The sequence below is a fragment of the Strigops habroptila genome, chromosome Z, assembly GCF_004027225.2.
Source record: "Strigops habroptila isolate Jane chromosome Z, bStrHab1.2.pri, whole genome shotgun sequence".
In the NCBI taxonomy this organism is placed as follows: Eukaryota; Metazoa; Chordata; class Aves; order Psittaciformes; family Psittacidae; genus Strigops; species Strigops habroptila.
The window spans coordinates 46318405-46381772 of record NC_044302.2 but is presented as its reverse complement, the minus strand read 5'-3'; the positions used below and the strand labels follow the sequence as shown (position 1 = coordinate 46381772).

General features: G+C 43.9%; 2 protein-coding genes and 2 long non-coding RNA genes across 7 annotated transcripts; 2 read left to right on the top strand and 2 right to left on the bottom strand.

Moving 5' to 3' along the window:
- Nucleotides 1-10051: 10051 nt before the first annotated feature.
- Nucleotides 10052-10855, bottom strand: TMEM215 (transmembrane protein 215). Its single transcript, XM_030471186.1, has one exon. The coding sequence runs from the start codon at nucleotides 10853-10855 to the stop codon at nucleotides 10136-10138; it is 720 nt and encodes a 239-aa protein (XP_030327046.1). The 3' UTR covers nucleotides 10052-10135.
- Nucleotides 10856-11404: 549 nt separating this feature from the next.
- Nucleotides 11405-47593, top strand: LOC115601325. 3 transcript variants are annotated; one of them, XR_003989307.1, is made up of 6 exons: nucleotides 11408-11497; nucleotides 11833-12021; nucleotides 40735-40882; nucleotides 42101-42251; nucleotides 43560-43671; nucleotides 47299-47593. It is a non-coding gene; the product is annotated as an uncharacterized LOC115601325 (long non-coding RNA). The 3 variants fall into 3 exon arrangements; XR_003989306.1 differs by lacking the exon at nucleotides 47299-47593 and having other exon boundaries at nucleotides 11405-11493; nucleotides 43560-44764; XR_003989305.1 differs by lacking the exon at nucleotides 47299-47593 and having other exon boundaries at nucleotides 43560-44764.
- Nucleotides 47594-48204: 611 nt separating this feature from the next.
- Nucleotides 48205-49108, bottom strand: LOC115601324. The gene is made up of 2 exons (XR_003989304.1): nucleotides 48656-49108; nucleotides 48205-48474 (listed from the first exon to the last, which is right to left on the bottom strand). It is a non-coding gene; the product is annotated as an uncharacterized LOC115601324 (long non-coding RNA).
- Nucleotides 48798-53279, top strand: TOPORS (TOP1 binding arginine/serine rich protein, E3 ubiquitin ligase). 2 transcript variants are annotated; one of them, XM_030471173.2, is made up of 3 exons: nucleotides 48798-49078; nucleotides 49256-49290; nucleotides 50117-53279. In XM_030471173.2, the coding sequence occupies exons 1-3, from the start codon at nucleotides 48814-48816 to the stop codon at nucleotides 53105-53107; spliced, it is 3291 nt and encodes a 1096-aa protein (XP_030327033.1). In that variant the 5' UTR covers nucleotides 48798-48813; the 3' UTR covers nucleotides 53108-53279. The 2 variants fall into 2 exon arrangements, with proteins under 2 accessions (XP_030327033.1, XP_030327034.1); XM_030471174.2 differs by lacking the exon at nucleotides 49256-49290.
- The last annotated feature ends 10089 nt before the right edge of the window (nucleotides 53280-63368 follow it).

Sequence of the window (63368 nt, the reverse complement as noted above, 5' to 3'; positions counted from 1 at the left end):
AGCTCCCAGTGTTACTTGTTGGTTTGGTTTTGCTGGGTAATCCTCTGACAGCAGCCTCCATAACTTCAAAACTAGCTGGCTGGACATTCCAGCCTGTAAACGGCTCCCACAGGGGAGAAGGAGACAGTGTATTGCTATTTAGTGGTATGAGAAACTTCGTGGGTGTGATTGATTTTGTGCTGTGAATGGGAAAAATGAGATGTGTATTGTGTTAGAAAGCAAGGCCCATTGGAAGAGGAGGATGAAGCAGTGCAGTCATAGTGGATACAAATCGGAATGGGAATTTGTGCTCCTACTTCTGTTTCATGTCCATTGCCCGGAGCATAGAAAGAACAATTAAGAAGAAAGTCTGGGGTATTTCCATAGAGTTAAGACTTACTAATACCTACCATCTTGGTACAGAGATCTGAAAATTTTGGGAGAGAAATGAAAGACATTGCATACTTAAACATACTTAAACAGCAGAGAGTACTTTACAGCTGCTCGTCTTTGGCTGCTCTGGGATTTCTCAGAAAAACTGTCTTAATGTTTACTTATATTAAGAAGTTGTTTTGACTAAAGCAGTGGTGAACCTGCTGTTGCTGGCTATCTGTCTGACTGACTGACTGTGAAATCAGGCAGCCCTCTGAGTCACTGTGTAATTTAGGGGACAGTTTAGGAAAGGTCATTCCTGAGCAAGCATTTCCTGTAAAGAGAGATCTCTCACTATAAGTTGAGTAATCTGTTGATGAGCATGGTTCTGTAAGCACTGCTGGTGTTGACTTTCTTTAAAGACCAAGTATATGTACAACGGACCCCATTTATACTTTTTAGGGTTTTATTTATCACAATAGATTACCTTTCAAGGCTAATGTATTTTGAGGAGTTTAGCCAGTTTCAGTTAAACTAATTAACAAACAGTCCAACAGAATTGAATATGTGAAATAGAGGAAGAAATGATACCAAGAGTCATAGCAGTTCCACTATATTGTGAGCTGAACTGGTCAAGCTAACTGGGAGGAGGTATAAAGGAAGGACTAAGAGTGACAAAGCAGCATTTACTCCTCCTTATTCTGCTCCTTTACCCTTCAGCGTGTCCTCGATCCTAAGTACAAGTACAAAACCACAGACGTAGATGCAAATTATGTAGCTTAAACCAGCAGCTGACTAGTTCTCCATGTTCACATGTAGCTAGCATACTTTTAATACTGAATATGTGCTGTGTGATAGTAATAGCAGAGTCAAACTACAGTCCTTCTTCAGCTTGTGCTGTGGTAGTATTAGGTTTTTCAGAGATAATTAATAGATGTAGAAAGCTAAATCCTTCTGAATTATGGAAAGCTTATTTTAAATCCGCAGAAAAATATTGAACGTTCTCAGTGAAATTCTGCTTAAGAAGTCTGTGGGAATACTGCTACTTGAATGGGACCAGAATCTCAGCGAGGGATTTACACATAGCTGTACCTTCTAACATCAGATCCCAACATAAAGTCCATTCAAATTTTTTTAAATTAAAATTTGTAAATGGTTTCACTTTTTTTTAAAACTTAAGAAATACTTTTCTCTATTTTTGAATTTCATATTAGTACGTGGTACAGTAGAGCTACAGTAATGTTATTTGTAATCTTAGCAAAATAAACCTTTGAGTTGTCCAGAGCCCAGAGATGTCCTTCAATACAACCATTTCCTTTATCCAAGTGCTACCTAGATACCATGAAACTCTCTGCTCTGTTATAGTGCTGCATGATGTATAATATGGTTTACATTATTCTTTTAATTAATTCATATTTTTTACATTTCTATTAGAAAGGTGTGTATCATAGGGTCTTTTATGAAATGTGAATGTAAAAGCGAGTGCTTTGTTATATGTTCGTCTGTAGCAGTACTTCAATTTTAACTCTTTTGCTTTATTTTAGTGTTGGTTTTAGAATTAAATGCTTTAAAACAGATGTCTTCTGAGTTTAAAGTCATCTGAATAGATATGAGTGATGAGTGACCATTAGCAAGCTTATTGGATTGACAGCCTTCACCACTGACATGTCCTTGGGTAGTATTCAAATTCTGCTAAAGACAGTAGAGAGACTTGCTGACTTCAAGAGGCTTAGAGTCTAGTGGTTATCTACAAAAAGGTATATCCTGAAGAACACCAGTGTCAGCTTGCCTCTGCTTTCTTGTTATATCTACATCGTCTCCTCAAACAGAGCATCTCCAAAATGAGAACTAGGTTCTTTTCTAAGGACTGTTGAATCTGTGCTATCTTTCCGGAGATTTCAAGCAGAAGTCCTTATTAATGTCAGTTTATCTGATGACTGTGATGATATGACTGTTCTTCCTCCAGAAGATAGAAGTACAGGTTAATGATGTTACAGATGCAAACAGAAGTGTCCTCAGTCAACTGGCAAGTATTTCAGATTTAACATCTCAGGCATTTTGAGATGATAAATATGTCAGCAGCTACAGACATATTTCATTGTCAGCTACTGAAGCAATAGGCAAGTTTCAGGAACATGATCTCTATTTGGTTACACAGATTTTTACTAGAAGTTAGAAACAATGGAGCAATCATTAGAGATTGTATGACACAGCAAATTCAGTAAAGCTGGTTGCAGCATGAAACTTGTGAGATGTGCTTTGCTTTTACCTCCTGGGGGTAGCATAGCTGCAGAGATAATTTTTTCCTGTACTGGCGCGGCCACACAGGCATACTTTTGTATAATCATGTATCTATATAAGGTATGATAACCAGCACAGTGTTCATCTGTGGGATGCTGTAAATCCAGAGGTTCACATCCCAGATGTACAGCTGGTCAGCTAATCTAGCAAGTACTCTTTTCTAAAATGGCACTCTATACAGATAAATATTTGATGTGTTCCTCCTTTCCTTCAAAATTATATCCCTACTAGAAAATAGGGAAGCAATTGTAATAACAGAGCTGAAGAACTGAAGGTGGTATGTACTTTATAGATCACTTCAGTTCTTCCGTCAGTGACCATTCATTGTTTGCGGTCATGCAAAGTAATGCAGAAGATACTAATACTGTATTAATGATGAGTGATTTTATGAAAAGATTGTGTATTTTGATTATTGTTTATTGCAGATCCATCTACATAAATGTAAAGATGCAGACAGGCACATTAAATAAATCACACAACGCAAAAATTGACTCATGAAAGTCTTTAATTAGATCAATAAACTTTCATTATATTGTTTCAGTTTGAATGTTGAGCAATAGATTGAACAATCACAATATTTAAAAAAAATCCCAACAAGTAAAAAAAATGGTTAATGTATTTCCAGGTGTAAAACTTCCTAGATTTTATTCATACCATTGGCACTTTAAAATGACTGTGTTTTGCCACCAAAAAGTTAATCTTTATCCCCTAGATAGGTAGCAAACATCTTTTATTTACCTCAATATGGGCAGAGGATCTCCAGTTCCATGGTTCTTTTTGTGTAAACAGAAAAGTTATCTGTTTCTTTCTGCAGCTAATCAGTCAAATCAGAAAAATTAATTTATTTAATTTATTAAAAAAAAGGAAAAATACAGGTGTTCTTTGCAAACAGCTCCAGGGCATATTATGAGTGTTGAGCCTGACTGTGCAGTCAGAGGATGCAGGGTCTCTTGAAGATCTGTATGTGAAGAAGAGGTTGGTATGAGGTTCCCTAGCATGTAGAACATCTCTCTCTCACACACCACTCAGACCCCTAAAAGTTATTAATAGACCTTCCATCTGAATTGACCTCAATAGTAAGAGCCTTTGGTTTCTTAAAAGTGTACTGCTGGTGCTGTGCCATGGCAGGCTGTCCTACTGGACCAGTAAAAAGACAAGGCTATGCAAGATTATTCTGATTATTTTCCATCCGACTACCATCTGCTTTTTGGCTAATGAGTAATCTGTCCTCCTAATTCCTGTCTGAATTTTACCCTACTTCACACCAGTCAGTGTAAAACATTGGATTGTACATTATTACTTTCTAAATTGGAAGTCAAATATAAAATCATATGCAATCCAATGTTCTTGCCAAAGAAATTAGGGGAAAATTCCCTCTCCTCCTAATTTAAAACTTGCTAAAATGCACTTTCTGATGTTGAGATATAAACCAGCAGTTTGAAATGTGAGGGAGTGGCTTTTGTAGAATTTGTTGAGAACCCTAGTGACTGAAACCTTCCAATGAGCATGCATGAGTCTAAATGATGTTATTTAGTTTCCCGTAGTGTACTAACCATGCTACTCTGGTTCAGAGAGGGAACCAAACTACCTTGTGTTCTGTGCTTGTACTTTACCTTTTCATTGCACTAGGTCTTAAGTGCATATGCATGCTTTTTGGTACAGACCACTAGTGCTGGATTTAACAGTTTTCATACAGCACTAAGTTTGACCTTGAAACTCCACATGAAAATTTTACTGTTACACCTTTGTGAAATTTGCCTTGGATTTCAGTAGTAACAGAATAGGTACTTCCTAGCCAGTGAATGCCAAATACAGAGCTACCTTAGTAGCATCTTTATGTTAATAAGTGTGCATAATTGCTCATTATCACTGCGTTTCATAGTAAAATACAGTGGTGTGCAAACAATTGAGATCTGGAAATGAATCAGTATTCCTGGCATCAGATCCCTACTACCTACCAATTTTTTTTCTTTAGCTCTAGCATCCGCCTCCAAGCAGAAAAACACTCTGTCCCTACCTGAGGAACCTGTTCAGGGTAAGCTACTGAAGAGAAGCTACACATATAGAAGAATGCAGTAAACATATTACCTATCTGACAAGAATAAAACACAGTTAATGTAACAAAGTAACAAAATACTTTCTGCGAGAACACTGGGGGTTTTTTGGTTTTGTTTTTGGGGTTTTTTTTTTAGTAATACCTCTTTTTCTATTCTTGCCTCACTAGAACAAAGTACAGAGTCAGATTTTCAAATTATTTAACCCTTTTTCATTCCCTAAGAAATGAAACCATAGGTTTAAAAAATACAAGTACTGAATCTGTCGGAATGGACCACAGGTTCAAGGCTTTTACCAGTGGTTTGAGGAAATGCTGAATGCAAAGCACTGAAAAATTGTGATTGGTAAGGGAGCCAGGATTTCACAAGGATTATAATGAAACACAGTCCTGGGACATTTAAACTCTGTGTATCCTCTTGGAAGAATTCTCTCTCCTTAAAGAGCCACTATGGAGTTCTTGTTAGAGAAATTCTCCTAAAGGGTGGAAGAATTTTAAATTGCAGCAATAGGCTTGAGGCAGAAAATTGAGTGAGGTGTTGGAAAGACAGAGGGGCCATCTGAACATATCTCGAATATATTCCTATGCTTGTGCATTCTGTGACCTGGTTTTGCAAACAAATGTGTAATGTATATACACCTATGCATGGTGCAGTGTTTGTAAGTAAAAACATTAAGCATGAACACTTCTGTGTGCATTTGACAATAGGCTAGGCAGCACTAATCCATGCAACTGTTCTAAACAGAAGATGAACCATAATTTAAAAATCAATGATACCTGGATCTCCTTGCCTGGTAAAGACACACAGGGTCTGGAATTCCTTCACTGAGAGGACTGATAAATTAAAGGTAATGCTTACTGATGAAAGTTTGCCAGAGAGCATTAAAAGTGAATTCTAGGTTCCCTCTCTGTGTTGTTTCTAAAGACCAGACATAAAAGGGCCCATAGTACCAGAGGAGTAACAAACCTGCTGACAGTCATCCCAGTAGGGACTGCATGTTCAGTCTGGCTCCAAAGTAGAAATGAGCTCAGCATGAGCTGCTTTGCAGCTGATGCCCCACGCTGTGTCTTAAGAAAGTGTCAAGAAAACTTTTCCAGTCTACATATTAGGAAACTGATCTACAAGTTTTAATATGATGGATATTAGCAATTTTCACAGAAACCTTTCAAGACTCAGAAAATCCCCCATGTCAGAAGCATTCTCTAACAATATGGTTTTACTGGCAATGTGTTAAGATTAAAGTTTCTGACTGCAGACTGTGCTCTGCATATAAATAGATCAGTCCATAAATGCTCATGAAAATCAGGCTGGAAGTGCCTTTGAGGCCTGACAGTCAGCCATCCCTAACCCACCTCTGTAGCACCTTTAGCGTGAAAGGTATTACATAGAGATGCAAAATCCCATTCCTGTGCCTCAAGAACTGGCAATTTAGTTGGATGTCTCAACGTAACAGCTTACATGGGATGGATGATGTATGTAGCTTCATATCCTACCACCCTGGTCAAAAGCAGGAGCTCACTCTGCAAACAGTCTGGTATGTACCAGGAGAAATGCTGAGAGGGTGTCATTGTGCCTGTTACTCTGCTAATTACAACATAATAAATAGTAACTGGGGCCAGGGCTGTGGAGAGGTTGGATTGGATGGGGACCATCTGCCTGTGAAAAAGCTCCAATTTCTGCTGAACACAGATCAAGAATACAATATTGTTCTTGAGGGGCACACACCCAGAGCACACTCACCTCCTGCTCCTTTGGATCCAGGCAGAAAGGACCAGCTATTATTTAGTGCTCCAGGAGAAAAAAACTGAACACTGATCAAAACTCCCAATGTTCTGTTTAAAGCTGTGCAATGATCAGTGTGTATGACTATAAAAATGGTATTTATAACAATAGAAATTTAAAGAAAGCAACGCAAAGTTGCCCGATGTACAGCTGATCTCTGTATCACATTTTTTCTTAAAAGGTAAACTCCACTGTAACACTATGACACATGCTACTCTAAAAATGAATTTTATGTATCTTAGGAACCTTCTCTGAATGTCCAAATAACTGTTTTTCTTCAAACGCTAATATGTGCCCTGCCACCCACACTGTAGGACCAAGCAATATGTGGCAATTGACTTCAATGAGACCACAAACGGCTCCACTACAACTGCATGAATTGTTTGAGGATATCACTGAGAAGTGGGATTTTGCCCCAGAGGTGTTTTAAAGGTACCAAGGACAGAAAGAAGCTCTCACCTCCAGGTCATGGCTTGGAATCATACCCCAGGCTGTGGTATCCTGAAACCAAATTCAAGCTGCTCAAAGCTGCCTCTGAAAAGCAATGTGATTATGTCTACATGTGTCAAGATCAGCACTGATCCTACAGGTTCTAGTGGCCATCAGGAGAAACCACATGAGCTGAATGAAAATAAAGCCCCAAAATAAATGAAAATAAAGCTGAATGAAAATAAAGCCCCAAAATGAAAATAAAGCCTGGGCATGATATCTGCATAAAAAGGTTGAAGATGCTGATACTCACTTTATTCCCAAAATAAACCACACACAAAAAAATGTTTATTTTCAAATGGCCAAATCCTTTTTTTTTTTTTTTTTTTAAATGGTCAATTTCATTTATGCTTAACTAGGGAAAAAAAAGAAAAAATAGAGAAAGAGATTTCAGAGGCAGTACAAATATATTCAACTTCACAGATGTTCAGTGAAAAACTTCAGTGGATTATGGTGGATTAGCCTAGAAATATCACTTAAACTTATATTTTGTTACGTAATCTTACCCAGCTAACTGAATGGAGGAAGGACATTACCAGTAAATATCATGTTTTAAACACACATTTTTTATATCTCTTTCTATATTGTGGGAAATTTTCACTCTTATTAAACTTTGGTTTAACACAAACATTCTCTTATTTTTATACTAAGAATGGAATGAAGCACATGACTCAGATCATGGAGTGGCTATATCTCAAGTTATATATTTACCATTCCATTTGTCACTAGAGTTTGCTGTCTTGCCTTGTAAAACCCCACGTAACTCTTGACAGAGAACATCTAATCCCAGACAAAATGGAAAAACTTGACCTCTTCCTATATATATTTGCAGAACTGTACAAATCTAGGTTCCCAGCGGGCTGACGCGTTGCTTTCTTATGCAAGGAGAGCGATTGCTCACAACCGCAGCAAAGGCAGTGATGCAGCTGCCTGGTAGCCTGTTTTCTCATGAAGGATCTGATCTTCAGAGATGCTGAGCACCCCTTCGCACATGCGGAGACCTTCACCTGCTTCTCTTGGGAAGAAAGTGATGAAAGACCCTATTCCCCACCATGTTCATCAGCAGTATTTTAGCTATTGACTTCAGAGGTCATGAAGTAAGACTTCCCAGTGCCATCAAAAAGCTGCTCTGTACATCGCAGAATAGGGTCCTGCAGTGACTAAGCCTGCAGAAGACAACCTGCCGGACAACAATAGAGTGCTTTTATGTGGAAGCGGGAAGTGCAAAGTGGAGTGAACATGCCAGGGAGAGGGTCTGTTTTTGTGTAACTAACTCCTTTGCTCAGTGGATAAAACTTGGGCTGTACAGAGTGTAGTGTTTATTTATTCCCAAAGTACTGTAGCCACTTACTGAGAGGCTTTACCTGACTCAGACTAGTGAGTATTTTTTTAATTTTTCCTACCAGCACCCTGATGGCCCACCAAAGCTTGGCCAAAGTGTTAACATCTTGTTTGGTCTGAAAGAAACCAAATTATCTTATGTAAAAAGTTGTCTTTCTGGAAACCTCTTCGGAAAGTGGTTCTCTGTGATTATTTGAGATAAGTTTCCAAATAAACAAACACACTAGTGAATGCATAAAGTTTGCATTCATTTTCCAAATGATTCCATGGGCAGCTTAGAATAGTTCATTTCAGTGGAAAAATCCTTGCCACTTTCTACAGAACATCTCAGGTTCCTACAAAAGAGGCCATTTTTCTTCTTTCCTGCCCTGGTAATTCAATACACCTGTCTGGTGCAAATTATGGTTGACAAAAAACCAGCTAAGTAAGAACAGTTATTATGACTCCCACCACAGAGGAACATTCTGGAGTTCTGAGGGTTTAGGTATAAGAACTGGGACTTTGTGACATGCTAGCAAGTTACTCCATGCTTTAGTAACCATTACCCTAAGAGTTTAATAACCCTTAGAGTAGCTGCTTAACATTTACATTGTACTCTACCACATCTCTGTTACCTACATAGTAGACACCAGGTAAGATTTTTATAAACGCTGTGTATAAGAACATGTAATTTACTGTTGGACAGAATATCCAGGATTTATTTCTTTCTGTATGTAAGCTACAGGTTCAGGTTTTAAATGGTTAACCCTCACTACTCACTTCATACTTCTCTTCCATGTATCCATAAGCTGTGAACAAAAACATCTGTCACTCAGGTCCTCTCTTGCCTCCCACCAGCAAAAGCATGGCTTTGAGACCCCTGAGTGGACTGTAACCATTCATCACCCATAGAGAAACATCTGGCATCTTTAAAAAGGCACATGAAAGTGACATTTTTTTAAGAGTCAGATCCAGCTCTGAACACAACCCACTGAAGTCTATCCTCTAAGTGACTTTAGAAGTACTGAGATATATTTTTAAGACCTGCATCCACTGGCACCTGCTCCTAGTCTCTGCAAGAACTGTGTCTTGATCATGTTGTAATATCCTTGTCAAGTACGCCTATGAAATCCAGAAGTGTTAGAAACATTTCAAAGAACTCAATACCAGTGGGGAATGAAGCTAAAACCTGTACCTTGCATGCTATTTATGATGGATTAGCCTTTGAAAACCCTGGAGCCTATCTGGCTGCTAGGAGACTCTCAGAAGAGCCCACACAGGGTCAGCACATCAATTTGTTGAAGCAGAAGAAAATAAAATCTTGTCAGGAAGAAGGGAGACAAATCCTTTCTGCACTCCCTAACATCAGTCAGCTGTTGGAGTGCGTGCTGACATCTCTCAATCCCTCACAAAGTGAAGTGACACTATTTCTGAGACCCATTCAGCCATAAAGAACCACATTCTTCCCTACAGACAGCTCCAGACTTTAGATTCAGCTCTTGATCTCAGCTGATGGCCACTGCTGCCCTCATGCCAGTGTGTGTATGGGCTTGGGTACAACAGGCAGAAGCAAAACAAAAGGGAGGGGGAGAAAATAAAATTAAAATGTCATTTGCTTTTTCCAAAATGAAGAATTGTATTCTTTAACCTTTAAACATGCTTGTTTACTTACAGAAAGAGCATTTCAGGCACAAAAGGTTTGAGTATCCGTCACATATCACGTTAAATTGTAATAGTATCAGGATTGTCCCATGCAGTGCTGTAAGCTATATTATCCCCTATCACGAATTTGAAGTTGTTGGTTTTGTATACATACATATATATAAAGTATGCATCTTTCACACTATGGTCTCTTGGTCTGAGTTGACTTCAGTAGGGTTTATGTAACAACAGTATCTGTCATAAGGGCTGTTTTCCTTGTAAGAGCAGACTATGATACTGTCTTTAGGAGCAACAAAAATGTTGTCTTCAATGTCAGGGCCAGCAGCGCTGCCTCTGGTAGGAGAAGAGCTCTCCTTTTCCAAGGCACTGTACACAGCACCATCTCTCACTAACACATTCCCCGGCACCTCTGGGTAACAGGTCTCCAGGTAGCTCAGCATCTCCTCCTGCTCCACCTTTCTGTTGAAGTTCCTGCACTCTCCCATGGCGGCAGTGGTGGTGGTGCAGACGGACACAGAGTCCTTGCCCCGCAGCACTCTCCTGTTCTTCTGATATGCCTTCTTGGCCAGCCTGTTGCATCTCATCCTGCCAGACTCCAGGTCTGAGGGGGTTCTCAGCAGCCTCAAGACATCCCGGTCCCTGACTTGCTTGTAGCACGAACATTTGTTTTTCTTGGGCCATTTGGTGCAGCCGTCGGTCTTTCTGGTGAGGGCAATAGCAGCGATGCCTGGCAGGCAGATGGCTGGCCCAATGGCCAGCAGCGGGATGTCCCCCAGGGTCTCCCCCTTCATGCCGGACACGGTGAACATGAAACCGAACACCAGGAAGACGCTGACCAGAGCCACCACCAGCCCTGTCCGCGGGTTGATGTTGTCGGGTCTCATGGTCCTCGCCATCCTGATGGCTTGCAAAGGACCACTTCCTTTCACCGAGGCGGCAGCTCAGGGCAGGGGATGTGTGCTCCCCAGCAAGTGGCTGAAGTTTCTCGGGCACTGAAGTGCGGAGAGCCCCGACAGTTGGCACCGCCCCAGCCAGCGGGCGAGCCGGGTATGGGAAGAGCAGGAGCAGGGTCCGGCTCCGGTCGGTCGCTCGCTCGCTCGCTCGTCGTGCTCCTGCCGTCCACTGCGCACCGCTTTGCTCTGAGCCCCGCTTTGCTCTGAGCCCCTCTTTGCTCTGATCCCCGCTTTGCTCTGAGCCCCGCTCTCCTCTAAGCTCCACTCTGCTCTGAGCCCCACTCTGCTCTGAGCCCCGCGCTCTGCCGGCCGCTCTGCGCCCCCCTCTGCTCTGCTCTGCCGGCCGCTCCGGTGAGGCGGGAGCGCCCCCCCGCCGGCAGCCCCGCCGCGCCCTCCCACGCGGGAACGCGGGAACGCGCAAGCACAGGAGTGGGGGCTCGAACCCCAAAAAGCCGCGGGGGAAGGGGCGGGGGGGGGGGGGGAGGGTGAAGGGACGGACCCGGCGAGCGGAGAGCGAGCGGCCGCAAGAAACACTTGCCCTTCTTCCTCCTCGGCCAGCCCCGCCGGACCCCGCAGCAGCCGTGAGTACGTGCACGCCAACTTGTGCCGCGGCGCGGGGCTGCGGTGTCGGGGGGGGATAGCGCTTTTGGGAGCGGGGGACTCGGGTCTTCCCCTCACCTGGCGGTGATGGCCACCACTGCTTCGCTGCCACCACCCGCGCACATTCTTCCCCTCCTAGGCGGAGGGGATCGGCTCTGGGAAGTCCCCGCGGACCCCCAGGCAGGCGCCTTTCCCCCGCGGGCACCGGACCCCACTTCAGAAAGGCGGGACTGCACTCTCTCTGCACGGCCCCCCGCGCCCAAAGCCCCCTTCTCCGGACAGAGAGCCGTCCTGCCCTAAACTCTCCTCTTCTGACTTAGGTGCAAGCTGAGAACAAGATTTTAGGAGATGCCGTGGTGGAGCTGAATTTCATCCCGGAGAACCTCAGAGATAAAGCCTCTCCCAGTGTTATCCCCTCCCCAAAGCCCCCAGAATGAATCCAGCTGTTGGGATGCACCTCTCTGGGTTTCCCTTGGTGTTCTAAGGACTACCATAAATCAGCTGTGATGGTAATGTTCAGTCTCTATGTTTTGATACACATTGAGATGTTAATTCTGAGTAAGCCCCACCATCTGAATTAGTATAGGAAAGGACCTGATATGTGTGGGAATGTGGAAAGATAGGAGGAGCCTTATAAGCAGCAGCATTTTCAGGCAGCTTGCTTCGACATTTAATGTGCCAGTGCAAAGGAGCAAATGTTTTCACCTCAGGCAAAGATACTGGGAGATAGAAAGAAGTGGTAGCAGAAAGCATACAAGAGCATTAAGAGGATAAAAAAGGACCTTCTGAACTAAATCATGAAACCATGGTTTCTGTAAGTTCTCCCATTAACATGATTCCTTTTCCTTATACTAGAAATTTGGAAAGCTTAGTAAAGCCATTTTAGAAATCATCCAAATACCCCTCATCTTTCAGCCATGAAAAGGCTTGGGTTTTATTCATCTTCCCTAAAGTACAACGTGAACAAATCACCTCTGTGTTGTAGATTTCCAAGTTGCCTTGCAGTGAGCAAGCCCCAGAATATCCTGTCAATAATGGGCACACCTCCTGGCTTGCGGGGCAATTTCTTCATAAATGGTGTGTCAAGCGGTAGCCTCTGCTGTCTTAATTTGAAGCACAAGTAAGGAGGAGAGCAGAAGTACACATACTGGGGAGAAGTGTTTAAGTGTAAAGGCCCCTGATCATTGTTTAAACTTGTCCTTCAGAAGCTTGTCCAGTAAAATCCACACTGAGCCTCTCACCTGTTGCTGAGTGGGCTGAAACAGGAACAATTTGGACTCTGTTAGGAATACCCTCTTTCTTGACTGAAAGACTTAAAAACCAAAGCCTTCCGATTAGATTTTCAGCACAAGTTAACTTCTACTTTTGTCACTGTGACAGGGTGAGAAACGACTGTAGCATCTCAACTTGTATTTTCTGGAGTGAAAATTCACTGCTTGTTTCCATCTGCTGTTATTCAGATATACAGCTTTTGTGTCCTCACATTAGAATGAAAAATTACTTTTTCACCCATTTGCTAAATTCTGGGTGAAGGGAACTGATTAACCTTCAGCCAGTCTGTCCCATGTAGCTAAAATGTTGTAAAGGTTATGTTATGAGCAGGGTTATGTTGGTAACTAATGCCATGAAACTCACCGTTCCTGCTCCGTGACCTTCCTTCGCCTCCTCTTCTATGTGAATAATCTTTATGATTTCTAGTTGGGTTTGAAATTGGTCTGGAAAACAAGCTATGTTGCTTGGGAATAGCAATTAGTTGTAGCTGTATTCATCAACAGTGAAAGGAAAAACTACATCAATAAATGACACAGAAATGTAAATATCATTAGTGGCAGCAATGAAGGGAAAAATATTGTAAGAACTGCAGTAAATGTCAGAATATCTAACAGTAATAAAAATGACCCTTCAAATTTAAGCAACAGGGTCACTGAGATGGAAGAGAGAACATCTACATTGGAATAGAAAGCTGTTAGGCAGAAAAATACTTACAGAAAATGTCAGGACGAAGGTGGAACTAACTGCCTCCAATTTGTCCCTTTGTGAGTGGTTTTCAAGACTAACAGTATGAAGATTGTATGCTTCCTGAGGGGATAGAAAAGGCGAACCAGCCATCCCGTTCCCGGAAAACATGCTGCAATTATTAAAATTGTCTTTCCAAGCTAGAAGTCAAGAGGTCAGCAAGTATTCACTAACAATTGAGCAACAATGCAAATGGTTCAATTTTCCATCCTGTTTATAACTAGAGAAAAGAATTACTCTTTTGAGGTGAAGCATGTTTCTGTTGTTCTGCCTTACACAAGAGGTTTAGATTAGCTAGCATAATGACTGAAAAATCAAAATATTAGTCGAACAGATGATGATGGTGACTAACGGTCTTTTATTGCAATTACCCATAACTTTGAGTGTTCACTTAAAGCAAAACTGGAGCTGAATTTAGGGGGGGAAAAACCCGTGCTCTTATTCTCCACTGTGGTTTTGTCAGCTCTTTTAGGACTGGTCTAATTGGATTAATCTCTGGAAGAGACCTTTGGGAAGAACTAGGATTCAGTAAGAAGAGGCTGTGAGTGGACATCCCTTACCTTGGCAGGCACAATGCTGATGCTGGACATGGGTTCTATGTCATGCATAAATAAGGATATTAAATAGTAAGCCATTCTGTTCTGTACTGGGATATTAATTTGAGGTAGCTCACCATGCATTTCCCCTATACACTCAGATACAAAACCCTTTTCTTGTCCCACATAACAGTTTAGTGTAACTGATAATCAGGCAGTGCATCATCTCATTGTTTGAAATCCATAACTGAAATTAATGGCCACTGTTGGTAAGATATATAAGCATTAGTCAGGTTGAAAGCTGCTACAGAGGTGTCACCTGCTGCAGCTCCTTATGACCATGGTGTGGAAGCTGGAAAACTGCAAATTGGCTTAAAATTGAAAACAAAGATTTAAAATAAAGAGCTAATTGAAAGTGCAGTGACTACTATAGCTTTAGTCACATTAAATATCCTGATGCCCTAAAATGCTCAACCCCCTTTTTTGTCATCTTGATCTATCGAATGTGAAATATATAAATTCGAGTGGCCCCAAATGAGTAAAACATTGTTGACCATTAGCTAGGAAGGTGGGAACTTCAACACCTTCACTGTTGAAGATCTGAGGGTCTTCTGTGAGGGTGCTGAGGCACTGGAACAGGTTGCCCAAAGAAGTGATAAATGCTCCATCTCTGGCAGTGTTCAAGGCCAGGTTGGATAGAGCCTTGGGTGACATGGTCTAGTGTGAGGTGTCCTTGCCCCTGGCACTAGATGATCTTAAGGTCCTTTCCAACCCAAACCATTCTATGATTCTATGAGTCTAAGAAATCTTGAGAGAGACATTTTACATGGCCCTACAGGGATAGAGCAAGGGGGAATGACTTTAAGCTAAAAGAAGGCAGATTTATATCAGATATTAAGAAGAAATTCTTCACTGTGAGGGTGGTGAGACACTGGAACAGGTTACCCAGAGAAGCTGTGGCTGCCCACAGCGTTCAAGGTAGTGTACTGGCAGTGTTCAAGGCCAGGTTGGATGGGGCTTTGAGCAACCTGGTCTAGTGGAAGGTGTTCCTGCCCACAGCATCCCATCCCTCAGCCATGTCAGCTTGATGTTGTCTGCAAACCTGCTGAGGATGCACTTGATCCCACTGTGTCATTGTTTAAGATATTAACCAGTACTGGTCCCAGTACAGACACCTGAGGGGCACCACTCATCACTGATCTCCATGCGGACACTGAGCTGTTGACCACTACTTTCTGGATGAAACCATCCAACCGATTCCTTATCCACTGAACAGTCCATTCCTCAAATCCCTATCTCCCCAGTTTAGAGAGAGATGTTGTGGAGGACCATGTCAAAGGCCTTACAGAAGGCCAGATAGGTAACATCTGTAGTTCTTCCCTTCTCCAGCGAGGTAGTCACTTCATTATTGAAGGCCAACTAGGTTGGTCAGGCAGGACTTGCCTTTGGTGAAGCCATGCTGGTTGTCTCAAATCACCTCCATGTGTCTTAGCATAGCTTCTTGGAGGATCTGTTCCATTGTCTTCACCAGTACAGAAGTGAAGCCAACAAGCTGGTAGTTCCCAGGGTCCTCCTTTCTATCCTTTTTAAAAATGGATGCAGTGTTTTTCTTTTTCCAGTCACCAAGGACTTCACCTGACTGCCATGACTTTTCAAATATCATGGAGAGTGGCTCGACAACTACATCAACCAATTCTTTCAGGACTGCAGGATGCATCTCGTCAGGTCCCATAGACTTGTGTATGTTCTCAGGTGGTCACAAACCTGATCTTCTCTTACAGTGGGAGGGACTTTGCTTCCTGTCCTCTGTCTTGTGGTCTATCCACTTAAGAATTGTGGGAAGAGGGGTTGCCAGTGAAGACTGAGGTGAAAAAATTGAGTTCCTCAGCCTTCTCTTTGTCCGTTGTTACCACATTGCCAGTCCTGTTCATAAAGGGGGAAGCTTTCTTTGACCTTTCTTAATTACCATGGAGCAAACAAAGCAGCTATCTAGATAAACAGATTTAGACAAGCTACATCATTGTGGTTTTTATCTAGGTTTGATGGTACAGATCAGAAAAGAATGGACTAAGATTGATGTGGTGAAAAGGGTACTAGCTGAGTGACACTTAGATAAATTTTCCTGGCACTTAAACATTTCTCTGAACCCTTTGTTTTACAGATCTGATTGTCCACTTCAGTCAGTGGCTTTTTGTAAAAGCAAAGCCTTTCTCTGACCAGGCAGTACCGCAAAACCCATGGAAAACTCTGTGTGGCATATTTTTTAGCATCCTAAAGGGAGGTAGATGGGAGATGGAGTTCTAAATTTATACATTACAACTGAGAGCTGGCCTGTGTGTAACATCTCAACCATACCAGATGAAGACTCCGCAAATCCTTAGTAATATTACAGGCAAAATTAGACTCTCCTTTCCACTTTCCAATCTCTTTGGCAATGCTAAAACTTGACACAACTTGATACTGCTTCTGAGTGTGTGATTATGTAAGTCCTACCCATAATTTGGATATGAAACGCTGGTCTTGTTTTGCCGACAAGTTCTGTGTGGATTGAAGTGCTTCAACCTTTTACAGCAATGCTCTTGTGCACACATTTGAAACACACCATTAGCTTGAGTAGACTCTGTCATTCTGCTAAGGTCACTTGGACTTCAGACCTGCTCAAGAGCTGCTTCATAAAGTCCTTCCAGTTTTCTATCTATAGCAAATACACGTTGGTGAAGGTGGTGTGAATGCCACATTCATCCCCAAGCTTTCTTTAACATTGTGTTTTCTTGGCCGCATCCACAGAAGGGGTAATTTCTTTGTGCCATGAACATGTATGCTGCGGTCTTCATATGCATCAATTTACACACTGGGTTTTTTTAATTTGAAGAAGTTTGTCATTCACCCAGCTCCACATACCAAAATACTTTATTTCTATTTCTTAAGGGGTCTGTCTAGCCAGACTCTGTGGCTCTCCCAATCCTCCTAATGACTTTCAAGGGCCCAAGCAGTTCTCTGTCTCTTCATGTCCTCAAGCCCAAGAAGTTCACCTGAGGGAGGATTTTTGAACTCTGGCTGTTTGGTAATGCTCTTGGGTCTCGACCTTTGCAGGTGATCGTTTGTGCTTGACTGCAGCTTGCTGGCCGATTTCTCATAGGTCAAATGTGGGAGGACTCCACTGATGAGCGAGTCCAACCAAGAAATAAGTGGCGAAAGGGAAACAGCAGATGCCTGAAGGGCTTTAGCTTTGCCACCGAGCCATCACACCACGAGCAGGATTCAGAAATCTTGGTAATGAGTCATGCACCAGTCTTGAGGTGATCTAGGGGACTTCAGCAGGGCTACTGTGGAAGAGGTACAGGCTGCTGTATGAGTCACAGCATCAGCCAGTAAATTTTCACCATAGGAGCAAAACCCTGCCCATATAATCCAATGGGAACATTGTCTATGTGCATCATTCTGCTTGATGTGCTCTTCCCCTGTAGGATACTTCTGATTAAACATAGTTCATGTCTTCTATCTAAAAGTACTCATACACAGAAGATGCAATAACCTCAGGGGAGTATTGTGTGTTATGCATAATGACGCCTTGCTTTGTCCCAAAGAACACAGCCCATACTTCTTAAAAGGGGTCTCTAATAGGAGTCTCTCATCTGTGGAGCGAGAGAGGGATGGAAAATAATTCATGTCAAGTTATCTTGACCTTACTCAATAGAAGGTAATTATTTTAGATATGCTGAAATACCTTTTACACAGTGCTAAGCATAATCATGTAAAAATGTCCACATATATTTCAAGAGCACTTGAAATGACTAATTCTTTCTGAGAAGCTTGCTTACAGCCTCCCCACCTGTTTAGAAAAATTTAGTAAAAAAACTAAGAAGAGAGCTGATCAAACTGAATATCAGCAATTCATGTTATTTGCAGGCTCTGGAACTTCCCAAGCCAACTAAACTTGAAGCAAATTAAATTGAGGATGGATATCATCAAATCCCTAATCTATAGCTCATTTAAACAATGCAAAAACCTCTTTTTAAAAAATCATCCCATGCTGTGAAACAGTGAAATCTTTGTCATAACAGTCCTGATTGCCTGCCTTCTGATTCCTTTGTGCCATGTCTGTATCTTTGCCAAGATGTAGGAGCTAATCCTGGAAGCTATTTCCAGCATATGAATGACAAAAAAAATAATAATCAGGAGCAGTCAGCATGGATTCGTGAAGGGGAAGTCATGGTTGACCAACCTGATAACTTTCTACAATGAAATGACTGGCCTGGTAGATGAGGGGAGAGCAGTAGATATTGTCTACCTGGATTTCAGTAAGGCCTTTGACACTGTCTCCCATAAGATCCTCCCAGATAAGCTGTTGAGGTAGGGGCTGGATGAGTAGACAGGGAGGTGGATTGAAAGCTGGCTGAATGGGCAGACCCAAAGTGGCACAACACCTAGTTGGACACCAGAGACTATCAGTGTGCCCCAAGGGTCAATATTGGGTCCTTCAACATCCTCATTAATGATCTGGATGATGAGGCAGAGCACACCCACAGGAACTTTGCAGATGACACAAAAGTGGGAGGAGTAGCCAATAACAAAGGGTCATGCTGCCATCCAGAAGGACCTTGATAGGCTGGAGAAATGGGCTAATAGCAACCTGATGAAATTCAACAAGGGGAAGTGCAAAGTCCTGCACCTGGAGAGGAACAACCACAGACACCAATATATATGCTGGCTGCCCTGCTAGAAAGTAGTTTGGCAGAGTAGGACCTGAGGATCCTGGTGGACACCAGGTTGAACATGAGCCAGCAGTGTGCCCTTGTGGCAAAGAAGGCAAATGGTATCTTGGGCTGCATTAGGAGGAGTGTTGCCAGCTAGTTGAGGGAGATAGTCCTTCCTCTCCACTCAATGCTGCTGAAGGCACACCTGGAGTATTGTGTCCAGTTCTGGGCTCCTTAGTACAGTAGACACGCTGGAAAGAGTCCGTTGAAGGGTCATTAAGATGGTTCAGGGACTGGAGCACTTCTGCAAGGAAAAGCTGAGAGAGCTGGGACTATTTAGCCTAGAGAAGAGAAGGCTTAGGGAGATCTGATCAATGTGTATGAATACCTGCAGGGAGAGTGCAAAGAGGACAGAGCAAAACTTTTTCCTGTGGTTCCCAGTGACAGGACCAGAGGCAGTGGGCACAAACTGGAACACAGGAGGCTCCATCTGAACTTCAGGAAATATTTTTTCTCTGTAGGGGTGACAAAGCACTGGCACAGGTTTTCCAGAGAGGTGGTGGAGTTGCCATCCTTGCAGATTTTCAAAAGCTGTCTGGACATGGTCCTTGGAACCCAGCTGCAGGTGATCCTACTTGAGCAGGGAGGTTGGACCAGGTGACCTCCAGAAGTCCCTTCCAAAATACACACTCTGTGATTCTGGAATAGCAGAGATGAGTGTGAGTGTGTGTGCGTGCATGTGCTAACCAGCCCCTCATCACTGTATGCAGGGGCACTGTATGGAGGAGAGGGCAAGGCATGTTTTACTGGAGAAGAGGATACAAGCAGCTGTCTTTGAAGGGGGTGAACTTTCTTGGTGCACCAGAAGTTCTCTGGGCGGAGGAGTGCAATGTGACATGAGGCACGGGGCAGCTGTGTCCCTGAATAATGTGAAATATGTTTTTTTCAGGAGGCAGCCTGTCTGATCCCCATTAAATGCTGACAGCTTCAATCCATTGTCTGCTTCACTCGGACCGCCTGTCATCACAAGGCTGGTGGCACTGGAGCTGCTTGCTGCAGTCCTATGGTGACTCCCCAGCTCTTGGGCACTTCCCTGGCAGCTCCCCTTCCCACTGCGTTTGGAGAATATCTGCCACATCGTCTGCTGCAGCCCTGCCAGCTAGGTATCTCAGGGGGTTTCCTCTGGCAATGCCCTCCAGCAGCTGCAGGGCCACTGATGCTCTTGCCTTAGTCCAACTAGCTGCTGCTGGTGTCCACTGTGAAGAGCTTTCAGGCCTTCTCTGAAGTCCCCAGGGGAGAGTGATGTGCTATGAGACTGGCACCCATCAGCTTCACTGTCCCAGTAAGTGATACCCAGAGTCAGGGCAGCCAGGGTTCTAACCAGTAGCGTGTGAGTGCTGTGCAATTCCCCTGTTTGGTCTTCAGGTACAGCGGACACTGAGATCAGGGATGACAGAAGTCTGTCCAGGCTTCCCCCCGACCCTGTGAGATGCTGGAGGCTGACTGCAGAGGAAATGATGTTCAAGTTTGTACAGGCACCAGCTGTGGGGAGTTTTGGGGGAAATAGTTTTTAGGATGAAGTTGCTGCTTTCCTCCATGGATAATGCATCAAAGGAGTAGGAAGGGTAGTAGCCGTGAGGTCTCTGTGACGGAGTGGAAAAAGATCAGAAGATATTTTTGTTGTCCAAAGGAAAATGCCTGTGCATCACTCTGGCCCTTGCATGCTACCAACTGTCTAAAAGTCAAAAGCTGACCTGAGCACAACTCATAAGAACCCTCATTGCCTCAATAGTGGCTAAATGTGTACCCGATTGACCTCAGTGCTCTACCAAATAATCGGGCAGTTATGGGGACAGCTTCACAAATTTTAGTATTTTCTTTCTATGGACTGACTGTATCCATTAACTAACTTAGCCATCGCAAATAGTGAGACAATGATGACTGTGAACCCATCACAGTACCACCCTGTGTCAAGGAACAGTATTTAAAGGCTGGGTTATGTGTTCATTGCACTGGGAGAGCACCTGCATGAATGCTTGAGGTATAAAATACGTTATAGTGTTTACTAGATGAGATGTGTAATCACAAATGGTAAAGGATGGTGATGGGGGAGGACTTTGTCAGTGTAATACACCTTTCTGTGTAATAGGCTGTTCTTGTATTTCAGAGGCATTCAGTGCATGGGGAGGGCGCTAAAGTTTTTATTGCTGTACACTTGGACTTACTGCAGCACTTAGAGCTGGTAAAAACCTTGGATGCTAATATCAAAGGATACCAAAAGTCTCCTGACTGCAAGCATGTGTGTAAATACACTGCTAATTCACTCCCTTTCTGTAGAACAGACCTGTGTCTCTGAAGAAACAGGGAAGGATGCTGTAAAAACAGCTACATATGTTGCAGAGGAGGAGCAGAGCACAGGAAGGTCCCCAGCCGGGCTCCAGGAGTGAGGAGCTGGTGCAAACCAAGCCTCTGAGCACAAGTTCAGAATGGCCAAACCTGCTCCCCTGCCCACCCTCACCTCCCCTGCACTCTGCTTGATGTGAGGCAGCCCAGACCACCCAGGGCAGCTCCCTTCAGACAAGGGTGTTGCTTACGATCCCCCACAGATGGGTTTAACCTTGGTGCTGGGTTTAGAGAGCAACAGTGAGTATTTATGCACTGTGTTTACTACCACTGGCCCTTCCCATCCCATCACAGAGCCACCGCTGGTGAGGCCCCATCTCTATATCCAGCATCAGGAGCAAGGTGTTCTATGTTCTCTGTTGAGGGACCTCTACCCTACACAGAGCTGCTTGGGCCATGTGGCAGTCTCATTTCTTGCTCTGCAGGCTACTGAGTTATTGTGCAATGCATGTGTGCAAATTTTTTTAATCCTCTTCCACCAAAGAATATATCTCTCACTGGCATGGTAATAGGAAAGGCATGGTAACAGATGTTTTATAACAGGCTTTTTTTCTCCTCCCTGTAGAGTCGTTTTTGGCAGGCCTTTTTCACAGACTCTGGTGACATTTTGGGTCCCCAGTGTACCGCATGTGTCGTCACTGTCTCTCTGAGTGGGCTTTCTCGTCCACGCTCCCAGAAGCCTTTACAGAAGGACAGCAATCAGAGGTCCGGCCCCAACTCTTGCAAGTGAGGATGCTGCTAAAGGAGGACCTGACCTGCTTCCCCCTTCTCTTACTGCCACACCACAAGCAGATAGGCACAGCTCATACACTGTCACTGACCCAGGTTAAGGACCCTTAATTAAGAATGTCTTTGGGCTTCCAGGTGATCCTAAATGCCCACTTCCCAAGACTTGTTTTTGTTTTCCATTTAGGAAACAATCTACAGTTGAAGCCAGAGGATGTGGGCAGCAAAGACTCCTTGTCTAGACAGATGGCTTATCCCAAGCACAGATGGTTGGCTTGGACACCCCCTCAATCCACCTCCCTATGGTGAGTGAGTGCAGGTCAGGCCAGGACCCTTGTCTACTGCTCTCATGATCTCTGAAAAGGAGCAACCAGCCATTGGTGTATGCTGAGAAGTACCTTGTGCTTTGACAGGAAGCTGCAGTGTGGCAAGATGACTAATTAGTTAGCCTTGTGCTGCCACAAGCATTTCCAGTCCCAGCTGACAACAGACTAATTAAGAACCTCCCTGTGGTGTCTATTTTAAATAACCATTTACTTTGGTACAAATTAACAAAGGCTTTTCTAAAGGTTTATTTCACAGGCGACTCATTAGATTAATTAATGGGGCAAATAGCAGGAACTTGAATAGACATTTTGAGTTCTCAGCTACCAAAATCCCAGACAATTTTGCTGGAAAGTGTTCTAATTTTATCAAGGCAAAACACTTGCTTCCTTCTAACTTTTTGTGTAATGTCATTTGTTCTCTCACATTACCTTAGTCCAAGTCCAGAGGCTTTGAAAATTGAAGGTGACCTTGTAAATGCCGGTTCTTAGAACTGATTAATGTGCTGGCACCATCATATGTGAGTTGTCCAACAGAGTCATTTGAGGTGCTTGCACACCAAGCACCGTGAGTGCTCAGAGCACACTGTTACCAGTGTCGTCTGTTTCAGCACCTCAGCGGAGATTGAGGAACCAAACCTCATGCTAGCCCTCTCATCCCTGCCTCTGTGACCCTGGGAAAACTGAGGCATGTGCAACTCCAGGGGTTTTGCAGAATCCCCCATGAATCATAAAAGAATCAGAAAAGGGCCCTACATCCCTCAAATGGCCTGAAGTAGTGTCCTTCCTTTCCACATTAGGTTTCAAATGTTAAGTTTGACCCTGCCTAACAACTGCACAAACAGTTTGTCTTTAGGATGCTGCAGGAGTCTCAGATGCAGTCTGGACCACAGTAGAGACATGGGTTAACAGTGAACTGAGGAAACAATATGGTTATCTCCACTCTAGGATCTGTCCTAACTGGAAAACGTGCAGGAGGATTTTACCTTCCCTTACTACTTCTGCACTGCCTCATGCTTACAAAGTATAGCTGTGAAGGTGAAATATTTAAGTTTGACCCCAAATCAAGGGTGAGTGGATGACTGCAAAGATGTCAGATTGGACCTTATGTAGCAAGGGATCATGCAGCTTGGGAATTGGGGCTTCAGACAGGAGAGGAGAGAGAAGAACATGAGCTGGAAGGTCTTCCTGAATGAAGGGGGGGGGAGGGGGGCACCCTGGCAGCCACAAAATTCTCTGTGTAGTTTTCAGCAGGGTACAATTCTCCAGGCAACTGAGGTCGAGTATTTCCATCAGCACTGGAATTAATTGGGAAGGTTTCTTTGAAATGAATGTTTGAGCATCTAATATATTTTCTTTTTCCTCTGTGGGAATACTAGCCAGTTCCCTGTTTTCAGATGCTGGTAGAAACTTAGGTTAAAGTCTCAGAAATAATTTTTTCTTCCACATTTGGTTGAAATTGGGTTGTAGTTTGCATACAGAACAATTTTGTTGGAGAAACTGCTAAAGCTATGGATGCTTCCTTACAAGTTCTCTGCTCAGAGCTACATGCTCAGAGGTGTACAGATCATCTTTGTTGATAAAAAGGAGCATTTTTATGCTTTTCATCCTAAAACACTGTCCCAGACTAGTATCTCTAGATTCTTATCTAGGTTAACTCATAGGAAGTGAAAACTCAAAACATTAGTGGGACGATCAATTTGCATTTCTCAGCACCTAATTGTATGTAATTTTTGCCATACTTTCCCCCACTCCCAGCAATTCTATGTGAGCAGAAATGGGAAGATTTCCCCTGTTTCATGGCAACAGAGCTACGCTGTGGAGGCTCCACAAAGCCACATGCATTACAATTTTTATCCCCTATTGCAGACTGGCTGTGTTTAAGCTTTTCATTCCCAGTCCTCTCTGAGGAGGGGTCTGGTAAGGAAACAGGGATCAAACATGACTTCATTTGCCAAAACTATCTGCCTTCCCCCTCCTAAATCCTTAAGGCTGTTGACGATTTTCTCCATGGCTAGACGCTGAGATGCTGGTGACCCACTTCCCAAGTCTGAAGGCACTGCGAAGCACAGGGTAGCTGCAGTGCCCAGCAGCTCTGTTGAAGCTGGGTGCTGACAGCTGGGAGGCAGCAAGGGCTGAACACGATTGCTTCTGAAATGCGCACTGTGCACTTCTCCCCAGCAGATGCTTCTGCCATAGCTGAGTGACAAAATGTGCTCTCGACTCATGAGGCCAGGGTCCTCGCAGGTGTAACCTGGCTCAGCGCTGCCAGCTTCCAGTTCTTCCCACCGAGGAGCTATCTCTGTGCTCTCTGCTGTCCAAGGATCCTATTAAGTGAGGGGCTTCTAGATCTTTTTTCTGAGGAGTTGGTTTATATAAGTGGCCTGTGCCACACTGATGCAGTTTGCACTGTTATCCTTTTCTGTCCAATCCTATGAGCATTTCACCATGGCCTCCTGAGGCCACTGGCTGCTGTGCTAACTCCTACCTGCTGCATTTCTTCCTCAGCTAAGCTGGGCCTGCCAGAACAGTAAATCTGGCTACCAGGGGCCCTCATGTCAACAGCTGGCGAAACTGCAATTATCACTACTTTCAAAACCATCAGGTGGTTGGTTTTCTTCTTTCAACTTCAAATAGCTGTTTCCAAGAATATTGGTGGTTTCTAAGGACGGTGTGCGTGTAAGACGCCACACCCCTACTCCAAGTTGTAAACTCACATGTCCTTTGTTCTTTGGTGTGTTAATGGATGGGGTTCTTAGGCATGTGGCAGTGCCTGAGAGTCTGTATGGCCTCTGAAGCAAACCCGATGCCTGCTGTTGATTTTCCAGAGCAGAAAATCTTCATGGGACCATGAGTCTAGGCTGGGTAAGCTAGGTCTAGATTCCAGCTGACCATAACACATCGTGCTACATATTTCTCTACATAGGCTTACTCAGCCCTGTGAGAAACTCTGAACATCACATTGAACCTAATTGTGCTACCTTGCCTCCAGGCCACAAACAGTTACATTCAGTTTTTTCCATACTGCTGAATTCCTTCAGGGGCAAAGCTGTCTCAGGGAGAGTGTGGTCTATTGCCGAACATGCTGGAAGGAGGCTGTAAGGCATGTAGCCCTTGGGCTTGAATTGAAGAGTATGGTCCTATGTTACTAGCAAGGGTAATGGTTCCTACTGTAAATCCCTATCCTAAACCCCACCTTATTCTGCCCAAGGGAGGCCCCCAGATGCTGCAGTGTTATCCCATGGCTTGCTGCAGGGTTGCTGTGTTCAGCAAAGGAAGTTTCTAAGAGTATTTTAGCATTCATTTAGGCACTGTGTCTCTGACAGGATCTTTTCAACAGTTCCCACCTAGGTGCTAGCTGCAGCACATGTAATGAGGCAGCGGAACAAAGATTGGGTAAAAAAATTCTCAATAACTGTTATTTGGGAGATTCATCCACTGTGATCAAAGGTCCTGTCCTGATCCTGTTGAATTTAAGGAACGTTTTGCTAATAACTTCAAGAGAACAGAGTCTGACTCTCCCTGATTTGTGGACAAGACCATTATAGCTTTGGGAGAAATTAAATCCCTTCCCCTACTTTTTGGGTGGGGAGAAAAAGCATGTATCATGCTTCCTTTTTGGGCGATGCCTGTTCCCACAACTGGCAATTATGTGAGACAGGAGCTGGTGTAGCATGTGTCAGAGGAGTGCGCTGTGGCAATTTCTGTCATCATCATATTTAGCCCTGAATCTGGAAAATGGCTTGTACTAGACAGAGCTAAGCTAAGGTTACCTTCATAACTGTAGCCATGCATTTCTAGTCTGTGGTACCTAGTGCTGCAGAACCCAGTTTTGGACTTCCACTTCTTTTTATTCTTTCCTAGAAGACCTCAAGAGGAAGGGGTGTTTAGGTGATTTTTCTGTCTTCCCCAGGGATTTATATTTCTAGAATACATCTCAAGTGCACTTAGGAGAAGGAGTGAAATTCAGCAGTATAACTGCGCTAGCAGAGCAAAGGTTTTGTTGGTAGTAGCTCTCTCCCCCTTAATGTTAGTACTGAATTTGTTCTGGTATTCCTGAAATGCCTTTAAACACTTCATTTCTTCTTTAGAATGAGCCAAGATGGTCCCTTGTGTGAAAGCTTTTTTGGGGGAAGAAAGCACTAAGCCTCTTATGAGAGCAAAGCTGTGCCTGTGTTTAGACTCTTTCCATCACCCTCTATGGCATTTGAGCTGACTCCTCTTTTTATGCCTATCACCTTCTCGTTTCCTTTGGCTGGGATCCCTCTTTCTTTCTGCAGAAATGTTTGGAGGGCAGGCAATTCCCTGGCTGCCTGCAGAGGAAACGAGATCAGCTTTCAGCATTGAGTTGTGTAACAGCTGCCCACTGTCACTACAGAGCCAATTTTGGGACAGTGTCATCAGCTTTGTCAATCCATATGTCCCAGAGAGACTTTTACTGCATCAAAGCTTAAGCACACATTAACTGGACCAAATACTTAAATGTATGTCCAAGAGCTGGAGTGACAAATGGGACACCCAACTGTCATTAACCAAACAAAACTGTACTTCATTGATGTAAGCTAAAAATCTCCATGAATTCCTTAGGTACCTGATCCCTGAAGGATTGCCCTGTGCTCAACCCAGTCTGTATATGAGTGTGTGGGAATAAGCAAGAAAAATTTTAGTATTCTGTTTGCGAATTTTGCTTTGTCCTTTAATAAAGATTGTAATTGTCAGGTTTGTACTTGTGAAAAGCATAACACAAAAAGACCAGTACAAATAATATCAGGGTTTCAGTTCAACAAAGCAAGTGTAAAAAGGGCTGGTGGAAGCTTGAACAGATATATCGTAGCTTTCTAATAATATAAATGTCTCACTCATCTTAGATGTGGGACGCTGTGTCCTGGAAGATGGCCTCTTGTTACCTAACAGCAGAGCCTCCTCCAGTGAGGACATGCCCTAAATTGCTCTTAGCAATTGAATTCATTTCCCAACAAGGCGACAAGGCCCCAGGGCTGGCAGGTCAGCACCACAAAAGCTGCATCAGATGCCAGGTGGCTTCTGCCGGGAGGATCAGCAGCATCAGCTTGTCTTGTTTGCACTTGCCAGGTGGCTGATGGGCTGTCGAACAGTGGAGCTCAGACAGCTGGTGATTTACATAGGTTTGCATAGACAGCTAGATAACTGAGACACCATGCTTCACATGAGTCATCTGCAGAAAACCTGCTACTGAAAAGAAAGTCTCGAGGTGGAGTTTGGGCATATTTCTCTTTGTCTAAACACAAAATCATGATCCATTCAGCTTGCTTCACTTACCTGGCCTGTACTAGTTAAATTAACCACTAGCCTAACAGTGGCTTAACTTCATCCATTGCCTTAATATTTCATTAACTGACTCATTTAATTTAAATAAGAAACCAATTTAATTTAAATAAGAAACCAATTTAAATAAGAAACCAATCAGACCTGGTGCAAAATGTGCTAAGTGATTGAGATACAGGTCTGCTCAGTAGCTCATGGTCTGACATTAGCTCTATGTCAGTTCTTGATAGGCTTCTGAGAATCCACAACATGACAGCTGCCATTAGGGTAGCCAAAGGAATAAAAGAAAATGCTTATTTATTTTATTTTAAATAACCATCATGTTGTAAACAAACTCATAAACATACCTTAGCCAGATGTGCAGCATATATAAGTCAGTATAAGCAGCTCTCTTCCTCTGATAAAGTAAATCAGTGTATGTTGATTTGCATCTTCCACTGACCAGACTTGCCTGCATGAGATTAACCCCTTGAAATTATCTTGTCTTCAAAAAGTGAATGTGGCGTATCTACTTGCAGCACTGGGTAGCTTTTAATGGGAAACGTCAACCCAGCATTCTGGGTGCTTTTGGACAATAGGTTTTGTTATGGAAGTTCCCATTATAATTTTTTTCCAGAAGTAAGCTGTTTTTTTCAGGCTGGACTAATTTCAGCTCATACACTCTGCCTTCCTCAATTCTCCCATAGGTCCAATTAATTCAGGCATTGTTAACATGAAATTGTTAACGTGCTGCTACTATACATGGCTAAACAGCTGTTGTACTTCCCCCCAACGATAAATACATCTCAGTGGCGCATGAACTAATTCCCTTACATCACTCTACTGTGGTGTACCCGAATGATTTCAATGCTTGCAGTCCTCCAAGGAAAAGCACATTAGTTACGCATGTTTTTATCATCGTCTTCCTTGTCCTGCTACTCTTGCTCATACTTTGGTGGTTTCTCATTCAGAAGAAAAGATGGGAAGAGGCAAAGAGAGCTTCTGCTTAAATGTACTTCTGGATCTTGAACCACCATAGGTGGGAAAGGTCTCAGGGCAAAGGGTGGTATGTTGCCAGAACTACTGGGTGCACCAGGAGGCTTTACTCACATGGCACATGTTGTTCTGAATACCTGAGAGGGCTGATGTAATTAGTTATGTCTGGGTTGCTTAACAGACCTGTGACACCAGTGTGTTAGCTGTTGTCCATCTATAGTGAAAGAAGGGTTTAAAAATGGAGAGTTAGTGGAGAAGAGAAGCCTGTAACTGCTGTAGTGCCTGTTCTGTATTTTTAAAATGTTTTTACCTCTGCTTTTGAGGCCAGATCTTGTGTGATCATTGCAGCAGGAATGTGCTGCTTTGACGCCCACTGGTCCCACATTCATGGTCTGGTGTGATTCTCATAGTTTGTAAAATCAGCTCCAGTGCTCATGCCTGGCCCTTGTTGGCAGACCGGAGCCAGATGTCCCATCAAGAGCTCACATCTTGTGAGTGGAGGGCTTTCCTGGTCTTAACTAGCTTTGGAAAGCTTGCCTCCGTCATAACCACACAAGGCTGATTCAGCATTAGAGCTGAAAGGCACAAGTTCTTGCTTTTGTAGTTTGAACAACTGAAAAGCAATGTGCTGCCCAATGTAATGCACCAGCTGCCTCGTGGGACCTGAGCATTGCTGGGGCAGCAGCTCACAGCACAAGGGCTGCAACAAGACAGGGTCTCAAGAAAATATAGCTGAGTATGTGAAGGCTCAGAGGGGTATGTTTCTCTACCATATGCTTTGCTGTCGGACCTTCAGGAATCCTTTTGGACATGCTGTTGGGATTTCCAGTTGGTTTGTGGAGCTGCAGTAGGCCAGGATAATCCACACTTCTGTCTCTTCTGTATCTGTGGATGCACTTATCTTTCAGCCCATGAGGGGCTTGGTTCACCTTCCTGCAGGATTTCCATTGTGAGCTTCTGGGTCAGGCTGGCTTCAGCAGGTGGTGCAGCTCTGTGAAGAGATGGTTCAGAGCAGGGTGTATCGCATTGATCTGTCTCTGATGTCCATCAGGATCTCACTCAGTGCCGGGGTGCAGCTTCCTTCCTGCGTGGCTGGCAGGGATAGCTGTCTCGACGATGACACCGGCATCCTCTGGCCACGGTGTGAAGCACTGAGCACGGTCTGCAGCCACGGAGTGGTGTGTACCCAGCCGCTAGAGAGCTGCATGTGCTGCCAGCATCAGCCAGCTCATGTTTCGTCTAAGCTCCCACACATTCAGCACATGCCCTTCCTGGGGAAAGGCTGTCAGCCCTGAAACATTGCTTTCTCCAAGCCTATTGGCTTCCAAGGTGTGACGTGGAACAACTGACTCAAGGCTAGAGAGCTAGTTAAAGCCATTAGGAAAGCAGGTTTCATTTCACAGGTGTAACTGGGCAGACTGATTCCCTCCAGAATTCCTCATGAATAAAAGTGGAATCAAACTCTGTTTTGCTTCATCTGCCTGTCTTCATAAACACATCTGCATGGTGCTTGGGTACCAGGATGTTGGAAAGTCAAAATGTTTCTGATTTCTTGGCACTAGGGATGTGGTCTGTTTGCTTTTGCAGAGCTTTGCCTCAGCATCCCAAGAGGTGCACTTCTCAGGGCTAGGAGCACATTTCCCTGCCAGAAAGCCAGTTGGCCAAGCTGAAGTTTGGCTGGCTGCACACATGGTCAGGTCCTTTGCTGATAGCAGTGATTGTGAAGGAAGCTCGAAGCAAAGACCTGCCTCTTCTTTGCTTGGGGAGATGCTTTGAAGCAGAACTCTACTTTTAGCCTGCCATTGCACTGCCTTGCAGCTGCACAGAGAGACATCTCTGTCTAGTCTTGTACCTCCTTGATCCTGATTCTGACTGCGACCCCTGCCTCTGACCCCAATCCTGACCCACACATGACACTTGTCATCCTGGGGCCTGCTAGTGGGGTCCCTGCTCTGCTATTTCCTGCCCTGCTATTGCACCCTGCTCCGTGCTCACCCTGCTTTGTTGGACTTTGCTGCTCCCTGACTCCTCTTTCTTCCTCACCTGATCCATAATAGCTTTGATATGTCCATGCACACCCCAAGAACCTCGTGGAAGTCTCTCACTGTGGAGGCAACCCAGTGTCTCCTCAGCATCCTGGGTCTCTATGATCTGGTGGTGTGGTTTAACCCCAGCTGACAACTAAGCTCCATAAAGCTGCTCACTCACTCCTGACTTGCAGGATGCAGAAGAGAATTAGAAGGGTAAAGGTGAGAAAACTCATGGGTTGAGATACAGACAGTTTAATAGGTAAAGCAACAGCCACACACATCAGCAAAGCAGAACAAGGAATTCATTCACCATGGCCCATGGTCAGGCAGGTGTTCAGCCATCTCCAGGAAAGCAGGGATCCATCATGTGCAGCAGTTATTTTGGAAGACAAACTCCATCACTCCAAATGTCCACCCCTTACCTCTTCTTCCACCAGCTCTATGTGCTGAGCATGACACCATATGGCGTGGGATATGCCTTGGGTCAGTTGGGGTCAGCTGTCCCAGCTGTGTCCCCTCCCAACTCCTTATGCACCCCCAGCCTGCTCGCTGGCGGGGTGAGTGAGGAGCAGAAAAGGCCTTGGCTCTGTGTAAGCACTGCTCAGCAGCAACTAAAACATCCCTGTGTTATCAGCAGTTTCCAGCACAAATCCAAATCATAGCCCCATACTAGATGTTATGGAGAAAATTAACTGTATCCCAGCCAAAACCATCACACAGTCTGTCCTCTTCACCTTGCTGTTAGATGCCTGCATAAATGATGACAAAGTTTTGCACATAACCTCATACCTTTTTAGAGGGTCACCTGGGCTGAGGTCTTATTTAGTGCCTCTGTACAGGTGTGCACTTTGTTAACAGTGGGCAATGAGGCTGTTCCTGCTGGCTTCCTCCACACAGCATGGATATCAGGTGGCTGGTGCCCAGAGAGGCTGCTGAGGGCTTAGTTTTGGGTTACGGGCTGCTCAGCCAGAGTTTAATTTGCTCTTTACCTTGTGCCAGCTAGGGAATCCCTGTGGGGAGCAGACACTGGAACCAGTCTTTCCCCCTGGTCCAAGGGTGTGGGGATATTAAATTGCCATTTTCAGGATGATCTCTTGCCTTTGTGCAATACTCACAGGAGTCCAGAGAGATGCAGCTCCCCTCGGACTCTTCCTCACATTTCCCACTCTGTTGTCTTGGTTTCCTTTATCTCCCTGTACTCTTCTTTCTCCTTAGCATCTGCATGACACAGACCCATATGACTTTAACAGAATATCATTAACCTGCAGCTCTACAGAAGGCTGATGCTTTCTTAAAAACATGCCAGTTTCTATTTTTACCCTCTCTGAACTGTAGGCACTTCAGACCAAGCTGAGGAGGTCTGTCCCGCTGCTGCGTACTCATCTCAGCTGCTGTCTTCCTGCACAAGTCTTACCCTTCTGGGATGGCTTGGACTCCAGATTGTGTATGTTCATACTACAGCTCTGTTACAAGTTTATTAATGGGTAGGAGGAAACTCATGTTTTCAGATATGCATATGCAAGTAAAGATGATGGGAAATCTAAAGAAGATTATGGGGTTTTCTCTTTCTGTATTTCAAATTCTCTCTTCCCCCCTCCACCTACTTTATCTCCTTTTGCATTCACAAATGCTCCAAGAAGTGAGATCACTTGCCTTACGACATTATGAATGTGATGTGGTACAACGTGAACGAGTTTGTGCTCCCCTCCCAGTGCATTGTAAGTCTGTCTTGTTCACATGTTTGGGTTTTTTCTAAGTAAGAGTCTGATAATAGTTTGTATCATAAGAGAAAAAAAAAAAAAGGACTCTCCATTTTTGTCTCAATCTAGGTTGCATTTTCCTTGTTTAATGTCTGGATAAGCATATATTTGCTGCATTTATTTCATGTTGCTGTGCTCCATGATAATGATACCTTTTGTGTAGTACTTCGGCATATAAACTGTGGTAGGGGAAGAGATGTAGTTTGTTTTACCTTGCAGGCTCATTGCAAACCATCTCAGCGTTTACCAGCCATTGTGCTACCAGCCAGTTTAATCACTTGTCCATTGTAGGCACTGAAGGTCAAGCACTGCAATGGGAAGCACATGGAGCTTCAAAGCTATTCGTAAACTACATTGTTGTTTGAATATCAAAACAAATTATTTTGCCTGAGAATTAAAAAACACTGTGGGATCTAGCTGGAGACATAATTTCCAAACTCCAGGAATTCTAAAAATTAAAAATTTAAATTAAATAAAAATCAAACTTTGAAACCTTTGTCCCCAGCTTTCACCTTTAAAGGCCTTCTTAGCCTGTGGATTGTGCTAAAATAGGGGAAGTTCAGGTTAGATATAAGGAGGAAGTTCTTTACTGTGGGGGTGGTGAGACACTGAAACAGGTCACCCAAAGAAGTGGTAAATGCTCCATCTCTGGCAGTGTTCAAGGCCAGTGTCTTGGGCGACATGGTCTAGGTGAGGTGTCTCTGCTCGTGGCAGGGGGGTTGGAAGTAGATGATCTTAAGGTCCTTTCCAACCCTTTCAATCCCTTGCAACTAGTCTATAATTCTGCGTACTGGTGTGACTCTTTCATTTAGGTGTTCAGATGCTGAAGCAGAGGAACATAACGCATAGAACCTGATTTGAGTGTTTAAAATATTTTCCAGTGAAAATTGCTTACATAACTGAAATGTATATAATCGACGCAGTTCCTGCCTTGCAGCATCAGCCTGCCTCTTAGAACTCGCCACAGTTACAGACCATGCTGTCTCTCAAAACCAGGCTGTTCCAAATTGGCTGCTTAGATGTCTACAAAATTAACTGGATGGGTGGCAGATCTCTGCTGCTTTCCTCAAAATTCTCTGTGCTGCTAGAGGGCTGCAGTGGAACCTCATAATTTATTGCAGTTTATTTCTGTCATGGCCTAACCGTTCACAGATAGGTAGGAAAAAAGTTTGTTTTTCTTTCTCCAGCTGCAACATAAGGTAGCATGCACCAAAATCTGCATTTCCACTGCATACAAGGGGCAGGGGGGAAGTCCCCTTTGCTGTGCACAGGGCTCAGCTGTCATGGAAGCAAGGCAGGATGTGAGTAACCACATACCTTTGTTATTCTCTCCCTAGTGCATCCTTTTTATAAGGAGCTGCTATTACAGCTGGGTATCACTTCAAATCCTGCTTGCAGATGTTATTTCACAGTTTTTGGGGGTGTTTTTCACTATGAGATAATCAAGACATAAAGACAGATAATTTTAGGGCAGATATGGCTAGGGCTTCTGGTGAAATCTTTGTGCTTTTTGTATTTCTGTGCAAATTTGCAGTTAATTCTTCAGTACAGAGTTCTTCTCTTGCCTCAGGATCTTACTCCAGTTCCTGCAGTCCCAAGGATGGGATGCTTTTACTGACTTCACCCCACTAGGGAAAGCATGGGTGTCTCAGTCTTGTTCACGCCTGCCATGCAGCTCCTATTCCAAGGCTCTGTGTTTCTGCACTTAGGGCTGTGTGCTCTGAACACGTTTCGTTCAAGCACCTGACACTGCCCAGGATCACACAAAGTGGTGCTTTGTAAGTTTTAAAATGCCTTCCCAAATGGTACTGCAAGGTAAGTAATCATCCCTCCCTGAGGAGGGTTGAGTAATCACTGGTTTGATTCCTCTCCTTTTGAAGCACTAGGCACAGTCCTTGTGTGGGTAGGCTGGAAGCTGAGATATTGTGACCTAAAAGGACAATCTGCACGAAATTCTTGGAAGGTGAAAAGTTCTATATGCATGGTTTTACTGTGGTTTAGTGAGTGTGGAAGGTTTTCACTGCTGTTCTTGCCTATCTTTGCAAACATAGGATTTAATTTCTTTCCCTTATCAGGATAGTTGCTCTTGCTCTTTTGCTTCCTGCTTTTGTATATGGCTGCTGCTTCTGATGCAGCTTGTGTCTACTTTAATGCAACCCATGCTGTCTTGCAGTTCAAAACCGTCTTTGGTCTTGAGCAGAGCAGAACCAAAAGCAAAGCACGCTGCAGTCATAGAACAATATGTCTCATGGAGCAGCTTTGATATAAGAACCTTGGTTTCTCACTTTGCTTAACAGCTTCTGTTTCAGACTCTTTTGACCCAGTTTATCCAGGGTTTGAGAACACATTGCCTGCTTTACTTGGTGTCTGTTCAGTGATTTCCGCTTGACCTTTCCAGTTTATCTTGCTCCTTTGCGATCAGCCAACCAAAGGGCCTGTGTTGAATGTGTTTAAGGCAGCAGGTTGCTAATGCTGTCACTCTTCCACCAGTGCATGTGCATCCTTACAGCAGTTGTGAGAAATGATGGGAGGATGTACAGCTTGCTGGTAGAAGGAAGCTGATGTCAGAACCTGAAGGCTTTGCATAGGAGAGCCTGTGCCAGGGAATATTAAATATTACTCCATGTCCAGAAATAAAGCTCTGCAGATAGTATCATGCTGAAAGGTATTTGTCTGTATCTTCCCTTCCAGTTGTTACCCAGAGAACTCCTCAAGGCCAGCATGTAATTTTTCAGACATTCAATCCCTTCTGTAAGTGGCTACATGCCGTACATATCTTGTCTTTTTGATTATGATGCTGGTCTAGACTGTATATGTCATTTCACATCTAGGAGGCTGAATCTGTATGATTTTACTTAGAGAATAATAAATTTTAAAGTAAAAGAATAATTCTATTTTTAAGTCTATTTTCTTTTATCCTTTCCACCCAGAACATGGTTATTTTTGATGTAAAATGGCTCACTAGATTATAGGGACTGGGTGGCTAAAAGGAGCAGTTTTGGAAGCTAAACCTTTACCTTCCAAGTTGCTAATTCCATTCCCATTTGCATATTAGTGAGCAATGTTGCTGTCTGACAGCTACTTGCAGCTCCCATAAAAATGAGATGATGATGTAAGTCCAGTCCTTGAGGCTGAAGGGAAACTGAGAGAAAGCAAAACAAATAAGCCCCTCTGATTTCTCCTGTAGGTTGGGACCATATGGGCACCCTTGGCTGAGTACTTAGAACAGAGATGGGAGATGCACAAGTGGTACTCACTGCCTGGGAAGGCTCATTATCTCAGTGAATAAACTCATCCTGTCTTTTGTCCTTCGAAGGTCAGGATGTGAGTCATGCTGTAAAGTGCTTCTCAACAAGGACGACCTGCCTAGCCAAATGGTAATCTTAAAGTGTGGTGAGTGTTTGGTGCTTTCTGTTAGCTGAGAGATGTGTACCTGGTAGCTCAATTTTCTCTGAAAAGGTGCTTGTTTACAGAAGTGGGTTGTTTCTGCAAAAATGCATGTTATTATTTTGACATTCCTGAAGGTACTTACATTTTCCAAGCGTAACACACTTCAGGGCTTTGCAGGAATAAGGAAACAAAAATTTGACTTCAGTGGATTCAGCTCCTGTGTTGGCAGAGGCACTATCAGATTTGTAAAATGATATAGTGCTAATGTGGTACCATTATCAGTCCAATGTGTTACCTTCAGATCTTGCCTGATTGCTGATTCCATACCTTGATTTCAAGTTACTAAAAATCTGCATAGGCCCTCTAGAAGATGAGAAGATTGGAAAGGAAGGATTGGAATGGGCAGCACAGAGAAAATAACCAGTGATGCCTGAGTTCCAGAGAACAGAAAAATCCCTGGAAAAATATCTTTTCAATGATTTGTAGCTACAGCTGCCCACTGATCACCCCAGGGCCAGGACAAGACATTAGATTAAGCCTATCAGGTGTGCTGGATGGCACACTCTGGCTGATTTAATGAGTTGCTTCAATAGCTATTATAACTGATACGAATTAATCTCTTCAGTGCATGACTGAGCCTCATTGTTGTCAGGTTGCCTCATCTGGCAGAAGGTGCAGCCTGGAAGACCAGGTCAGCGAGAAAGGCTAAGCCATTGGAAAGCATCTTTTCTTAGGCAGAGATGTGGTTCTACCAGCTGCTTCAATATTAACGTGTTCATTTTTTCTCTAATTCATGAAAGTGTTAGGGGATGCTGCCCAGTCTTCAGTGACAAACAAAATCAGAGTTTGTTACAATGTTGGTCTCCTTTGGGTGAAAAAACCCATCTCATATAGAGTTTGCCCATCTCCTCACTCCTGTGTCCTTACAAGTTTTATTTAGAGATACACAATTCACATGCCAGCTGTCCCTTGCGAATGGTTAGTGGCAAATGCAACTCACCCCAGATAAGCACTCCTGTCCTTCCTATACTGGCTCTGTCCTCACACAGGAAAAGCCAAACATGGCACCTTTTGCATGCATAGGAGGATTTGGGAGCAGAAGGACCCACAGTGTTGGGAAGGAGAGGGGTGGGATGAGACCAAGAAGCTAAGAACATGCCTTTTTGTTCAACTTACAGTTCTTCTATAGCATCAGCAGACCCTGATGAAAGGGTTAAAAAAGCAAGGAGGTTGATTTTTGCACTGTCAGTTCAGACTCTGTTTGGGAAATTGAACATGTTTTATAAAATGTGCCTGTGTGGGTACTTAAGCATGTTGGAATATGCTGGGCTTGGCTAGTGCTAAAATATACCTTCTTGATTCTTTCTTACCTTTGTTCTCATTATAAAGTAACTGATGTGTTTCTCTTTGAACCATGAAACTCACCTGATAATTTTGCAGCATTTAGACAGCTTTGCTGCAGGTTGCTTTTTTTTCAAGGTCAACAGGAGGATATGAAGTCCATTGACTGATGCTTAACTCACAGGGTGAGGCACCAGAATCATCAAGAAGGCAAACCAGAGAGCTAAGTTGCTGATTATAATTCATATGTCAAATATTCTTCTGAAAAACAAAAGGCATTAGGCATTAACAGGAAAAATGTCTGTACTCTCACACCATGCATAGGTTAAATTCTATGTTGGTCTCTTTCTGTTCACATATTCAGTTTAATAAAGGCCATTGTTTAAGGTTAATTAGATAAGTTTCACACATCTTGGAAGGCACTGAAAGATGAAAAGCAGCAAAAAGATGAGATGCTCATGAGAACCTTGCTTTCTCTTTCTGGCTTTAAAGTTGCCCCATCCCACTGGCATCTCTCTTATGTTCCTTTTGAAAAATTCATTAATTCAGATCACGTTTTCAGTAAAAGCTTTTGTCACAGAAGACAAAATCTCCACACTAGCCTATGCAAGAAGTCCATGATCTTTGCCTGTCACAGTATAACCTTGCAGTTTCTGTACCTGCAATGGTAGGTAGTTTCAGAGAGAAAAAGTACAGGTTGTGTCCCAAACTCAGACACATATTTTCCTACCACTGCTTAAACTGAAATCACTGGCAGACTTTGGAATTAGCATTGCCCTGGTGTAGCAAGATTTCCTTATAGCTCTTACCCTTGGATGCCTGTAATCTCATGCAGGCATAAATTTATGCTGGTAATTTATTCTTGATTCGCATTTTTAAGATACTCCCTAAAATTAGAGAAGAAAGCAATAATTCATTAAGCTGCCTGCCATAAGCCAGCTGAGGTTGGACCATGGGTGAAAACCAAGACACCAGGTCATCCAGTAAAAATTAAATGGTCTGGCATGTGGTAGGAAACCTAGCTGGCTAACTTAAGCTAGATACTCAACTCTTGGATGGCTTATGTTTTGAGATGCTATGCCTGTCTTGGTTTTCATGTGTTAGCCTAATCAGCTTCATACTACAGTAATTCAACTTATCCATGCAGGTATGAGCAGAGAATGAATTCTTTAAGTAAGTGAAGATTTGCAAACATGGAGTATAAAGTAGGTGCGATGTTGCGGCTTTCAATTGCTGTGTTCGTTCTGTGTGCTGCTTGAATGCTTCATTCAAGGCTTTTAATAGCAGTAAAAGGCATCATAACCTCTGTTAAGAGTGAGGCTAAATATGATGACTGCTATAATGTAGAGTAAGAGTTTGAGGTCTCTCTCCTTCTTACTTACACTTTAAAACTTTTTCTTTACTATTTTCAAAGGAACACTGTGTGAACTTAGCAAAAACCTGACTTCAGTTTGAGTTTTTAAATTTAAATTTGTGTCAAGATGTGCTTAAACTTATTATAAATGCAGCAAAGTAAGGAACATTTTTTTTCCTAATTCTTTTTAAAGGCGTGACTCTATGTGTGCTGAGCTGATCATGTCAGGAAAGAGAGTCAAACTTTAGTTGGTGGAAGTGGCCTCATTTTCTCAGGGGCAAGCGATTTCAGAAATCTCTACTGGTGCATTTTGTCCCCTGGCAGCAATGGGGACGCATGCCTGATTTAATGCTGGCAGTTTTCTACACTCATATGCGTACCATCAGTCTTACTCTTTCTTCATTTGGGCCTTTCACACAACACTAGCAGGGAAAGAAACACTTAATGAAAAATGTGATTGTGAAAATGTAAATTATCAGTAGGCTGCAGGCATAGCTTGCTGTCTTGTAAAACTAATTGTAACTCACTTTTACTTAGCACTTGGCATTGTCCATTTAATTCAGTCCTGAAGTTTTATACAGGTTTCTAAAGCATCACTTATACAGTTTCATTATCTGACTTCTACAGCAAAACAATAGAGGTGAGCTATGTTTAACTCAAAGGAAGCAATAAAAGAGCATATGCTTATTAAGCAATAATGGAGGAATCCTACTTAGCTAACATTGGTTCTAATCTAGAAGTATGCATTCTTCAAATGAGTTTTGGGCACTCTTTTCCCAGAAGGAGCTAGTTAGTGTTTATTACCAACATTAATGTGGCTGAGAGAGATATGTTGGCCAATGACAGATTGCAGTATAAGCAAAGTAGTTTTGAGATGTAGCTATGTATCTTTCTTCCTGTTGGATAAAGACTTTCTAATTTGAATTTATCTAAAGAAAAGTTGGCAGAGCATTCAATATACTTACCCACAGACTAACTGTGGGTGAATCTTGCACAGAAAAAAACAACCAGAAGTTTGTACCAAAGTCCACTGGGATCTCTGTTAAGAAATTGTGTGTTTCTGAACTTCAGAGAAAATTCGAAATTTAAATTTTGAGAAAATACTAAAATATATTTGTTATTCATTCAAATAAAGAGTTAGTGATCTGAGATACAACCACTTTATAAAACATATTAAATTACATATTTATACATAGCCTCTGTTCTAATACATATTAATATACCCCATTGTATCTGGAAAAATAAAAAAATAGTTGTTTCTGAATTCTCAACTGTGTGCTAATATTTGTGGTTAAACCCTCTTTTTATCCAGAAATAAAATTCCCTGTGCTGTATTTTTTATTTCCTTTTTTTTTTTTCTTTTTTTGCTGGAAGGAAGAATTAATGCACCATTCAGAAAGAAACAATCTCTGGGAGGAAAGATGCAAATCAATCATCTGTGAGTGGCTTATGTCCCCGTGCAGCCACTTGTGCTGGGCAGCCTACAGCGGATTGAATACCCCTCTCTACCAACCCGCTTCATCCTAAGGAAGGCAGTTTGCCATTGCCTGCTGGATGGAGTTGTCTCCTATCCTACCCCTCAGATCACAGTTGCCTCTCTGCCTGTATTGCTCTCCATTGTACTCCAGGCTCAAAAACAAAGGCAAGGAAAATGCTAGAGGAAAAGACTTACTGGGGGCAGAGAGAGCACCTGGAGAGACCAAGGGGCTGCAATAATCACCTAGGATTCACAGCCTGCTTAAAAGGAATGCAGAACAAGTATTTACAAGAGATTAAATTCGCTCCTTTCTCTGTGAAGAGAGGTGAGCTGGCACTTGTTAAAAAAAAAAAAAAAAAAAATCTACAGAAGTTCTTGAAGAAAAGGAACAAAATTATCAGTGGGTTTGAGAAAACAGATTGGTTTGGGACAGCAGGACAACTCTCCCACTACAGACTGCTGGTTTGGGAGCAAAAGCTATATAAGCCATGATAAACTGATCCTGCTCCACTTCTGCTGGGCCCACTCCTGTGAGAGCTGGATGACATGGTCATGAGTATTTGTCTCCTTGACACATGTAATGCAAAAAGCTCTTCTGCCGAAAGAGGCAGATGACTGCAGATTTCAATGGAAAAAAATTACTTCTTTGCTCTTCCAGTTTATTGCAGTGCTGGCCATCAAACAGCCATTGCCTCAGGTTTTTAAATGTCAGACTCATCACCTTTCAATCTGGGCCTGTTCACTGTGACACTACAGGGTTTTTTTTCTGTTAATCTCTAAATTGCTCCACTCTCATTTCTGTAGCCCATCACTCCCATCACAGCTGTGGCTGTATTAGTAGAGTTTCAGAAGGTTTTAGTAAAAAGTATATGTTATTTGTTTTTTTTAAGGCTCTTTAAAACCCTGTTTGGCCTGCAAGATGCTCTGGCATGGGGCCCTCAGGAAGACTGCGATCAGTTGCTGGCTCTCAGCTTGCTTGTGAGCACAGCCAATTTTCTTAGCAGCTGTTCCCTCCACAAATCCTACACAGAGAAACAGGTACAACTGTAATTGCCTTCACTTGTTCTTTTTTGCAGCAGTTCTACATAAGACTGTAAATTCCAGGGGATATATGCTATCTTTTACATGCCCACAAAAATTTGCCTGTCTCAGTGTTAGTTACATGTGCTCCCAACACATGTGCTGACAGACCTCCTTGAAGTTATTACCTGTGCCACGCTTGTGCATCAAGGCCTAATGAACAGTAATTATTTGAGAGGGGTTGATTATTAAGCTGTTTATTATTTAAGTTTGTTATATCACTAGACCAAATCACTCAATTCTTTAATGAGGAAGAACCACCCTGGTTGCAGTCAATAAAATCTGTAGGCTGTGGCTGGGTGCTGCATGTCTGAAGCAAAACGTAACAGCATAACTGACTATCTTTTGAATTGATATGTAACTCTGAATTGGTGCCATCTATTGGCATAGAAAATAGAAACAGGACCAAAATGTTAACATTGTTTGGTTTAGTTCTGTTGAGGTGAATACCCAAACAGCTTCTCTCTATGGAGAACTCAGCATTACCAAGGCAGGGGTTGTTGATTTGAAGTAATGGATTTTCTTCCTTTAATCAGTGATGGAGATGATAATGAACAAATGCATTCAGCTGCAAATTTCACAGAATATGTGGTCCACAAACCTTTAGAATACTGTAAAAATCCAGTCTGAAGCAGCTTGGCTGCAAGCAGAGACCAACTAAACTCCATGTGTTGCCAGGATCATGGGGCCCAGTGCTAGGTGTAGTACTGTGGTTAGAGTGTGAGCTCTTCTTGGAGAGTACAGTACTTGGGTAAAACGCATCTCTGTGGTCCAATCCTCCAAACAGGGTATAGTATATGAATTTAAGATACCCAATTAGAAGGTACCACAAAGTGATACATAAGTATTGGTTAATATAGCAGCTGTGCAATTATTTTAGTCTGGAGCTTGTTTGTAGCTGGACTGAACTAATTGGCTTTATGTCCCAATTCTGGAAGTTCAGCATGTGCTTTGTATGTGAATAGTCCTATTGAAACCAATGGGAACAACTATTGAGTTCATAGCAAGCTTCATGTCTGCCACTGATCTGAAGCCTAATGCAGATGTTTACACAGAGAATGTTTTTTTTAATTGCATGCTTACTTTGGCATTGATAGGATTATTTGCCTAGGAAAAGTCTTCTTCTCAATTCCTTACCCCTTTCCTGCACTACAAATTTTTCTTTCCTACTTTCAGCATTTCTACCTGTTGTGAAATGTATCGTCCACCCACAGTTAAGGCTGAAAAATGACAATAGAGAAGACGGACTGCATTATCCTGTGTCTGAAAGCCTCTGTAGAAATGTGAAGTGACAGCAGGATGATTGCAGCTGATGAAAGAAGATAAAGTATGGCTATTAAGCTGCACAAATAGCAAATTATTTCAATAGTTTGGGTTTAAATCTTTTTTTCCTTTTGGGTTCTATTGCTGGCATCGAGCTTTTGGTTCATAATGAAAAACAATATATATATATATACAGCCTTAATAACAGTTCATCACTTTGTTATTTTAGTAATGCTGATTACTTTGCTACTTGAATCAGAACAAAGATAGAGTCAAAATATTATTCATAATAGAGGACTAGGGAAGAACATTAGTATGTTCCGTAAAAATATATTGTCTTATTGACTGTAATTAGTAACACCCGAAGTGTGAAGGAAATAAATGCTGGCAATGTTGTGCTCTCAGCTGCTGTTATAATTTCAAAATAATCCTCGTCTGAGTGGAAGAGAATTCCTTTTGCTTTTCCTCAGAGTGACTGTAATCCTCCTGTTCTTCACAGGGATGTGTGCCGTGGAGGAAGGAGCTAAAGGAACTTACCGAATATGTTTTTACATCTCACCAAGTCCAGAAATCATTGCAAAGCAATCCTGCATAGTCACAAAGCTATACCCAGTTAAAATATTATTGTGACTTTATTATTAGAAATTGCTACAGCAATGACTTGCCAAATGAGCCATTAAAAGAAAATCAGACTTCCTGAACTGCAATAAAATTCACTAAGGGCTGCTTGGGGCAACATACAGTCTTTGAAGGTCTTTATCTTTTTAACCATTCGTCTCTTCCAGTATCTGTGGCAGAGCCCTCCGCCTCTTTTTTTATCTCATCTGAATGTAAATAGCCATTTCAAAAACTGCAACTTCCTTTTAGTGACAATCTTATTTGGTGGTGTGTCACCATTAAATTGGATGATCTACTGACACTCAGGAACATGAAGGCTGGGGGGAATGCCTTTTTACAATTAAAGAAAAGGGTATGTTCTTTCTGCTTTAAGAACTCTGCTTAAGTCTTTTTGTCTATTGCTTTCCCCCATTAACTCTGAGAACCTCTTTTGTGGTTGTTGGTCTTGATGCTGAAGTTTCAGAGATGCTGAACCATTTTTTCTTCAGATGACAAAAAAAAGGAGGCCCAAAAATGATTTCTGTAAACAGAGGACCCACTATTAGAGCACACTGTGCAAAATACGAATAGTAGCTTGCCCGTGCTGTAAAGCATGTGCCAACACTGCCATCTAGCTTCTGCAAAGGTTTTGTATGCTTTTGCTTCGGTTTAGTTGCTTGCGTTCATGGGTTACACAGCTTTGCCAAGCTTCCCATGGCGAGTCAAGGTCCTGTAGCATTGAACTCTGTTCAGGTACATGTGTTCCTTTCCACAGAAAAGTTGAAGTGGCCGCATCATGCGACAAGTAATGGCAGATGACTGCAGTAAACAGTAGAGGAGACCTGAACTGGCAATGCATCAAGAAAACTCCCAGCCTGTGTCTATAGGTAGGAGACTGAAACCCACCTGTTGAAATTCTTGTGGGATTTTTGGCAGCACCACAACTCAGACAAACCGGTCCTAAGTCTGTTTGGTGTTTCTAATCACAAAGCACTAGTAATGTCCTTGGTCAGGGTCCTCTGACATGTCACCCTTCTTTGAGCTCAGTGTTGTCTTCTGCTTTCCTGTGCCTCTTACCCTTATTCTTCTGTCTTATACCATGCATACATCCTTTTTCCTCTTTCACCACAATATTTTAGCTTCTGCTTCTTGGTCCATGGCAACCTGGAAGCTACTTGCCTGAAGGACTGTCTTTAGGTTTATATGCATTTTATGCCTGGTCACTACTGGGATTTTAAAAGATTCTTGGGTTTCCATTCACCATGAACTTGTGTGTATTTACCCAAATCTGTATTTATACAGCTATTGGGTTGCATAAATGATAGAGAGGATAATGAAAGCATATCATTATTATTAAGCAGGCAGAGGGCTCTATTAAACTCCAGCTTGAACTTGCATAATTCCTCCATTTTCAAACTGTGTAATACAGGAATGAAGAAATTATGTTCCAACTTCTTTGCTGGTGTAATTTGGGAGAAACTTATTATCATAGATAATAAATAATATTGATTATCATCAATATGTTAAAGTGATTTAAAGCCAAATTTAGCCCACACTAACATGCCTGCTAATGATTTTGTTTCCTTTTTTGACTCTTTTCAATAGCCTTCATCAAATAACTCAGCTACAACATTAACTATCCGTACATATTCTTATCAACCTTATAATTAACATGTATCCATGGGTACTGCCTCATGTTAGTGAGGCAAGGTTGTATTTGAAGGAGAATCTTTTGTATCTGTTGAAGCAGCTGTTAGTGTGGCTGCATACCTGGCTGAATCAAGTAATCATTTCATTAAACAAAAATCCTTTTAGCTGTGCTAATCAAAAGCATGCTGATCACAATTTTTCTAAACAACCCCCTGAAACCTAAACAAACAAACAAACCACTTCAAGGCTAATAAACCAGTCTTGCTCTGATAAACAAGCTATGCTTTATTAAAAAGGATTAAAAAGGGAAAAAAGATCTGAGGGGGATTTAGTCAGTGTTATGAATATATTCCTCTAGCCATCTCTGATGATCACATCTGAATGGTTAATGCCGCCTAAACATAGTTATTTGCTGTACCACTTCAAATGTGAAACACACACTACTGCTCTGCACTGCATCCTTGTGGGTGAGAAGAGGATAATGGATGCTGAGCACGGGGTCCAAGGCCTTCTTGCAACATCCCAGAACCAAGCTGAGAGGATTTGATTGTGCTTTTTGACTTCCATAAGCAAGCACATGAGCACAAGCTGAGCAGAGAGTTTGAAAGGGAAGGGGACATGGAACATATAACAGAGGTGATAACACTGTAGGTGAGCAGCTTCAGAGACAGCTTCAGAGAGAGGTAGCTTAACATATTAAGAAATGAGACAACTGGCATCAAAACTGCATAGGAAGTAAATTTTTAATACTGCTATTGACAATACACTGAGCTTATATTCTTTTACTTCTAATGACTAGGTATTTACTAGAGAGATTAAATATTTCAATCCATGTCTCAGGATCTTGATCCTGAACAATGATCCTTATAGCCCTGTCTTCAAGACAATGTATATATTCTGGGCAGAAGAATCAGAGTGAAGATTTACTCCAATGTGGAAAACTGAGCTGAATCTAAACCTCAAGTTTCTGGGATTTCTCTGGTTACCTGGAGCTCTCCAGTGCATGTTTTATGATGATTTTAGTGGCACAATGCAGAGACTTTTCTTGTTGAGATGGCAGTTTCAAATCCTTAGAATTCACATTATTTTAGTTCTTGCTCCAGAAAGAGCCACTGTTATTGGGTAGGTAGCAGAGGCAAGCAGAAGTGTGAGAAACAGAGACATAAGCTTCAAACTGTCCATCCCACTAGCCTTGAAGGAGGTATTTCCCAACCTCCGTGGGGGCTTTGATCCCACTGCCATGTTACCCAGGAGAAAAAAGTTACTTTTTGCTGCTAACGCCATCCTGATGTGGCTTTGGGCAAATATCAGGATGTGGAGCTGGGGATGTTTGTTAGACCCTTGACATTAACTCTTGGCATGGTGCTGAGGTAGCAGCACAGGAGAGAGAAGAGGGAGAATAGACAGGGCAGGGCAGAGAAGAAGAAGGTCTTGAGACTCTCAGTTCTCTTAATATCCACTGAAACACCACACAGTTTGCTTGGTTAGCTACGGACCATGCCATAAAAAGAGCACGTTCTCTTTCTGCCTCCTTGATGTCACTGTGCAAGGTCCTAGTCAACACCAGGGACATTTTCAGGCTTTTCATCTCTGTTGTGTGCAGTCGTAGGCTCTGTCTTGGACTTCCAGGGACCAGAGACAACGGGCAGCTCTTGATCCCCCGGAGGCTGTTGGAGAGGCAGCCCTGAACACGCCGAGCAGCAGCTAACCTCAGGGGACAGAAATTCAGCTGGTGGTGCTGCTCCTTCCCAGAAGCCTTGCACGGCTCCAGCCTGCGGCGCTGGCAAGCAGGCTTGGGAGGGATTATTTTGCCATCTCGTGGCATCTTGCAGGTAAATTAGCACTGCTTGTTCACGAACACTGGCTGCCCAGGAGGAGCAAAACAAGAATGCTTTGTCATTTCCATCTTGGTGGCTGCAAAATGACCCTTGGAAGGTTTGCAGCAGAGTGGAGCAACCCTAAACCCTGCAGCGACTGATACCTGCCCATCTGCAGCCCCAGGAGCATGCCAGTGCTATGCCTGAAACAAAGGTGGAGAATCAAACAGAGAGGCAGGCTGGTGGTCAGAGACTCTTCTCTTACAGGCTGTCCAGCCCTGTGCCGGTCATTCCTTCTGGTGGTGCTATGCTGATGGATGTGTCCAGCTAGCCAGGGGGAGAAAAAGATAACTGTGCCTGGCAACCACTTGAACGCCACAGGGGAGACAACAGCTCACCAATGCTGAGCTCTTGTTCCATGGACAGCAAAGGACAATCCAGCCACTCAGCTTTGGCTCAGAATAAAAGTTGGTGGAGAGGCTGAGAGCCTCTCTGTGAGAACAGAAACCTTTGTAGGGGCACTGCCAAGGTCTATGATGATTTTCAAGTATTTACGGGGTGATGCAACTAACATGGGAGATGCTAAAATAAACCAGGAACCAAATAGAGTAAGCATCCTGCTGATCTTCCTGTGCCTAAAAGGGCATCGTCCCTAGAACCAGGGAGAACCAGAAAGAGGGCTGGGTGTTGTGCCCTCCACAAGGACTGTGGCTCTCACTGTTAAAAGCTTGGGCACTGCTGGTGCTGTGGCTGCTGTGCAGGACACGAGACCAAGGCCCCTCCACACTTTCGCTCCCACAAAGTTGCCAGTGAGGAAAACCCCTGCCACTGACCAAGGGACCCCAAAATACCTGACAGCCCAGGAAGCAGGGCCAGGCCTCCCCAGGGGAAGGCTTTCTCCGGCTTCAGGAGGACTGTGGGTGGAATGAGATGCTGCTGGTTTGTGCAGGCTATGGGAGAGAGGCCACAAGACTTCTCTTCCCAGCTGTGCAGAAAAGCAACACGCCAAAACAGATCCATTTAACTTTCAAAACTCCTTCTTTTCAGCTCATAAATGAACCCATCCCTGTGAAGAGCCTGGGGCACCTTCCACCTTCCCATTGCAGTGACTCAGGATGTTCCAGAGATGGACTCTCTGACTGGATCCCACCTTGCCTAAGTGCCGGCACATGTGCACAGCATTTAGGAAGTCGACAGTAGGACCATTCGAGATACAGATCCCTTCTACTGTGCCAGTGCTTGGAGCGGGTAAGGGTTCAGTGCCCGCAAAGGGTGTAGGTGTCAGTGAGGGTCTTGGCTCAGCCACTGGGACAGGACTGGTATATGTACCCCAGGTGCAGCTACTGGGGCAGCTGGGGTGAGTAAAGCGGGTGAGTCTCGGCACCAGCACATGAAGCAGGACTGCAGGAGACAGCCCAAGTGCCTGGTGCTGCCTGCTGGGGAGCCAAAGTGTTTGCATCTCCCTGAAACAACAGGGAAAAGCATTGGGATGGGGATGTAGCTCCTTAACAAGGTAGGCTAGCTGGTGAGTAGGAGGCCCTGGGCCAGGCTGGAATCTGAGGAGATCTGAGGCTGTGGAACATCTGTTGGGTGTGTTAGTGCCTGTTTGTTTATGAGCAGGGAGCTGGACCAGCTAGTGTGTATGAGTAAAAGGGCAGGATACAGGGCAGAGTTATCAGGTGCACAGAGGCTGTGCCAGTACTCGGGCACCTGCATACCCACATGTGCTTTTACTAGTGAACTTCAATCCTTACGGGCTGTAGAAGAGAAAAGGGACCTGGCTTGCTCTGTTCATGTCTTACGTGAGTCCGGGGAGTATTACATGCAGTGCTGTACAAGGCAGCACCCTGTCTGTGGCAGACTCTAGAGCTGGCTGGCTGTGTCTTTTTTGTGTGTGAATGGGTACGTGTGTCCCTCACAGATACGTGCTAGTACAGATCAGTACGGAGACTTTTTTTTCCCCAACAACTGTCTATGCTTTATTTCTTTCCTAAGAAACATTTATGCTTTATTTGCCCAGGTGACCACAGGGCTCCTACAGCCTTCACGTCGATCCTCCGTTTCCTCGGAGAAAGCGCGCGGCTCCCGGCGGCATCCCGCGGGCTCCGCCATCGCCTAGGGCTTCCCTTGGGCCAGGAGCATGCTCTGCAGCTGCCGCTGAGCGGCCACCCGTGCCCCGTAGAGGACAAAGCCCCAGGTAAGCAGCACCACCGCGGCCAGCACCTGCGGGACAGAGCGCACTGCGCGTTGGTGGCGGCAGCACGGGGATCCCGTCACCCCCCAAGTCCCCGTGCCTCCACCACGACGCACAGCCAGCCCTGCTCACCCCCGGGGGGAAAACCCGCCCTCCTTCCCTTTCCTTCCCCTGCCCTGCCCCGGGCCTGTCCCCGCCCGCGGCACGCACCAGGCGGCAGAGCGGGCGCGGATCGCGCTGCCTCGGCACAGCCATCACCGTCCCCAGCCTCACCCCTCCTCGGCCTCCGCCCCGCTGCGCTTCCGCCTGCCAGCTGGATGTCATCACATGGCGCGGAAGTGACGTCAAAAAACAGCGCCCGCGCTTATATGCCGGCGGCTTACGGGCGCTTCGGTGTTGCGGCGGGGGGGGGGGACACACACGCACACACGTTCCCCGGCAACGCCGCGTTCGCCGCCGCCGCCGCCGCCCATGTCAGAGCCGTTCCGGCCCTTGGCCGAGGGCGGCCGCCGCCGCCGCCGTGGCTCTCCGCCGGGAGAGGAGCGGTGGGAGGCTGCCGGCGCCGGACGCTGCCGAACGCGCCACAGGCTGAAGACGGCCGCAGCCCGCACGGGGAGCGAGGGCCCGGCAGCGGTGAGTGCGGGAGGCGCCGGCGGGAGGCGCTGGGAGGGAGCTGGGCGGGAGGCGCCGCGCAGTGGGCGGGCGGTGGCGCACCGGGGTGCGCGGTCGCCTTCCCGCCCGTAGGTGCCCCCCGAGTGTCCGTGTGTCTCGCTTGCTTGCGTAGTTCACTTCGTGCCCCACGTCCTGCAGCCGGTTACGACCTGCTCCGTGGCCTGCTGCAAAGGGTGGGCTGAGGAGTGTTGAGTTGTGTTGGGCTAATGAGTTGTAGCACGGCAACTTATTTCCACGGAATTATAACTGTAGGATAATTCTGATACCTAAAAAACTTCAAAATAGCTTCACAGCTAACCACGCTTGGCTGCCTACAAAGCTATTGCACTACAAAGGCAGTGTGTACCTGGGTATGGGTATAGCAATGACACCCAGCAGTTTCTGCTCCAGTTATAAAAACAAAGACTAATTTAGGCTGGAACACATCCCAGGAGGTTGCCTAGTCCAACAAGCTGTATGTGCTCCAGCATGAGTGCCCAGCAAAATATGGGAAAAGGGTGCAGGAACAGGACAGGTCAAGCAGATCTTGTAAAGTGGTAGCTTAGTTTGAGTGTAATTACTTGTCTAGACTTTTTAAAGAACAGAATTAACTGTTCTTGTATTTTTCGGATGTAAATGCTGGTCTCCTTTGGAAGTGTGTTTCAGAGGATACCATGTTAATCATAAACTTGCTGACCATGTCAAATCAGTTATTTATATGAGTGGGGAAGAAGATATTCCTGCCTGTTACCTCTGTCATGGTTCAAGCTCTGTTTAAAACTTGCAACACTGAAGAGCCAGATCTCACTGTGAAGAGAAGCCAGGCAAAGCAGTTAGGTTTCCTGCCTCTTCATTCAGTGTTCGCTCAGTGCTGACACTGGGTTTTGCAACCTTAAGGGTGGCTGTTATGGATTTCTGTGTCTAGACTTTAACATTTTTTGTCTCTCTGATATAACAATGATACTTTCTCTCTTTCTGTCTCTCTGATATAACAATGATACTTTCTCTCTTTCTTTGCAGAACATGACTTCAGCAGATAAAGAGTTTTCAGAAGATAGCAACTTTTCACCAAAAGCCGGCACAAGCAAGCTGCCAACAGATGCTTCTCCTGACTCTAAATGCCCCATCTGCTTGGATAGATTTGACAATGTTGCATATCTGGATCGCTGTTTGCACAGGTTCTGTTTCCGCTGTGTCCAGGAGTGGTCAAAAAACAAAGCAGAATGCCCGCTCTGCAAGCAGCCCTTCTTTTCCATTTTCCATACAATTCGTGCAGAAGATGATTTCAAGGAGTACATACTTAGCCCGTTAGAAAACAGCTCTTTTGCCAGTCCTGATGGCCGGAGATTTCGTTACCGTACCACCTTAACGGGGGATCGCCGCGCTGGCCGTTGCCCTTCCCAAAGGACGCTGTCCCCCCCAGATAATTCACTGTTTTTTGAAGGGTTCTTTGGCGAACCAGTGCGGCAGAGGGATGGGGAGATTCAGCAGATGATGAGGAGGCTGGCCTCAAGGAGGCAGGCGAGCGCAGAGGGGAGAGCTCTGCGGCAGATTCAGGAGGAGGACTTGATCAACTTCCGCAGAGCTCTGTACCGTACTGGTGTGCGTATTCGTAGCATTCAGGATGGTGGCCGCTATCGAGACATTTCAGCAGAGTTTTTCCGCCGCAACCCTGCCTGCCTTCACAGGTTGGTTCCTTGGTTGAAGCGAGAACTTACAGTTCTGTTCGGTGCCCATGCATCTTTGATTAATATTGTACAGCACATTATCATGAGCAATGTGACTAGGTATGATCTGGAAAGTCAGGCCTTTGCTGATGAGTTAAAGCCATTTTTGTTGAATCGAACTGAACACTTCTTGCATGAATTCATCAGTTTTGCCCGTTGTCCTTTTAACTTAGAAGCATATGATCAACACGCCAATTATGATTGTCCTGCACCATCATACGATGAAGGAAGCCACTCAGACTTGTCAGTTATTACAATATCTCCAGATACGGCGTATTCTCAAGGCCCAGATAACAGTTTGTCTGTGACTGGTCTGGGTCAGGCCCCCTGGGATGATGAAACTCCAGGGCCTTCCTATTCCATTTCAGAAGAGGTTCCTGCGACTCTGGAGATGTCAGAAAGTTCTGATGAAGACTCTGCTGCAAAAAGTCAAAGAACCAACCTGCAGGCTCAGTTACAGGCTAATGCTGACTCAAATGACAGCGATTCTTCCTCGGACAATTGTGTTATTGTTGGGTATGTTAAGCCACTAGCTGAGAGGACACCAGAAGTCGTTGAGCTGTCCTCGGACTCTGAGGAACCTGTCAGGGAAGAGAAAAGGGAAGATGTGAAGAAACAGCAGCCAGTCTGTTGTCGCAGCTGGAGTGATAGTGAACCAAGCAGGAGTTTATCGCCACATTCCACCACATACAAGGAGAATGTAGGTAGCTGTAGAAGCTGCTTATCTCCTGCAGTTGAGAAGACAGAAACAAAAGATGATGATAAGTACAAATGTAAGGTAAAAGATTTGTCTTCACAGGTCTTAAGCTGGAGCCCACCTCCAGGGAGTGACACAGTATGCTCCCCTTGGAATCACAGATCGTCTAGAAAGGGAAAGTCCAGGAGCCCACAATCCTATTCACGGAACAGTCATGGCAGTCATGGGCATCGGTCTAGGAGGGACCATCATGGCAAAAGCCAAACTAAAAGGAGACGATCAAGAAGCAGAGATAGTAGCAAACGTAGAAACAAAAGAAGCAGCAGGAGGTCAAGAGCTCATGAAAGCAAAGTCTCTCTAGAAAGCCAGAGAGGCTCTTTTAGTCATGAGAGCACTCCATCCAGAGAAGTGAGCAGATCACGATCACGTAGCAAAGGCCATGGCAAAAGGAGATCAAGAAGTAGAGACAGTGATCGTTATTATGTAAAAGATAGTTATCAAAGTAGACACCAGTGGGGATATGCTTTCTGTAGTCGAAAGGTGTTCGGAGATGGCTATGAATCCTCCAGCAGGAGGAAGACTCAGTCTAATGATATCTACTCAAGGCAATCTCCTAGTCCAGAATATCGGATACGATCATTTATTGAAAGGGCAGATCCACATAGCCAGAGGGGACTTCGTGAGAGACACTATTACTGTTATGAAAGATGCAGGTCAAGGAGTCGATCAAGCAACAGATCAAGGACTCCTCCTGGGGGAACTGAGAGAATGAAAAGTGAAAAACCTGGTGGAAAAAGGAAGTACAAAACTCGCCACCTGGAGAGTGCATTCATGGAGAGCACAAATCTAGAAAGAGAAAGTGACCCCAAGAAAACTTTCTCAGAATTCAGCGACTGCTACAAAAATGAAGACAGCCTTTCAGACAATCGAGCAAGCAGCGATATAAAGCATAAGAAAAAGAAAAAAAAGACAAGAAGTCCAAGTGTGGAGATCATCTATGAAGGAAAAGCAACAGATTCCACAAGGCATCTTAAAAAGAAAAAGAAAAAGCATAAGAAGAAACACCGGAAACATCATACAAGTAACTCGTCACACTCTTCTCCACCGGTGATTACAATTGATAGTGATAGTAGCAGGGAGCTACAAATTGATGGAAGTTGCAGCAGTATTACTTGGACAGGCACCACTCGGGTAAGTGAGAGGGGAAATGAGTCTCCATCTTCTGTTCTGGGAAGGAGAGGATCTGAAGATTACAGAGTTGTTGAGGAAACTGAAGGAGTAGCCAGAAAGTTCAGTATTCCTACCAGAAAGGGAAACTTAGATGGTGACATTAGAAGTGCTGAAGTTGAACTCCAAGAAACAACAGCTGATCAGAATCTTACCATGCCAGATGCCAGCAGTAGCACCCCTCAAACAGAAACTCTAACCAGCTACGTTCAAGAAGCACCAGCAGCGCCTTCTAGTCAACTGCCTTCCCCCAGGATTTCCTTCCTAGAGAGTCCTGAGAGACAACCATTGATACTAAGAGTGCTAAAAGGATTTGTCAACAGATCATCTTGGTTTAATTTCCCAGAAGAAAAACTGTAGCACACTTTCCACAGAACACTTCCTAAAATTCTGCATTTGTTATAACTACATTTTTCCTCTTGACAACAAAAAACTTATGTGGTTTCTGTTTGTTAAAAGATGTCTGGGAAATGTGTAAAATCTTTGAATGTGTATGCACTATTGAGTCAAAAAAGATAGAATATTGCTAGTATGTAATTTTTACAGTTTCTCGGAAGACTGGAAATTATAATTTCATAAAGCCATCCTGTATTCTTGTAGTATTAAAATATATGTACAGAGTATTTTGAAGTTTTGTTTAAAATGAACAACAAGAAAAGGAGCCCAACCCAAAAGCCAGAAAGTACATTTTGTGAGGCTTGTTCTTCTTAGACAAAGGAAAAATTTAGTTTATAAGAATTTTTTCAAGGTTGAATTCTACTATTAGTTTAATGTACTTGGTTTAAGCTGATCTCTGCTGAAAAGTAGTCAGTGATTTTTATATAGATCTTCAATGGGGCTTCTAGTAACGTAAAAGTGAGTTATGTAAAAATCTGAATAAATGAAGCTGCAGTAAGTTTTTTGGGGTTTTTGTTTTGTGTGGGGTTTTTTGTTTGGTTTTGAGTTTTTTTTTGTTTTTGTGGTTGGTTTTTTGGGTTTGGTTTTTTGTTTGTTTTTTGTTTTTGTTTTTGTTTTTTTTTTTTTTTTTTGTTTTTTTTTTTTTTTATGTGTAGACTGTGTGCTTTGCAAAGAGAACATATATCCTTTGGGTTTGGGTGTCTTACCAGTACAGACCATTGGATGTTCATGGTGTCAGGAGTACTGCAGGTTTGAATGGACCTCTGGAGGGTATCAGGTCACAGCCTTCACTGAAGGCAGGAACAGCTTTGATCAGTTTGCTTGGGATTTGTTCAGTTTTAAATATTCCCAAAGTTGAAGGCCTCTCTGTGCTACCTGTTCTAAAGTTGGAGTATTCCCATGAGAAACTTTTTTTTTTTTTTAATTTCTTTTTTGCGTTTCGCTTGTTGTAGTCTGTGTCTTTACCTTGTGTCCTATTGCTTTGCAACTCACAAGGAGCCTGTTCTCTGTATTCTCTACCATTACGTACTTGACGACATCTGTCTTGTCTGTAGCCTTGGCAGTAACGCAGCTCCTCCTGACCTCCTTGCTTTAGGCAGCGTTCACCCAACTTGGCTCACCCTAGGTGTCCTGCTACATGTATGTACAAGGTACAGGGCTCAGGCCAGGTGTTGCTCTCCAGGTTGGGCCTTCTCTGAGTACACAGCAATAGCTCTCAGGGCTGATCCAGGATGTTCCGTTTGTCTCTCCTGTATTACTGCCTCCATGAGTTTGGTGGGTTTGACTTTGGCTGGTTGTCTGCTGGATATCCACCAAGCTGCTCTGCCAGTTCTCCATAGGTTGCAGAATGCTTGTGGGTGAGATAAGGACAGGGAGATCACTGAGGAAGTTCTGTCACAGACCAAATAGACACAGAGATGATTAATTTATTGCCCAATAAGAACTGGGTAGGATGATGAGAAACAAAGACAAAACTAAATCCACCTTCCCCTGCCTTCTTGGGCTCATCTGCACTCCTTCATTCCTGTCTCTTCTACCTCTTCCTCTCCAGCAGTACAGGGGCACAAGGAATGGGGGTGGTGGCCAGGCAGTAACACTTGTCTGTGCTGCTTCATCCTCATTCCACTGTTTACTATAGTATAGGTCCTTTCTACAGGGTATGGTCTTCAGGAACAGACTGCTCTAGCATAGGGTCCTCACAGGGTCCTGCCAGAAAAGCTGCTCCTGCATGGACTCCTAAAAACAGGCTGCAGGTCCTACCAGGAGTCTCCGTATGTTGTGGCTTCCTTCAGGGCATCACCTGCTCCAGCATGGGGTCTTCTGCAGACTGCATTGTGGATATCTGTTGCACTGTGGTCCTGCATGGGCTGCAGAGGGACAGTCTGCCTCACGATGGGCTGCTGGAAATCTGCTCTGGAGCATGAGCACCTCCTCTCCCCTTCCTTCCACTCTGACCTGCACGTCTGTTTCTGTCATGTTTTTCTCATTCCGCTCACAGCTGCCCTGCAGCATTTTTTACCCTTTCTTGAATATGTTTTCAAAGAGGCACTACCAGCATGGCTGATGAGCTCAGCTATGTCCTGTGGTGGGTCTCTTGGAGCCAGCTCTAAGATTGTGTCTGACACTGGGCAGCCCCTGATCGCTTCTTAGAGGCCACCCTGCAGCATCCCCTGCTACCAGAACCTTGCTACATAAACTCAGTACACCCTGGCTTGACAGATGTGAATACCACATCTCAGCTGTTAGTTGATTGTGTGTACAAAAATAGTGATGAGCACATCTGACAGCACTGACAACTCAGTGCTAAATCCCAAAATGAGTCATTGCAGCAAGCTACTGAACATGTGTTGCAGTCTCCTTCATTACCTGCAAGGGATGGCAATTTCATAACCATTCCAGATTAATGAAGTGACATGACACTTTCTAAGGTTTTCCTCACTTCGAAAGGTGCTATCCTCCTTGGAACCTGGGGAATTTTGAAGAGGTTGGTTGAGCCATTCACTGCAATGGCAGAGAAGGATTCACATGAGAATGAGTGTTCTCACAGAAGGTCAGGCTGGTGCAGATCAGTCTTTGGGGCTGGTATAGGAGGAGGCTGTGATTGATGTGTACAGAGCTCTGTACTGCTAAGGTCGGTCTGTTGAGTGTTACCAAACACTGATCACAGAACGTCAAGCACCGTACCCAAGGGAGGGGAAACTGTTCCTGATACCCAGGCCTGAGCGTCTACCATCAGGAAGTGCAGCATGTTCGTGTAGGTGGACATGGATCAAACTTATTCTTGCAACTGTGCTTGCCAGGTGAATGATCTTTAAAGAAGTTCTTTCACCACTCCGCATCTTTTTACCCCCAGGCACTTCATTTTCACATCAGCTGTTTGAGTAGGTAGGACTACTAGCCTGGTGGCCCCACAGCATCCAGAAGCAAGGCAGGCTGGCGGCCCATGAGCTGTCAAAGGGCAAAGAGTGTGTCCTTGGCTGACTGCTCCTGCTCTAGGAAACCCATCCCTTCAGGGCCTCTGTCCTGCTGGCTGGGGACCCACACACCAGGATGTGTGGGAGCGGAATTGCACACAAGGGAATGCTAATACAGGTGTTGCCTCTGATTTCCCCTGTGCTCTAGCCGTGCTGCTTCTCTGCCTTCACCAGCTGCTCTTAGTACGACAGAAGTTCAGGTGGTTTTTATCAGACTAGTTATCTTGCTGGGTGACAGCTGCAGTAAGATGTCCTAGATCCATGCCTCAGGACTAACTTTTTTGCCTAATGAAAGACTGAAGCAAATGGAAGGGTTTTTTTGAGAGATTATGCCTGGTTTTGAGAGCAAGCACATGGGAGAGCAGTGAAAGAGCTCTTTGGACAGCAAACTCAGCACTGGGACATGGCCAAGGAGACTATGGAAGTCAGGTCCCCTGGGGCCTGGGAAAGAGCTGGACAGTTTGCTGTTGCCTGTCTGCACTGCCTTCCCCTCCAGATCTTGAACATATGTGCGGCCTTCTGCTGATCCTAGGGAGTCTGTGCTCCACCCTGAATTGCAGTGGGATGCAAAATATATGAATGGAATGAGACCCCATCACTGAAGTGCTAGTGAGTGCCCCAATAAAGTCATTGACACATTAGCATTCAAACTCAGGAGACCATGACTGTGGGGATGATAAACTCCCTGCCAACTCTGGTGTTCAAGACTTGCTTCTCCACTTGGATGTGCATAAGCGTCGTGGTTTAAACCCAGCCAGTAGCACAGCACTGTGCAGTCACTTCCTCACCCCTCTTTTTCCCCCTCCTGGGCAGAAGGAGGAGGATAACTGAAAGAATGTAAACCCCACAGGCTGAGATAAGAACAGTTTAATAACTAAAGTACCATATAATACTACTACTAATAATAATGATAAGGGAAATAACAAGGGGAGAGAATATGAAAGGGGAAAGTGAAAACAAACAATAAACAGCAGTGATGCACAGCAATACAATTGCTCACCACCTGCCAGCCAATACTCAGCCTGTCCCTAAGCAGTGATCAGCCCCTCCTGGCTAACTCTCCCCAGTTTATATACTGGGCATGACATGCTGTGGTATGGAATACCCCTTTGGCTAGTGTGGGTCAGGTGTCCTGTCTCTACTTCCTCCTGGCTTCCCATGCCCCTCCTCACTGGCAGAGCATGAGACTGAAAAGTCGTTAATCACGGTAAGTGGTACTGGGCAACAACTGAAACATCAGTGTGTTATCCGCATTGTTCTCAGACTGAGGCCAAAATTCAGCACTGCACCAGCTACTAGAAAGAAAATTAACTCCATCCCAGCGGAAACCAGGATAATAAATCTATGATGCCTGATAGGATTCATCCCAGGGTACTGAAAGAGCTGGCCGATATCATTGCTGGACCTCTCTCCATTATTTTTCAGTGGTCTTGGGTATCTGGAGAGGTCTTGGTCAACGGGAAGCTGGCAAAAGTTGTCCCAGTTTTCAAAAAGGGCAAGAAGGAAGACCCTATCACTCTCACTTCAGTGCCTGGTAAAATTATGAAGAAGGTTATTCTGGAAGTTACTGAAAAATGCTTGAGAGACAACGCAGTCACTGGCCATAAGTAGCACAGGTTCACAATAGTTAACTTCTCCTATGGAGGCAGGCTGAGAGAGTTGGGCTTGTTCAGCCTGGAGAAGAGAAGGCTCAGGGGAGACCTTGAAGCAGCCTTTGAGTACCTGAAGGGGCCTACAGGAAAACTGGACTGGGACTTTTTACAAGGGCATGTGGTGACAGGATAAGGGGGAACGGCTTTAAACTGAAAGAGGATAGATTTAGATTAGATATTAGGAAAAAATTCTTTACTGTGAGGGTGATGAGGCACTGGAACAGGTTGCCCAGAGAAGTGGTAAATGCTCCATCCCTGGAAGTGTTCAAGGCCAGGTTGGACAGGGGCTTCAGCAGCCTGGTCTAATAGAAGGTGCCCCTGCCCATGGTAAGGGTGTTGGAACTAGGCGATATTTAAGGTCCCTTGCAAGCCAACCCATTCTATGATTCTATGCAAGTCCTGCTTGACTAACTTAATTTCCTTTTGTGACAAGGTCACCCACCTAGTTGACCAACAGAAGCCAAGAGATGTGTTTTTTGGAGATCTTAGCAAAGCTTTTGACACTGGTTCTCACAGTATCCTTCTGGACAAAACACCCAGCACGTAGCTGGGCAAGTCCGTAACGTGTTGAGTGAGCAGTTTGCTGACAGGTTGGGCTCAGAGAGTTACAGCGTGCCTGCAAGATCGGGAACGTTGAGCGAGGCTTTTCCCAGTGCTGGGTGGCGCTTTGCGGGCTGCCATCGGCAGCTCTCAGAGCCCATCCCAGAGCCATCAAGTGTCTCCCCGGCCCTGCCCTGTTCAGGCAGCCGGGCACCGCGGGCACGCTTGCAGCAGCAGAGGTGAGCTGTGCGGGGAAACGTTCCCCCACGGTGGCCATGGCGTGGGTCACTGTAGTTGGGATAGTAACAGTTTGATCCTTGGCCACCTATATGAACCAGATCACATGACTCCTTCAAACCATACAACTTTGTGCCTTGAAATCATCATAATTTCTTCTCCTTCATTAGGTGAGGTAGGAAAAGTGTATGTACATATGTACATATGTGTGTGCTTACACACCTGGACACTACATGTGTTAATGAGGAGAGAGTGTGGGAGAGGGCAGGAGGAAGAGAGCATGAGCACAAGTGAGCTGTCAGATCCCTACCCTGGAAGAGCAGAGAAGAAAGGCAAAGGCTGCTACTGCGCACCTCCTGTATGCACATTTAGGGATTTTTGGACATAGGAGGAAGAACTGAGAGGGAGAAAAAGAAAACCAAACAAATCACGGGATGGGCTGGCATCTTGTAAGACTTATGAACTGCTAAATTTAGAAAAGTAATTTTGCTGTTGCTGGTGTATTGCAGGCTGTTGTGCTTGAGTCAATAAGAAAAAACACAAGTTACTTTCTCTGTGGGAGCATGTACAAGTAACATAAAATAGGCTCAATTAATCTTTTTAACCACTGAATTCACTCTGGATAAGCAAAGTGTATATCAGATGATATGCCCTAGAAAGGTAATCGGCCTTATAAAATGCTTCTCTTCACAGCTCTGCTTTTCTCATTATTGTATTGCAAATAGTTTTATGAAAGGAAAAATTGTTCAAGCAAAATGTTAAACAGCATTTATTCCTCATTTTCCTGCATGGACCTGGCAGCAGCCTGCTGGATCTCAAAATACATGGTCATTATGAAGCTTGTATTGAATTGTTTGTCTTTTTGCTCTTTCTTTTTCTCAGAAATGTTCCTTTATGACTGGTAATTTCCAGCACTCCTGCTTGATTTAACACAAGTTAAAACTCTGCAGGAATTGCACAGATAATTAAGTACAATGGATCATCAAAAGCTAGTAATCAGGCTGTGTTCTCGTACTATACAGGCGGTATCTACTGCTTTAACTGTAGTCATAGGTGTTTTTTCTTGGAGGCCAGCTGTGCTCCAAACCACATCACCAGCATCATTAAAGAAGAAACCAGTAATTCAGGGCTGAGGCATTAATGAGTGGAAATCACTTTTATCAATCTGTTTGTATTGTTTATTTTTGCAAGAAGATAAAAGGAAATCTCTGCAATTCTTTTTTCATGGTAAGTTATAGGTTTGATGCAGAAATGGTAAGACTCTTTAGATTTTGCTATGAAGTGAGTCATCATAAAGCAATCAGATTAAATTTTCCTTTCCAGCCTAAAAAAAGGGGGAAAATAAAGCTATGAAGATAAAGAGCTCAGCCACAAAGAAGAACATCATGTTGTTTAATGACAAGGTTTTTTGTGCTGGTATCTCAGTTTCAGGATGAGAGATTACGGTCATCATTACACTCTAGGTACTGTTGCTGTCTTTAAAATGAATGAAAGAATTTCAGCACTCTGAAGTATGATTAAAGACCATCAATTTATTATATTTGCATTCCAAATTTTATATTTCTTTGTGTGAGCTTTAGTATTTGCTATCAGATTTACATGGTTGTATCTTACTATATTTTATGGTTGGCTAAACTTTGCTAGGGCGATTATCCCTGGGAATATTAATACCCCTAGTTTTAAAAAGCCAAAACTTACACTATTGTCAGAATTGCACCATTGGTCTCTTTTTGCAGAGGATTACTGATTGTTACAAAACAGTAGTGGAAAACAATACTGGTGCACAATACATAAGAAAACAGCTTTATTCAGATGCTAACAGCTGGCACCACAATGAAGATTGCTGAAAAATAAATTGATGTTACAAAATATCCATACCATGTCATATAAGTGAAACAGTGCAAGTGAAATAATGATACCATCTCCCACTGAACAGACATGCTGAAATAGTATGCAGCATATTATCTGTGTTGTAACCACTGCTGCCAGTGAGATAGATAGTTTCTTATAACAATGCCTCATTTTCACCAGCTGGAGATTATCATTATCAGTGCCACTTCAATAAATAGTCCTCCATCGATATTAATGTAATTTAGAAAATGGTCAGCCTTTGCCCATACAGAACTACAGCAACTCAGTTAGTTGTTCTGAGTAATCATTCTTAACCAGATGCCTGCCATCTTTGTCGTACATTCTGGGCATGCTTCCTCCTCACCCTGTCCTCAGGCTGCTGTATTTCTAAACTCAGAGAACATATAATACAATCACAGAATGGTTTGGGTTGGAAGGGACCTTAAAAATCATCTAGTTCCAACACCCTAACGAACCTCCTGCCATGGGCAGGGATGCCTTACACTAGGCCATGTCACCCAAGCCTCTGTTCAGCCTTGCCTTGAACACTGCCAGGGATGGAGCATTTACCACTTCTCTGGGCAACCTGTTCCAGTGCCTCACCACCCTCACAGTAAAGAACTTCTTCCTTACATTTAATCTGAATCTCACCTATTTCAGTTTAAACCCATTATCCCTTGTCCTGTTTCTACAGCGTGAATCATGTGAAGTTAATGTTGGGGCCTTGAGGGCACCCCATTCCAGCCCTCTCCCCAGGGCCAGTTTCCCTAGCCTTGCAGCCAGCTCTTCAACTGCTGGTGTCTGAAGCAATTCTTGGGATAATGGGCAGCAATTCCTCACACCAGTCTTCAAAGTAATGGATGGAAGAGTCTTATCTCAGCTCTTTCCCACTCATCCCTCAGGCAATGGACGGTGGAGTCCCAGTTCAGCTCCTTTCACCCTTCTCCCAGGCAATGGATATTGGAGTCTTATCTCAACTCCTCCCACCCATCTCTGAGACAAGGGATTGGTGGAATTCCATCTCAGCTTCTCATACCAATCTTTGAGAAAATGGAACAGTGGAATCTGATTTCAGATCAGTCTCTCACACTACATCACTGTCTTATAGTGTCTCTCATTACAGAGATGACATTTCATAATTTGCTGCTGATTAATGCTATCTGTGGTAGCTGTCATTTTTCAAAAGCAGAAGGTACAGCTGTGTTTGCTCATGGCAGAGACTGTGAGAGAGCTACAAGGATGGCTGTCTTTTGGGGGTTTGTCATGGCTTTGCAGCTTTCCTGGCTCCAGAGTAATTCCTATTGAAAATGTGGGATATAGAACAGAATAAGAAAACTTCGTAATTCTGTGACAAAAGGGGTTTTGGACAGCAGTGTGATTTTTAAGCCTGATCTCATAACTTTTTTTGTGAAGATACTGCTTCTGTGACTTTTCACTGAGTGTGCCTTATGAGAATATTTACATGTACAAAATTAAATAAGACTTATAAAACTTTCTTTCTAGTGAAAGTCTGTAGGTTTTACTAGTGAATTATTTTATTTCTACAGATTTTGTGAACTATCCTGTAGAACAGTTTTTTTGTTGGTACAGAAGTTTTCAATAGCTCAATACAAAGGAATAAAAATGTAAAAATTCCAAAGGTCTTTAGGGTATTTAGTTTAAAGTCGAATTAAAACTAGAGCTTTCCTAAAACCTGAGTTAAGGTGGAGGTGATTCTAGATAAGCCACTCCTTCTGAATTACAGCCTCTTATGGGAATGTTAGGAATATTTGTTTCATTTCAGCGCTTTCTGAAGACTTCAGAAATTCCCTCTTATGCGTTTTCCTTCATCAAAGCTCTTCCAGCCTCTTGAGTCCAGACTCCCTCCTTCCCTGACACGTTAGTGAGAAAATCTCATAATTTAATCAGAGCTACTAATGTGAAGAGGCTTAAGAGGGGCTTTGAGCAAGGTGGAAGTACTGAGAGTGCCCTCAGCCTTCCTGGGGCATGGAGTAAGAGCCTGCGATGCCCTGTGCACCATTAGCAGTACTAACCCTTGTCATCAGCACTGGAAGATCACCCAAGAACTTTTGATGGTGCCTACTGACTCTGGAAAGTACATTAGTAGACATCATTTTCCCTTTGTCTTTGCCTGCCTGGGCTGGGCTTCTTCCTGGCTTCCGGGTGCAGAAAAAAGAATGTGAGAGAGCCCTAAATCTTTCTACTGCATTTCATGACTTATTGGTGTCATATTTATTTTAAGTTTACATATGCCTTGAATAGGAAACTCGAAAGGCCTTTTTTTTTTAAATTGTGTGGAATTTCACAGCATTTTTGGTAGGACCTTTTTTTCTACTTCAGTATCTTGTGTGATGTTTGCACAATGCAAGATTGAGGTAGGTATCCTCTATCTTCACACCTCCTTCTGCCGCATGCCTACCTTTATATGCAGTTTTCATTTCCACCTCCTTCTCTTAAGCCTGCCCACGTTTCCTGGTCCCAGTACAGCCTCTGCATGACTAACATCCATCTTCAACAGGTTTCCATCTGATTAAATGATTGTTACGATGTATAAATATAGTGCTTATGGAACACTAGCTTTTTAAGAGGTATTGTATACTTTTGATTTATAATAGCTTCTTTTTATAACTGTCTGTATTAATCTTTACCCTTTCTGGCTGTGTTTTTTCTTTCAGGTAAGCTAGAAACAGACCTGAGGGTTTTATCTCCAGGATAGTTTTGAGCTACTTGTTCCACAGTTTTGCAGTCTGAGTCCATCTTGTTATTATGCGTGCAGTCTGGGTATGTCGCTAGTGAATTTTGGCAAATTGGCCATCTGGGAAACTGTAGATGACTTTCTGTGCCTCTCTGGTATACCTTTACTGGTATGAAGACTTCCAAGCCTTTTTAGGAGTATTTTGTGTTTTGACTGTGGTCTTCATGATCATGGACTAATGACTGCTGGATGATTTGGCTTTTGATGGTACTGAA

Coding starts and splice junctions, on each gene's coding strand:
- TMEM215 (XM_030471186.1), bottom strand. CDS start 10,855: ATGGCGAGGACCATGAGACCCGACAACATCAACCCGCGGACAGGGCTG.
- TOPORS (XM_030471173.2), top strand. CDS start 48,814: ATGCCGGCGGCTTACGGGCGCTTCGGTGTTGCGGCGGGGGGGGGGGAC. Junction 49,079..49,255: donor GGAGCGAGGGCCCGGCAGCG/GTGAGTGCGGGA, acceptor CACGTCCTGCAG/CCGGTTACGACCTGCTCCGT. Junction 49,291..50,116: donor TCCGTGGCCTGCTGCAAAGG/GTGGGCTGAGGA, acceptor CTTTCTTTGCAG/AACATGACTTCAGCAGATAA.